The following is a 72,089-nucleotide window of genomic DNA, read 5'->3' as shown; positions in this document are numbered from 1 at the left end:
GCTGACATGGAAGTCACCTATACAATACAACCAGCACAATGTCCCCCAAGCAATATGGCTGACTTGGAAGTCACCTATACAAGACAACCAGCACAATGTTCCCCATGCAATATGGCTGACTTGGAAGTCACCTATACAATACAACCAGCACAATGTCCCCCATGCAATATGGCTGATTTGGAAGTCGCCTATACAACACAACCAGCACAATGTCCCCCATGCAATATGGCTGACTTGGAAGTCACCTATACAAGACAACCAGCACAATGTCCCAACTGCAATATGGCTGACTTGGAAGTCACCTATAGAACATGGCCACCAGCACAATGTCCCCCATGCAATATGGCTGACTTGGAAGTCACCTATACAACATGGCAACCAGCACAATGTCCCCTATGCAATTTGGCTGACTTGGAAGTCACCTATACAATACAACCAGCACAATGTCCCCCAAGCAATATGGCTGACTTGGAAGTCACCTATACAAGACAACCAGCACAATGTCCCCCATGCAATATGGCTGACTTGGAAGTCACCTATAGGACATGGCCACCAGCACAATGTCCCCCATGCAATATGGCTGACTTGGAAGTCACCTATACAATACAACCAGCACAATGTCCCCCATGCAATATGGTTGACTTGGAAGTCACCTATACAATACAACCAGCACAATGTCCCCCATGCAATATGGCTGATTTGGTTGTCACCTATACAACACAACCAGCACAATGTCCCCCATGCAATATGGCTGACTTGGAAGTCACCTATACAAGACAACCAGCACAATGTCCCCCATGCAATATGGCTGACTTGGAAGTCACCTATAGAACATGGCCACCAGCACAATGTCCCCCATGCAATATGGCTGACTTGGAAGTCACCTATAGAACATGGCCACCAGCACAATGTAACCCATGCAATATGGCTGACTTGGAAGTCACCTATACAACATGGCAACCAGCACAATGTCCCCCAAGCAATATGGCTGACTTGGAAGTCACCTATAGAACATGGCCACCAGCACAATGTCCCCCAAGCAATATGGCTGACTTGGAAGTCACCTATAGAACATGGCAACCAGCACAATGTCCCCCAAGCAATATGGCTGACTTGGAAGTCACCTATACAAGACAACCAGCACAATGTCCCCCATGCAATATGGCTGACTTGGAAGTTACCTATAGAACATGGCAACCAGCACAATGTCCCCCATGCAATATGGCTGACTTGGAAGTCACCTATAGAACATGGCCACCAGCACAATGTCCCCCAAGCAATATGGCTCACTTGGAAGTCACCTATACAATACAATCAGCACAATGTCCCAAATGCAATATGGCTGACTTGGAAGTCACCTATAGAACATGGCCACCGGCACAATGTCCCCCATGCAATATGGCTGACTTGGAAGTCACCTATACAACATGGCAACCAGCACAATGTCCCCCATGCAATATGGCTGACATGGAAGTCACCTATACAATACAACCAGCACAATGTCCCCCAAGCAATATGGCTGACTTGGAAGTCACCTATACAAGACAACCAGCACAATGTCCCCCATGCAATATGGCTGACTTGGAAGTCACCTATACAATACAACCAGCACAATGTCCCCCATGCAATATGGCTGATTTGGAAGTCGCCTATACAACACAACCAGCACAATGTCCCCCATGCAATATGGCTGACTTGGAAGTCACCTATACAAGACAACCAGCACAATGTCCCAACTGCAATATGGCTGACTTGGAAGTCACCTATAGAACATGGCCACCAGCACAATGTCCCCCATGCAATATGGCTGACTTGGAAGTCACCTATACAACATGGCAACCAGCACAATGTCCCCTATGCAATTTGGCTGACTTGGAAGTCACCTATACAATACAACCAGCACAATGTCCCCCAAGCAATATGGCTGACTTGGAAGTCACCTATACAAGACAACCAGCACAATGTCCCCCATGCAATATGGCTGACTTGGAAGTCACCTATAGGACATGGCCACCAGCACAATGTCCCCCATGCAATATGGCTGACTTGGAAGTCACCTATACAATACAACCAGCACAATGTCCCCCATGCAATATGGTTGACTTGGAAGTCACCTATACAATACAACCAGCACAATGTCCCCCATGCAATATGGCTGATTTGGTTGTCACCTATACAACACAACCAGCACAATGTCCCCCATGCAATATGGCTGACTTGGAAGTCACCTATACAAGACAACCAGCACAATGTCCCCCATGCAATATGGCTGACTTGGAAGTCACCTATAGAACATGGCCACCAGCACAATGTCCCCCATGCAATATGGCTGACTTGGAAGTCACCTATAGAACATGGCCACCAGCACAATGTAACCCATGCAATATGGCTGACTTGGAAGTCACCTATACAACATGGCAACCAGCACAATGTCCCCCAAGCAATATGGCTGACTTGGAAGTCACCTATAGAACATGGCCACCAGCACAATGTCCCCCAAGCAATATGGCTGACTTGGAAGTCACCTATAGAACATGGCAACCAGCACAATGTCCCCCAAGCAATATGGTTGACTTGGAAGTCACCTATACAAGACAACCAGCACAATGTCCCCCATGCAATATGGCTGACTTGGAAGTTACCTATAGAACATGGCAACCAGCACAATGTCCCCCATGCAATATGGCTGACTTGGAAGTCACCTATAGAACATGGCCACCAGCACAATGTCCCCCAAGCAATATGGCTCACTTGGAAGTCACCTATACAATACAATCAGCACAATGTCCCAAATGCAATATGGCTGACTTGGAAGTCACCTATAGAACATGGCCACCAGCACAATGTCCCCCATGCAATATGGATGAGTTGGAAGCCACCTATACAACATGGCAACCAGCACAATGTCCCCCATGCAATATGGCTGACTTGGAAGTAAACTATACAATACAACCAGCACAATGTCCCCCAAGCAATATGGCTGACTTGGAAGTCACCTATACAAGACAACCAGCACAATGTCCCCCATGCAATATGGCTGACTTGGAAGTCACCTATACAATACAACCAGCACAATGTCCCCCATGCAATATGGCTGATTTGGAAGTCACCTATACAATACAACCAGCACAATGTCCCCCATGCAATATGGCTGATTTGGAAGTCACCTATACAACACAACCAGCACAATGTCCCCCATGCAATATGGCTGACTTGGAAGTCACCTATACAAGACAACCAGCACAACGTCCCCCATGCAATATGGCTGACTTGGAAGTCACCTATAGAACATGGCCACCAGCACAATGTCCCCCATGCAATATGGCTGACTTGGAAGTCACCTATACAAGACAACCAGCACAATGTCCCCCATGCAATATGGCTGACTTGGAAGTCACCTATACAATACAACCAGCACAATGTCCCCCATGCAATATGGCTGATTTGGAAGTCGCCTATACAACACAACCAGCACAATTTCCCCCATGCAATATGGCTGACTTGGAAGTCACCTATACAAGACAACCAGCACAATGTCCCAACTGCAATATGGCTGACTTGGAAGTCACCTATAGAACATGGCCACCAGCACAATGTCCCCCATGCAATATGGCTGACTTGGAAGTCACCTATACAACATGGCAACCAGCACAATGTCCCCTATGCAATTTGGCTGACTTGGAAGTCACCTATACAATACAACCAGCACAATGTCCCCAAAGCAATATGGCTGACTTGGAAGTCACCTATACAAGACAACCAGCACAATGTCCCCCATGCAATATGGCTGACTTGGAAGTCACCTATAGGACATGGCCACCAGCACAATGTCCCCCATGCAATATGGCTGACTTGGAAGTCACCTATACAATACAACCAGCACAATTTCCCCCATGCAATATGGTTGACTTGGAAGTCACCTATACAATACAACCAGCACAATGTCCCCCATGCAATATGGCTGATTTGGTTGTCACCTATACAACACAACCAGCACAATGTCCCCCATGCAATATGGTGACTTGGAAGTCACCTATACAAGACAACCAGCACAATGTCCCCCATGCAATATGGCTGACTTGGAAGTCACCTATAGAACATGGCCACCAGCACAATGTCCCCCAAGCAATATGGCTGACTTGGAAGTCACCTATAGAACATGGCCACCAGCACAATGTCCCCCAAGCAATATGGCTGACTTGGAAGTCACCTATAGAACATGGCAACCAGCACAATGTCCCCCAAGCAATATGGCTGACTTGGAAGTCACCTATACAAGACAACCAGCACAATGTCCCCAATGCAATATGGCTGACTTGGAAGTCACCTATAGAACATGGCAACCAGCACAATGTCCCCCATGCAATATGGCTGACTTGGAAGTCACCTATAGAACATGGCCACCAGCACAATGTCCCCCAAGCAATATGGCTCACTTGGAAGTCACCTATACAATACAATCAGCACAATGTGCCAAATGCAATATGGCTGACTTGGAAGTCACCTATAGAACATGGCCACCAGCACAATGTCCCCCATGCAATATGGCTGACTTGGAAGCCACCTATACAACATGGCAACCAGCACAATGTCCCCCATGCAATATGGCTGACTTGGAAGTAAACTATACAATACAACCAGCACAATGTCCCCCAAGCAATATGGCTGACTTGGAAGTCACCTATACAAGACAACCAGCACAATGTCCCCCATGCAATATGGCTGACTTGGAAGTCACCTATACAACACAACCAGCACAATGTCCGCCAAGCAATATGGCTCACTTGGAAGTCACCTATACAAGACAACCAGCACAATGTCCCCCATGCAATATGGCTGACTTGGAAGTCACCTAAAGGACATGGCCACCAGCACAATGTCCCCCATGCAATATGGCTGACTTGGAAGTCACCTATACAACATGGCAACCAGCACAATGTCCCCCATGCAATATGGCTGATTTGGAAGTCACCTATACAACACAACCAGCACAATGTCCCCCATGCAATATGGCTGACTTGGAAGTCACCTATACAAGACAACCAGCACAATGTCCCCCATGCAATATGGCTGACTTGGAAGTCACCTATAGAACATGGCCACCAGCACAATGTCCCCCATGCAATATGGCTGACTTGGAAGTCACCTATAGAACATGGCCACCAGCACAATGTAACCCATGCAATATGGCTGACTTGGAAGTCACCTATACAACATGGCAACCAGCACAATGTCCCCCAAGCAATATGGCTGACTTGGAAGTCACCTATAGAACATGGCCACCAGCACAATGCCCCCCAAGCAATATGGCTGACTTGGAAGTCACCTATAGGACATGGCAACCAGCACAATGTCCCCCATGCAATATGGCTGACTTGGAAGTCACCTATAGAACATGGCCACCAGCACAATGTCCGCCAAGCAATATGGCTCACTTGGAAGTCACCTATACAATACAACCAGCACAATGTCCCCCATGCAATATGGCTGACTTGGAAGTCACCTATACAATACAACCAGCACAATGTCCCAAATGCAATATGGCTGACTTGAAAGTCACCTATAGAACATGGCCACCAGCACAATGTCCCCCATGCAATATGGCTGAATTGGAAGTCACCTATAGGACATGGCAACCAGCACAATGTCCCCCATGCAATATGGCTGACTTGGAAGTCACCTATACAATACAACCAGCACAATGTCCCCCATGCAATTTGGCTGACTTGGAAGTCACCTATACAACATGGCAACCAGCACAATGTCCCCCATGCAATATGGCTGGCTTGGAAGTCACCTATAGAACATGGCCACCAGCACAATGTCCCCCATGCAATATGGCTGACTTGGAAGTCACCTATACAACATGGCAACCAGCACAATGTCCCCCAAGCAATATGGCTGACTTGGAAGTCACCTATAGAACATGGCCACCAGCACAATGTCCCCCAAGCAATATGGCTGACTTGGAAGTCACCTATAGAACATGGCAACCAGCACAATGTCCCCCAAGCAATATGGCTGACTTGGAAGTCACCTATACAAGACAACCAGCACAATGTCCCCCATGCAATATGGCTGACTTGGAAGTCACCTATAGGACATGGCATCCAGCACAATGTCCCCCATGCAATATGGCTGACTTGGAAGTCACCTATAGAACATGGCCACCAGCACAATGTCCGCCAAGCAATATGGCTCACTTGGAAGTCACCTATACAATACAACCAGCACAATGTCCCCCTTGCAATATGGCTGACTTGGAAGTCACCTATACAATACAACCAGCACAATGTCCCAAATGCAATATGGCTGACTTGGAAGTCACCTATAGAACATGGCCACCAGCACAATGTCCCCCATGCAATATGGCTGACTTGGAAGTCACCTATACAACATGGCAACCAGCACAATGTCCCCCATGCAATATGGCTGACATGGAAGTCACCTATACAATACAACCAGCACAATGTCCCCCAAGCAATATGGCTGACTTGGAAGTCACCTATACAAGACAACCAGCACAATGTCCCCCATGCAATATGGCTGACTTGGAAGTCAACTATACAATACAACCAGCACAATGTCCCCCATGCAATATGGCTGATTTGGAAGTCACCTATACAACACAACCAGCACAATGTCCCCCATGCAATATGGCTGACTTGGAAGTCACCTATACAAGACAACCAGCACAATGTCCCCCATGCAATATGGCTGACTTGGAAGTCACCTATAGAACATGGCCACCAGCACAATGTCCCCCATGCAATATGGCTGACTTGGAAGTCACCTATACAACATGGCAACCAGCACAATGTCCCCTATGCAATATGGCTGACTTGGAAGTCACCTATACAATACAACCAGCACAATGTCCCCCAAGCAATATGGCTGACTTGGAAGTCACCTATACAAGACAACCAGCACAATGTCCCCCATGCAATATGGCTGACTTGGAAGTCACCTATAGGACATGGCCACCAGCACAATGTCCCCCATGCAATATGAGTGACTTGGAAGTCACCTATACAATACAACCAGCACAATGTCCCCCATGCAATATGGCTGACTTGGAAGTCACCTATACAATACAACCAGCACAATGTCCCCCATGCAATATGGCTGACTTGGAAGTCACCTATACAACATGGCAACCAGCACAATGTCCCGCATGCAATATGGCTGATTTGGAAGTCACCTATACAACACAACCAGCACAATGTCCCCCATGCAATATGGCTGACTTGGAAGTCACCTATACAAGACAACCAGCACAATGTCCCCCATGCAATATGGCTGACTTGGAAGTCACCTATAGAACATGGCCACCAGCACAATGTCCCCCATGCAATATGGCTGACTTGGAAGTCACCTATAGAACATGGCCACCAGCACAATGTAACCCATGCAATATGGCTGACTTGGAAGTCACCTATACAACATGGCAACCAGCACAATGTCCCCCAAGCAATATGGCTGACTTGGAAGTCACCTATAGAACATGGCCACCAGCACAATGTCCCCCAAGCAATATGGCTGACTTGGAAGTCACCTATAGGACATGGCAACCAGCACAATGTCCCCCATGCAATATGGCTGACTTGGAAGTCACCTATGGAACATGGCCACCAGCACAATGTCCGCCAAGCAATATGGCTCACTTGGAAGTCACCTATACAATACAACCAGCACAATGTCCCCCATGCAATATGGCTGACTTGGAAGTCACCTATACAATACAACCAGCACAATGTCCCAAGTCCAATATGGCTGACTTGGAAGTCATCTATAGAACATGGCCACCAGCACAATGTCCCCCATGCAATATGGCTGAATTGGAAGTCACCTATACAACATGGCAACCAGCACAATGTCCCCCATGCAATATGGCTGACTTGGAAGTCACCTATACAATACAACCAGCACAATGTCCCCCAAGCAATATGGCTGACTTGGAAGTCACCTATACAAGACAACCAGCACAATGTCCCCCATGCAATATGGCTGACTTGGAAGTCACCTATACAATACAACCAGCACAATGTCCCCCATGCAATATGGCTGATTTGGAAGTCACCTATACAACACAACCAGCACAATGTCCCCCATGCAATATGGCTGACTTGGAAGTCACCTATACAAGACAACCAGCACAATGTCCCCCATGCAATATGGCTGACTTGGAAGTCACCTATAGGACATGGCCACCAGCACAATGTCCCCCATGCAATATGGCTGACTTGGAAGTCACCTATACAATACAACCAGCACAATGTCCCCCATGCAATATGGCTGACTTGGAAGTCACCTATACAAGACAACCAGCACAATGTCCCCCATGCAATATGGCTGACTTGGAAGTCACCTATAGAACATGGCCACCAGCACAATGTCCCCCATGCAATATGGCTGACTTGGAAGTCACCTATAGAACATGGCAACCAGCACAATGTCCCCCAAGCAATATGGCTGACTTGGAAGTCACCTATACAAGACAACCAGCACAATTTCCCCCATGCAATATGGCTGACTTGGAAGTCACCTATAGGACATGGCAACCAGCACAATGTCCCCCATGCAATATGGCTGACTTGGAAGTCACCTATACAATACAACCAGCACAATGTCACCCATGCAATTTGGCTGACTTGGAAGTCACCTATACAACATGGCAACCAGCACAATGTCCCCCATGCAATATGGCTGACTTGGAAGTCACCTATAGAACATGGCCACCAGCACAATGTCCCCCATGCAATATGGCTGACTTGGAAGTCACCTATACAACATGGCAACCAGCACAATGTCCCCCATGCAATATGGCTGACTTGGAAGTCACCTATAGAACATGGCAACCAGCACAATGTCCCCCAAGCAATATGGCTGACTTGGAAGTCACCTATACAAGACAACCAGCACAATGTCCCCCATGCAATATGGCTGACTTGGAAGTCACCTATAGGACATGGCAACCAGCACAATGTCCCCCATGCAATATGGCTGACTTGGAAGTCACCTATAGAACATGGCCACCAGCACAATGTCCGCCAAGCAATATGGCTCACTTGGAAGTCACCTATACAATACAACCAGCACAATGTCCCCCATGCAATATGGCTGACTTGGAAGTCACCTATACAATACAACCAGCACAATGTCCCAAATGCAATATGGCTGACTTGGAAGTCACCTATAGAACATGGCCACCAGCACAATGTCCCCCATGCAATATGGCTGACTTGGAAGTCACCTATACAACATGGCAACCAGCACAATGTCCCCCATGCAATATGGCTGACATGGAAGTCACCTATACAATACAACCAGCACAATGTCCCCCAAGCAATATGGCTGACTTGGAAGTCACCTATACAAGACAACCAGCACAATGTCCCCCATGCAATATGGCTGACTTGGAAGTCACCTATACAATACAACCAGCACAATGTCCCCCATGCAATATGACTGATTTGGAAGTCGCCTATACAACACAACCAGCACAATGTCCCCCATGCAATATGGCTGACTTGGAAGTCACCTATACAAGACAACCAGCACAATGTCCCAAATGCAATATGGCTGACTTGGAAGTCACCTATAGAACATGGCCACCAGCACAATGTCCCCCATGCAATATGGCTGACTTGGAAGTCACCTATACAACATGGCAACCAGCACAATGTCCCCTATGCAATTTGGCTGACTTGGAAGTCACCTATACAATACAACCAGCACAATGTCCCCCAAGCAATATGGCTGACTTGGAAGTCACCTATACAAGACAACCAGCACAATGTCCCCCATGCAATATGGCTGACTTGGAAGTCACCTATAGGACATGGCCACCAGCACAATGTCCCCCATTCAATATGGCTGACTTGGAAGTCACCTATACAATACAACCAGCACAATGTCCCCCATGCAATATGGCTGACTTAGAAGTCACCTATACAATACAACCAGCACAATGTCCCCCATGCAATATGGCTGACTTGGAAGTCACCTATACAATACAACCAGCACAATGTCCCCCATGCAATATGGCTGACTTGGAAGTCACCTATAGAACATGGCCACCAGCACAATGTCCGCCAAGCAATATGGCTCACTTGGAAGTCACCTATACAATACAACCAGCACAATGTCCCCCATGCAATATGGCTGACTTGGAAGTCACCTATACAATACAACCAGCACAATGTCCCAAATGCAATATGGCTGACTTGGAAGTCACATATAGAACATGGCCACCAGCACAATGTCCCCCATGCAATATGGATGACTTGGAAGTCACCTATACAACATGGCAACCAGCACAATGTCCCCCATGCAATATGGCTGACTTGGAAGTCACCTATACAATACAACCAGCACAATGTCCCCCAAGCAATATGGCTGACTTGGAAGTCACCTATACAACACAACCAGCACAATGTCCCCCATGCAATATGGCTGACTTGGAAGTCACCTATACAATACAACCAGCACAATGTCCCCCATGCAATATGGCTGATTTGGAAGTCACCTATACAACACAACCAGCACAATGTCCCCCATGCAATATGGCTGACTTGGAAGTCACCTATACAAGACAACCAGCACAATGTCCCCCATGCAATATGGCTGACTTGGAAGTCACCTATACAATACAACCAGCACAATGTCCCCCATGCAATATGGCTGACTTGGAAGTCACCTATACAAGACAACCAGCACAATGTCCCCCATGCAATATGGCTGACTTGGAAGTCACCTATAGAACATGGCCACCAGCACAATGTCCCCCATGCAATATGGCTGACTTGGAAGTCACCTATAGAACATGGCAACCAGCACAATGTCCCCCAAGCAATATGGCTGACTTGGAAGTCACCTATACAAGACAACCAGCACAATTTCCCCCATGCAATATGGCTGACTTGGAAGTCACCTATAGGACATGGCAACCAGCACAATGTCCCCCATGCAATATGGCTGACTTGGAAGTCACCTATACAATACAACCAGCACAATGTCCCCCATGCAATTTGGCTGACTTGGAAGTCACCTATACAACATGGCAACCAGCACAATGTCCCCCATGCAATATAGCTGACTTGGAAGTCACCTATAGAACATGGCCACCAGCACAATGTCCCCCATGCAATATGGCTGACTTGGAAGTCACCTATACAACATGGCAACCAGCACAATGTCCCCCAAGCAATATGGCTGACTTGGAAGTCACCTATAGAACATGGCCACCAGCACAATGTCCCCCAAGCAATATGGCTGACTTGGAAGTCACCTATAGAACATGGCAACCAGCACAATGTCCCCCAAGCAATATGGCTGACTTGGAAGTCACCTATACAAGACAACCAGCACAATGTCCCCCATGCAATATGGCTGACTTGGAAGTCACCTATAGGACATGGCAACCAGCACAATGTCCCCCATGCAATATGGCTGACTTGGAAGTCACCTATAGAACATGGCCACCAGCACAATGTCCACCAAGCAATATGGCTCACTTGGAAGTCACCTATACAATACAACCAGCACAATGTCCCCCATGCAATATGGCTGACTTGGAAGTCACCTATACAATACAACCAGCAAAATGTCCCAAATGCAATATGGCTGACTTGGAAGTCACCTATAGAACATGGCCACCGGCACAATGTCCCCCATGCAATATGGCTGACTTGGAAGTCACCTATACAACATGGCAACCAGCACAATGTCCCCCATGCAATATGGCTGACATGGAAGTCACCTATACAATACAACCAGCACAATGTCCCCCAAGCAATATGGCTGACTTGGAAGTCACCTATACAAGACAACCAGCACAATGTCCCCCATGCAATATGGCTGACTTGGAAGTCACCTATACAATACAACCAGCACAATGTCCCCCATGCAATATGGCTGATTTGGAAGTCGCCTATACAACACAACCAGCACAATGTCCCCCATGCAATATGGCTGACTTGGAAGTCACCTATACAAGACAACCAGCACAATGTCCCAACTGCAATATGGCTGACTTGGAAGTCACCTATAGAACATGGCCACCAGCACAATGTCCCCCATGCAATATGGCTGACTTGGAAGTCACCTATACAACATGGCAACCAGCACAATGTCCCCTATGCAATTTGGCTGACTTGGAAGTCACCTATACAATACAACCAGCACAATGTCCCCCAAGCAATATGGCTGACTTGGAAGTCACCTATACAAGACAACCAGCACAATGTCCCCCATGCAATATGGCTGACTTGGAAGTCACCTATAGGACATGGCCACCAGCACAATGTCCCCCATGCAATATGGCTGACTTGGAAGTCACCTATAAAATACAACCAGCACAATGTCCCCTATGCAATATGGTTGACTTGGAAGTCACCTATACAATACAACCAGCACAATGTCCCCCATGCAATATGGCTGATTTGGTTGTCACCTATACAACACAACCAGCACAATGTCCCCCATGCAATATGGCTGACTTGGAAGTCACCTATACAAGACAACCAGCACAATGTCCCCCATGCAATATGGCTGACTTGGAAGTCACCTATAGAACATGGCCACCAGCACAATGTCCCCCATGCAATATGGCTGACTTGGAAGTCACCTATAGAACATGGCCACCAGCACAATGTAACCCATGCAATATGGCTGACTTGGAAGTCACCTATACAACATGGCAACCAGCACAATGTCCCCCAAGCAATATGGCTGACTTGGAAGTCACCTATAGAACATGGCCACCAGCACAATGTCCCCCAAGCAATATGGCTGACTTGGAAGTCACCTATAGAACATGGCAACCAGCACAATGTCCCCCAAGCAATATGGCTGACTTGGAAGTCACCTATACAAGACAACCAGCACAATGTCCCCCATGCAATATGGCTGACTTGGAAGTCACCTATAGAACATGGCAACCAGCACAATGTCCCCCATGCAATATGGCTGACTTGGAAGTCACCTATAGAACATGGCCACCAGCACAATGTCCCCCAAGCAATATGGCTCACTTGGAAGTCACCTATACAATACAATCAGCACAATGTCCCAAATGCAATATGGCTGACTTGGAAGTCACCTATAGAACATGGCCACCAGAACAATGTCCCCCATGCAATATGGCTGACTTTGAAGCCACCTATACAACATGGCAACCAGCACAATGTCCCCCATGCAATATGGCTGACTTGGAAGTAAACTATACAATACAACCAGCACAATGTCCCCCAAGCAATATGGCTGACTTGGAAGTCACCTATACAAGACAACCAGCACAATGTCCCCCATGCAATATGGCTGACTTGGAAGTCACCTATACAATACAACCAGCACAATGTCCCCCATGCAATATGGCTGATTTGGAAGTCACCTATACAATACAACCAGCACAATGTCCCCCATGCAATATGGCTGATTTGGAAGTCACCTATACAACACAACCAGCACAATGTCCCCCATGCAATATGGCTGACTTGGAAGTCACCTATACAAGACAACCAGCACAATGTCCCCCATGCAATATGGCTGACTTGGAAGTCACCTATAGAACATGGCCACCAGCACAATGTCCCCCATGCAATATGGCTGACTTGGAAGTCACCTATAGAACATGGCCACCAGCACAATGTAACCCATGCAATATGGCTGACTTGGAAGTCACCTATACAACATGGCAACCAGCACAATGTCCCCCAAGCAATATGGCTGACTTGGAAGTCACCTATAGAACATGGCCACCAGCACAATGTCCCCCAAGCAATATGGCTGACTTGGAAGTCACCTATAGAACATGGCAACCAGCACAATGTCCCCCAAGCAATATGGCTGACTTGGAAGTCACCTATACAAGACAACCAGCACAATGTCCCCCATGCAATATGGCTGACTTGGAAGTCACCTATAGAACATGGCAACCAGCACAATGTCCCCCATGCAATATGGCTGACTTGGAAGTAACCTATAGAACATGGCCACCAGCACAATGTCCCCCAAGCAATATGGCTCACTTGGAAGTCACCTATACAATACAACCAGCACAATGTCCCCCATGCAATATGGCTGACTTGGAAGTCACCTATACAATACAACCAGCACAATGTCCCAAATGCAATATGGCTGACTTGGAAGTCACCTATAGAACATGGCCACCAGCACAATGTCCCCCATGCAATATGGCTGACTTGGAAGTCACCTATAGGACATGGCCACCAGCACAATGTCCCCCATTCAATATGGCTGACTTGGAAGTCACCTATACAATACAACCAGCACAATGTCCCCCATGCAATATGGCTGACTTAGAAGTCACCTATACAATACAACCAGCACAATGTCCCCCATGCAATATGGCTGACTTGGAAGTCACCTATACAATACAACCAGCACAATGTCCCCCATGCAATATGGCTGACTTGGAAGTCACCTATAGAACATGGCCACCAGCACAATGTCCGCCAAGCAATATGGCTCACTTGGAAGTCACCTATACAATACAACCAGCACAATGTCCCCCATGCAATATGGCTGACTTGGAAGTCACCTATACAATACAACCAGCACAATGTCCCAAATGCAATATGGCTGACTTGGAAGTCACCTATAGAACATGGCCACCAGCACAATGTCCCCCATGCAATATGGATGACTTGGAAGTCACCTATACAACATGGCAACCAGCACAATGTCCCCCATGCAATATGGCTGACTTGGAAGTCACCTATACAATACAACCAGCACAATGTCCCCCAAGCAATATGGCTGACTTGGAAGTCACCTATACAACACAACCAGCACAATGTCCCCCATGCAATATGGCTGACTTGGAAGTCACCTATACAATACAACCAGCACAATGTCCCCCATGCAATATGGCTGATTTGGAAGTCACCTATACAACACAACCAGCACAATGTCCCCCATGCAATATGGCTGACTTGGAAGTCACCTATACAAGACAACCAGCACAATGTCCCCCATGCAATATGGCTGACTTGGAAGTCACCTATACAATACAACCAGCACAATGTCCCCCATGCAATATGGCTGACTTGGAAGTCACCTATACAAGACAACCAGCACAATGTCCCCCATGCAATATGGCTGACTTGGAAGTCACCTATAGAACATGGCCACCAGCACAATGTCCCCCATGCAATATGGCTGACTTGGAAGTCACCTATAGAACATGGCAACCAGCACAATGTCCCCCAAGCAATATGGCTGACTTGGAAGTCACCTATACAAGACAACCAGCACAATTTCCCCCATGCAATATGGCTGACTTGGAAGTCACCTATAGGACATGGCAACCAGCACAATGTCCCCCATGCAATATGGCTGACTTGGAAGTCACCTATACAATACAACCAGCACAATGTCCCCCATGCAATTTGGCTGACTTGGAAGTCACCTATACAACATGGCAACCAGCACAATGTCCCCCATGCAATATAGCTGACTTGGAAGTCACCTATAGAACATGGCCACCAGCACAATGTCCCCCATGCAATATGGCTGACTTGGAAGTCACCTATACAACATGGCAACCAGCACAATGTCCCCCAAGCAATATGGCTGACTTGGAAGTCACCTATAGAACATGGCCACCAGCACAATGTCCCCCAAGCAATATGGCTGACTTGGAAGTCACCTATAGAACATGGCAACCAGCACAATGTCCCCCAAGCAATATGGCTGACTTGGAAGTCACCTATACAAGACAACCAGCACAATGTCCCCCATGCAATATGGCTGACTTGGAAGTCACCTATAGGACATGGCAACCAGCACAATGTCCCCCATGCAATATGGCTGACTTGGAAGTCACCTATAGAACATGGCCACCAGCACAATGTCCACCAAGCAATATGGCTCACTTGGAAGTCACCTATACAATACAACCAGCACAATGTCCCCCATGCAATATGGCTGACTTGGAAGTCACCTATACAATACAACCAGCAAAATGTCCCAAATGCAATATGGCTGACTTGGAAGTCACCTATAGAACATGGCCACCGGCACAATGTCCCCCATGCAATATGGCTGACTTGGAAGTCACCTATACAACATGGCAACCAGCACAATGTCCCCCATGCAATATGGCTGACATGGAAGTCACCTATACAATACAACCAGCACAATGTCCCCCAAGCAATATGGCTGACTTGGAAGTCACCTATACAAGACAACCAGCACAATGTCCCCCATGCAATATGGCTGACTTGGAAGTCACCTATACAATACAACCAGCACAATGTCCCCCATGCAATATGGCTGATTTGGAAGTCGCCTATACAACACAACCAGCACAATGTCCCCCATGCAATATGGCTGACTTGGAAGTCACCTATACAAGACAACCAGCACAATGTCCCAACTGCAATATGGCTGACTTGGAAGTCACCTATAGAACATGGCCACCAGCACAATGTCCCCCATGCAATATGGCTGACTTGGAAGTCACCTATACAACATGGCAACCAGCACAATGTCCCCTATGCAATTTGGCTGACTTGGAAGTCACCTATACAATACAACCAGCACAATGTCCCCCAAGCAATATGGCTGACTTGGAAGTCACCTATACAAGACAACCAGCACAATGTCCCCCATGCAATATGGCTGACTTGGAAGTCACCTATAGGACATGGCCACCAGCACAATGTCCCCCATGCAATATGGCTGACTTGGAAGTCACCTATAAAATACAACCAGCACAATGTCCCCTATGCAATATGGTTGACTTGGAAGTCACCTATACAATACAACCAGCACAATGTCCCCCATGCAATATGGCTGATTTGGTTGTCACCTATACAACACAACCAGCACAATGTCCCCCATGCAATATGGCTGACTTGGAAGTCACCTATACAAGACAACCAGCACAATGTCCCCCATGCAATATGGCTGACTTGGAAGTCACCTATAGAACATGGCCACCAGCACAATGTCCCCCATGCAATATGGCTGACTTGGAAGTCACCTATAGAACATGGCCACCAGCACAATGTAACCCATGCAATATGGCTGACTTGGAAGTCACCTATACAACATGGCAACCAGCACAATGTCCCCCAAGCAATATGGCTGACTTGGAAGTCACCTATAGAACATGGCCACCAGCACAATGTCCCCCAAGCAATATGGCTGACTTGGAAGTCACCTATAGAACATGGCAACCAGCACAATGTCCCCCAAGCAATATGGCTGACTTGGAAGTCACCTATACAAGACAACCAGCACAATGTCCCCCATGCAATATGGCTGACTTGGAAGTCACCTATAGAACATGGCAACCAGCACAATGTCCCCCATGCAATATGGCTGACTTGGAAGTCACCTATAGAACATGGCCACCAGCACAATGTCCCCCAAGCAATATGGCTCACTTGGAAGTCACCTATACAATACAATCAGCACAATGTCCCAAATGCAATATGGCTGACTTGGAAGTCACCTATAGAACATGGCCACCAGAACAATGTCCCCCATGCAATATGGCTGACTTTGAAGCCACCTATACAACATGGCAACCAGCACAATGTCCCCCATGCAATATGGCTGACTTGGAAGTAAACTATACAATACAACCAGCACAATGTCCCCCAAGCAATATGGCTGACTTGGAAGTCACCTATACAAGACAACCAGCACAATGTCCCCCATGCAATATGGCTGACTTGGAAGTCACCTATACAATACAACCAGCACAATGTCCCCCATGCAATATGGCTGATTTGGAAGTCACCTATACAATACAACCAGCACAATGTCCCCCATGCAATATGGCTGATTTGGAAGTCACCTATACAACACAACCAGCACAATGTCCCCCATGCAATATGGCTGACTTGGAAGTCACCTATACAAGACAACCAGCACAATGTCCCCCATGCAATATGGCTGACTTGGAAGTCACCTATAGAACATGGCCACCAGCACAATGTCCCCCATGCAATATGGCTGACTTGGAAGTCACCTATAGAACATGGCCACCAGCACAATGTAACCCATGCAATATGGCTGACTTGGAAGTCACCTATACAACATGGCAACCAGCACAATGTCCCCCAAGCAATATGGCTGACTTGGAAGTCACCTATAGAACATGGCCACCAGCACAATGTCCCCCAAGCAATATGGCTGACTTGGAAGTCACCTATAGAACATGGCAACCAGCACAATGTCCCCCAAGCAATATGGCTGACTTGGAAGTCACCTATACAAGACAACCAGCACAATGTCCCCCATGCAATATGGCTGACTTGGAAGTCACCTATAGAACATGGCAACCAGCACAATGTCCCCCATGCAATATGGCTGACTTGGAAGTAACCTATAGAACATGGCCACCAGCACAATGTCCCCCAAGCAATATGGCTCACTTGGAAGTCACCTATACAATACAACCAGCACAATGTCCCCCATGCAATATGGCTGACTTGGAAGTCACCTATACAATACAACCAGCACAATGTCCCAAATGCAATATGGCTGACTTGGAAGTCACCTATAGAACATGGCCACCAGCACAATGTCCCCCATGAAATATGGCTGACTTGGAATGCACCTATACAACATGGCAACCAGCACAATGTCCCCCATGCAATATTGCTGACTTGGAAGTCACCTATACAATACAACCAGCACAATGTCCCCCAAGCAATATGGCTGACTTGGAAGTCACCTATACAAGACAACCAGCACAATGTCCCCCATGCAATATGGCTGATTTTGAAGTCACCTATACAACACAACCAGCACAATGTCCCCCATGCAATATGGCTGACTTGGAAATCACCTATACAAGACAACCATCACAATGTCCCAAATGCAATATAGCTGACTTGGAAGTCACCTATAGAACATGGCCACCAGCACAATGTCCCCCATGCAAATATGGCTGACTTGGAAGTCACCTAAACAACATGGCAACCAGCACAATGTCCTCCATGCAATATGGCTGACTTGGAAGTCACCTATACAATACAACCAGCACAATGTCCCCCAAGCAATATGGCTGACTTGGAAGTCACCTATACAAGACAACCAGCACAATGTCCCCCATGCAATATGGCTGACTTGGAAGTCACCTATAGGACATGGCCACCAGCACAATGTCCCCCATGCAATATGGCTGACTTGGAAGTCACCTATACAATACAACCAGCACAATGTCCCCCATGCAATATGGCTGACTTGGAAGTCACCTATACAATACAACCAGCACAATGTCCCCCATGCAATATGGCTGATTTGGAAGTCACCTATATAACACAACCAGCACAATGTCTCCCATGCAATATGGCTGACTTGGAAGTCACCTATACAAGACAACCAGCACAATGTCCCCCATGCAATATGGCTGACTTGGAAGTCACGTATAGAACATGGCCACCAGCACAATGTCCCCCATGCAATATGGCTGACTTGGAAGTCACCTATACAACATGGCAACTAACACAATGTCCCCCAAGCAATATGGCTGACTTGGAAGTCACCTATACAACATGGCAACCAGCACAATGTCCCCCAAGCAATATGGCTGACTTGGAAGTCACCTATAGAACATGGCAACCAGCACAATGTCCCCCAAGCAATATGGCTGACTTAAAAGTCACCTATACAAGACAACCAGCACAATTTCCCCCATGCAATATGGCTGACTTGGACGTCACCTATAGGACATGGCAATAAGCACAATGTCCCCCAGGCAATATGGCTGACTTGTAAGTCACCTATACAACATGGCAACCAGCACAATGTCCCCCATGCAATATGGCTGACTTGGAAGTCACCTATACAACATGGCAACCAGCACAATGTCCCTCATGCAAAATGGCTGACTTGGAAGTCACCTTTACAACATGGCCACCAGCACAATGTCCCCCATGCAATATGGCTGACTTGGAAGTCACCTATAGGACATGGCAACCAGCACAATGTCCCCCATGCAATATGGCTGACTTGGAAGTCACCTATAGAACATGGCCACCAGCACAATGTCCCCCAAGCAATATGGCTCACTTGGAAGTCACCTATACAATACAACCAGCACAATGTCCCCCATGCAATATGGCTGACTTGGAAGTCACCTATACAATACAACCAGCACAATGTCCCCCATGCAATATGGCTGACTTGGAAGTCACCTATACAACACAACCTGCACAATGTCCCCCATGCAATATGGCTGACTTGGAAGTCACCTATACAACACAACCAGCACAATGTCCCCCATGCAATATGGCTCACTTGGAAGTCACCTATACAACATGGCATCCAGCACAATGTCCCCCATGCAATATGGCTGACTTGGAAGTCACCTATACAACATGGCAACCACCACAATGTCCCCCATGCAATATGGCTGACTTGGAAGTCACCTATACAACATGGCAACCAGCACAATGTCCCCCATGCAATATGGCTGACTTCGAAGTCACCTATACAAGAAACCAGCACAATGTCCCCCATGCAATGTGGCTGACTTGGAAGTCACCTATAGAACATGGCCACCAGCACAATGTCCCCCATGCAATATGGCTGACTTGGAAGTCACCTATACAACATGGCAACCAGCACAATGTCCCCCATGCAATATGGCTGACTTGGAAGTCAGCTATACAATACAACCAGCACAATGTCCCCCAAGCAATATGGCTGACTTGGAAGTCACCTATACAAGACAACCAGCACAATGTCCCCCATGCAATATGGCTGACTTGGAAGTCACCTATAGGACATGGCCACCAGCACAATGTCCCCCATGCAATATGGCTGACTTGGAAGTCACCTATACAATACAACCAGCACAATGTCCCCCATGCAATATGGCTGACTTGGAAGTCACCTATACAATACAACCAGCACAATGTCCCCCATGCAATATGGCTGATTTGGAAGTCACCTATACAACACAACCAGCACAATGTCCCCCATGCAATATGGCTGACTTGGAAGTCACCTATACAAGACAACCAGCACAATGTCCCCCATGCAATATGGCTGACTTGGAAGTCACCTATAGAACATGGCCACCAGCACAATGTCCCCCATGCAATATGGCTGACTTGGAAGTCACCTATACAACATGGCAACCAGCACAATGTCCCCCATGCAATATGGCTGACTTGGAAGTCACCTATAGAACATGGCCACCAGCACAATGTCCCCCATGCAATATGGCTGACTTGGAAGTCACCTATACAACATGGCAACCAGCACAATGTCCCCCAAGCAATATGGCTGACTTGGAAGTCACCTATAGAACATGGCCACCAGCACAATGTCCCCCAAGCAATATGGCTGACTTGGAAGTCACCTATAGAACATGGCAACCAGCACAATGTCCCCCATGCAATATGGCTGACTTGGAAGTCACCTATACAACATGGCAACCAGCACAATGTCCCCCATGCAATATGGCTGACTTCGAAGTCACCTATACAAGAAACCAGCACAATGTCCCCCATGCAATGTGGCTGACTTGGAAGTCACCTATAGAACATGGCCACCAGCACAATGTCCCCCATGCAATATGGCTGACTTGGAAGTCACCTATACAACATGGCAACCAGCACAATGTCCCCCATGCAATATGGCTGACTTGGAAGTCAGCTATACAATACAACCAGCACAATGTCCCCCAAGCAATATGGCTGACTTGGAAGTCACCTATACAAGACAACCAGCACAATGTCCCCCATGCAATATGGCTGACTTGGAAGTCACCTATAGGACATGGCCACCAGCACAATGTCCCCCATGCAATATGGCTGACTTGGAAGTCACCTATACAATACAACCAGCACAATGTCCCCCATGCAATATGGCTGACTTGGAAGTCACCTATACAATACAACCAGCACAATGTCCCCCATGCAATATGGCTGATTTGGAAGTCACCTATACAACACAACCAGCACAATGTCCCCCATGCAATATGGCTGACTTGGAAGTCACCTATACAAGACAACCAGCACAATGTCCCCCATGCAATATGGCTGACTTGGAAGTCACCTATAGAACATGGCCACCAGCACAATGTCCCCCATGCAATATGGCTGACTTGGAAGTCACCTATACAACATGGCAACCAGCACAATGTCCCCCATGCAATATGGCTGATTTGGAAGTCACCTATAGAACATGGCCACCAGCACAATGTCCCCCATGCAATATGGCTGACTTGGAAGTCACCTATACAACATGGCAACCAGCACAATGTCCCCCAAGCAATATGGCTGACTTGGAAGTCACCTATAGAACATGGCCACCAGCACAATGTCCCCCAAGCAATATGGCTGACTTGGAAGTCACCTATAGAACATGGCAACCAGCACAATGTCCCCCAAGCAATATGGCTGACTTGGAAGTCACCTATACAAGACAACCAGCACAATGTCCCCCATGCAATATGGCTGACTTGGAAGTCACCTATAGGACATGGCAACCAGCACAATGTCCCCCATGCAATATGGCTGACTTGGAAGTCACCTATAGAACATGGCAACCAGCACAATGTCCCCCAAGCAATATGGCTGACTTGGAAGTTACCTATACAAGACAACCAGCACAATGTCCCCCATGCAATATGGCTGACTTTGAAGTCACCTATAGGACATGGCAACCAGCACAATGTCCCCCATGCAATATGGCTGACTTGGAAGTCACCTATAGAACATGGCCACCAGCACAATGTCCCCCAAGCAATATGGCTGATTTGGAAGTCACCTATACAACACAACCAGCACAATGTCCCCCATGCAATATGGCTGACTTGGAAATCACCTATACAAGACAACCATCACAATGTCCCAAATGCAATATGGCTGACTTGGAAGTCACCTATAGAACATGGCCACCAGCACAATGTCCCCCATGCAATATGGCTGACTTGGAAGTCACCTATACAACATGGTAACCAGCACAATGTCCCCCATGCAATATGGCTGACTTGGAAGTCACCTATACAATACAACCAGCACAATGTCCCCCAAGCAATATGGCTGACTTGGAAGTCACCTATACAAGACAACCAGCACAATGTCCCCCATGCAATATGGCTGACTTGGAAGTCACCTATAGGACATGGCCACCAGCACAATGTCCCCCGTGCAATATGGCTGACTTGGAAGTCACCTATACAATACAACCAGCACAATGTCCCCCATGCAATATGGCTGACTTGGAAGTCACCTATACAATACAACCAGCACAATGTCCCCCATGCAATATGGCTGATTTGGAAGTCACCTATATAACACAACCAGCACAATGTCCCCCATGCAATATGGCTGACTTGGACGTCACCTATAGGACATGGCAATAAGCACAATGTCCCCCAGGCAATATGGCTGACTTGTAAGTCACCTATACAACATGGCAACCAGCACAATGTCCCCCATGCAATATGGCTGACTTGGACGTCACCTATACAACATGGCAACCAGCACAATGTCCCTCATGCAATATGGCTGACTTGGAAGTCACCTTTACAACATGGCCACCAGCACAATGTCCCCCATGCAATATGGCTGACTTGGAAGTCACCTATAGGACATGGCAACCAGCACAATGTCCCCCATGCAATATGGCTGACTTGGAAGTCACCTATAGAACATGGCCACCAGCACAATGTCCCCCAAGCAATATGGCTCACTTGGAAGTCACCTATACAATACAACCAGCACAATGTCCCCCATGCAATATGGCTGACTTGGAAGTCACCTATACAATACAACCAGCACAATGTCCCCCATGCAATATGGCTGACTTGGAAGTCACCTATACAACACAACCTGCACAATGTCCCCCATGCAATATGGCTGACTTGGAAGTCACCTATACAACACAACCAGCACAATGTCCCCCATGCAATATGGCTCACTTGGAAGTCACCTATACAACATGGCATCCAGCACAATGTCCCCCATGCAATATGGCTGACTTGGAAGTCACCTATACAACATGGCAACCAGCACAATGTCCCCCATGCAATATGGCTGACTTGGAAGTCACCTATACAACATGGCAACCAGCACAATGTCCCCCATGCAATATGGCTGACTTCGAAGTCACCTATACAAGAAACCAGCACAATGTCCCCCATGCAATGTGGCTGACTTGGAAGTCACCTATAGAACATGGCCACCAGCACAATGTCCCCCATGCAATATGGCTGACTTGGAAGTCACCTATACAACATGGCAACCAGCACAATGTCCCCCATGCAATATGGCTGACTTGGAAGTCAGCTATACAATACAACCAGCACAATGTCCCCCAAGCAATATGGCTGACTTGGAAGTCACCTATACAAGACAACCAGCACAATGTCCCCCATGCAATATGGCTGACTTGGAAGTCACCTATAGGACATGGCCACCAGCACAATGTCCCCCATGCAATATGGCTGACTTGGAAGTCACCTATACAATACAACCAGCACAATGTCCCCCATGCAATATGGCTGACTTGGAAGTCACCTATACAATACAACCAGCACAATGTCCCCCATGCAATATGGCTGATTTGGAAGTCACCTATACAACACAACCAGCACAATGTCCCCCATGCAATATGGCTGACTTGGAAGTCACCTATACAAGACAACCAGCACAATGTCCCCCATGCAATATGGCTGACTTGGAAGTCACCTATAGAACATGGCCACCAGCACAATGTCCCCCATGCAATATGGCTGACTTGGAAGTCACCTATACAACATGGCAACCAGCACAATGTCCCCCATGCAATATGGCTGACTTGGAAGTCACCTATAGAACATGGCCACCAGCACAATGTCCCCCATGCAATATGGCTGACTTGGAAGTCACCTATACAACATGGCAACCAGCACAATGTCCCCCAAGCAATATGGCTGACTTGGAAGTCACCTATAGAACATGGCCACCAGCACAATGTCCCCCAAGCAATATGGCTGACTTGGAAGTCACCTATAGAACATGGCAACCAGCACAATGTCCCCCAAGCAATATGGCTGACTTGGAAGTCACCTATACAAGACAACCAGCACAATGTCCCCCATGCAATATGGCTGACTTGGAAGTCACCTATAGGACATGGCAACCAGCACAATGTCCCCCATGCAATATGGCTGACTTGGAAGTCACCTATAGAACATGGCAACCAGCACAATGTCCCCCAAGCAATATGGCTGACTTGGAAGTTACCTATACAAGACAACCAGCACAATGTCCCCCATGCAATATGGCTGACTTGGAAGTCACCTATAGGACATGGCAACCAGCACAATGTCCCCCATGCAATATGGCTGACTTGGAAGTCACCTATAGAACATGGCCACCAGCACAATGTTCCCCAAGCAATATGGCTGATTTGGAAGTCACCTATACAACACAACCAGCACAATGTCCCCCATGCAATATGGCTGACTTGGAAATCACCTATACAAGACAACCATCACAATGTCCCAAATGCAATATGGCTGACTTGCAAGTCACCTATAGAACATGGCCACCAGCACAATGTCCCCCATGCAATATGGCTGACTTGGAAGTCACCTATACAACATGGTAACCAGCACAATGTCCCCCATGCAATATGGCTGACTTGGAAGTCACCTATACAATACAACCAGCACAATGTCCCCCAAGCAATATGGCTGACTTGGTAGTCACCTATACAAGAAAACCCGCACAATGTCCCCCATGCAATATGGCTGACTTGGAAGTCACCTATAGGACATGGCCACCAGCACAATGTCCCCCATGCAATATGGCTGACTTGGAAGTCACCTATACAATACAACCAGCACAATGTCCCCCATGCAATATGGCTGACTTGGAAGTCACCTATACAATACAACCAGCACAATGTCCCCCATGCAATATGGCTGATTTGGAAGTCACCTATATAACACAACCAGCACAATGTCCCCCATGCAATATGGCTGACTTGGAAGTCACCTATACAAGACAACCAGCACAATGTCCCCCATGCAATATGGCTGACTTGGAAGTCACCTATAGAACATGGCCACCAGCACAATGTCCGCCATGCAATATGGCTGACTTGGAAGTCACCTATACAACATGGCAACCAACACAATGTCCCCCAAGCAATATGGCTGACTTGGAAGTCACCTATACAACATGGCAACCAGCACAATGTCCCCCAAGCAATATGGCTGACTTGGAAGTCACCTATAGAACATGGCAACCAGCACAATGTCCCCCAAGCAATATGGCTGACTTAAAAGTCACCTATACAAGACAACCAGCACAATCTCCCCCATGCAATATGGCTGACTTGGACGTCACCTATAGGACATGGCAACAAGCACAATGTCCCCCATGCAATATGGCTGACTTGTAAGTCACCTATACAACATGGCAACCAGCACAACGTCCCCCATGCAATATGGCTGACTTGGAAGTCACCTATACAACATGGCAACCAGCACAATGTCCCTCATGCAATATGGCTGACTTGGAAGTCACCTTTACAACATGGCCACCAGCACAATGTCCCCCATGCAATATGGCTGACTTGGAAGTCACCTATAGGACATGGCAACCAGCACAATGTCCCCCATGCAATATGGCTGACTTGGAAGTCACCTATAGAACATGGCCACCAGCACAATGTCCCCCAAGCAATATGGCTCACTTGGAAGTCACCTATACAATACAACCAGCACAATGTCCCCCATGCAATATGGCTGACTTGGAAGTCACCTATACAATACAACCAGCACAATGTCCCCCATGCAATATGGCTGACTTGGACGTCACCTATAGGACATGGCAACAAGCACAATGTCCCCCATGCAATATGGCTGACTTGTAAGTCACCTATACAACATGGCAACCAGCACAATGTCCCCCATGCAATATGGCTGACTTGGAAGTCACCTATACAACATGGCAACCAGCACAATGTCCCTCATGCAATATGGCTGACTTGGAAGTCACCTTTACAACATGGCCACCAGCACAATGTCCCCCATGCAATATGGCTGACTTGGAAGTCACCTATAGGACATGGCAACCAGCACAATGTCCCCCATGCAATATGGCTGACTTGGAAGTCATCTATAGAACATGGCCACCAGCACAATGTCCCCCAAGCAATATGGCTCACTTGGAAGTCACCTATACAATACAACCAGCACAATGTCCCCCATGCAATATGGCTGACTTGGAAGTCACCTATACAATACAACCAGCACAATGTCCCCCATGCAATATGGCTGACTTGGAAGTCACCTATACAACACAACCTGCACAATGTCCCCCATGCAATATGGCTGACTTGGAAGTCACCTATACAAGACAACCAGCACAATGTCCCCCATGCAATATGGCTGACTTGGAAGTCACCTATACAACATGGCAACCAGCACAATGTCCCCCATGCAATATGGCTGACTTCGAAGTCACCTATACAAGAAACCAGCACAATGTCCCCCATGCAATGTGGCTGACTTGGAAGTCACCTATAGAACATGGCCACCAGCACAATGTCCCCCATGCAATATGGCTGACTTGGAAGTCACCTATACAACATGGCAACCAGCACAATGTCCCCCATGCAATATGGCTCACTTGGAAGTCACCTATACAACATGGCAACCAGCACAATGTCCCTCATGCAATATGGCTGACTTGGAAGTCACCTTTACAACATGGCCACCAGCACAATGTCCCCCATGCAATATGGCTGACTTGGAAGTCACCTATAGGACATGGCAACCAGCACAATGTCCCCCATGCAATATGGCTGACTTGGAAGTCATCTATAGAACATGGCCACCAGCACAATGTCCCCCAAGCAATATGGCTCACTTGGAAGTCACCTATACAATACAACCAGCACAATGTCCCCCATGCAATATGGCTGACTTGGAAGTCACCTATACAATACAACCAGCACAATGTCCCCCATGCAATATGGCTGACTTGGAAGTCACCTATACAACACAACCTGCACAATGTCACCCATGCAATATGGCTGACTTGGAAGTCACCTATACAAGACAACCAGCACAATGTCCCCCATGCAATATGGCTCACTTGGAAGTCACCTATACAACATGGCATCCAGCACAATGTCCCCCATGCAATATGGCTGACTTGGAAGTCACCTATACAACATGGCAACCAACACAATGTCCCCCATGCAATATGGCTGACTTGGAAGTCACCTATACAACATGGCAACCAGCACAATGTCCCCCATGCAATATGGCTGACTTCGAAGTCACCTATACAAGAAACCAGCACAATGTCCCCCATGCAATGTGGCTGACTTGGAAGTCACCTATAGAACATGGCCACCAGCACAATGTCCCCCATGCAATATGGCTGACTTGGAAGTCACCTATACAACATGGCAACCAGCACAATGTCCCCCATGCAATATGGCTCACTTGGAAGTCACCTATACAACATGGCATCCAACACAATGTCCCCCATGCAATATGGCTGACTTGGAAGTCACCTATACAACATGGCAACCAACACAATGTCCCCCATGCAATATGGCTGACTTGGAAGTCACCTATACAACATGGCAACCAGCACAATGTCCCCCATGCAATATGGCTGACTTCGAAGTCACCTATACAAGAAACCAGCACAATGTCCCCCATGCAATATGGCTGACTTGGAAGTCACCTATACAATACAACCAGCACAATGTCCCCCATGCAATATGGCTGACTTGGACGTCACCTATAGGACATGGCAACAAGCACAATGTCCCCCATGCAATATGGCTGACTTGTAAGTCACCTATACAACATGGCAACCAGCACAATGTCCCCCATGCAATATGGCTGACTTGGAAGTCACCTATACAACATGGCAACCAGCACAATGTCCCTCATGCAATATGGCTGACTTGGAAGTCACCTTTACAACATGGCCACCAGCACAATGTCCCCCATGCAATATGGCTGACTTGGAAGTCACCTATAGGACATGGCAACCAGCACAATGTCCCCCATGCAATATGGCTGACTTGGAAGTCATCTATAGAACATGGCCACCAGCACAATGTCCCCCAAGCAATATGGCTCACTTGGAAGTCACCTATACAATACAACCAGCACAATGTCCCCCATGCAATATGGCTGACTTGGAAGTCACCTATACAATACAACCAGCACAATGTCCCCCATGCAATATGGCTGACTTGGAAGTCACCTATACAACACAACCTGCACAATGTCCCCCATGCAATATGGCTGACTTGGAAGTCACCTATACAAGACAACCAGCACAATGTCCCCCATGCAATATGGCTCACTTGGAAGTCACCTATACAACATGGCATCCAGCACAATGTCCCCCATGCAATATGGCTGACTTGGAAGTCACCTATACAACATGGCAACCAACACAATGTCCCCCATGCAATATGGCTGACTTGGAAGTCACCTATACAACATGGCAACCAGCACAATGTCCCCCATGCAATATGGCTGACTTCGAAGTCACCTATACAAGAAACCAGCACAATGTCCCCCATGCAATGTGGCTGACTTGGAAGTCACCTATAGAACATGGCCACCAGCACAATGTCCCCCATGCAATATGGCTGACTTGGAAGTCACCTATACAACATGGCAACCAGCACAATGTCCCCCATGCAATATGGCTCACTTGGAAGTCACCTATACAACATGGCATCCAGCACAATGTCCCCCATGCAATATGGCTGACTTGGAAGTCACCTATACAACATGGCAACCAACACAATGTCCCCCATGCAATATGGCTGACTTGGAAGTCACCTATACAACATGGCAACCAGCACAATGTCCCCCATGCAATATGGCTGACTTCGAAGTCACCTATACAAGAAACCAGCACAATGTCCCCCATGCAATGTGGCTGACTTGGAAGTCACCTATAGAACATGGCCACCAGCACAATGTCCCCCATGCAATATGGCTGACTTGGAAGTCACCTATACAACATGGCAACCAGCACAATGTCCCCCATGCAATATGGCTGACTTGGAAGTCAGCTATACAATACAACCAGCACAATGTCCCCCAAGCAATATGGCTGACTTGGAAGTCACCTATACAAGACAACCAGCACAATGTCCCCCATGCAATATGGCTGACTTGGAAGTCACCTATAGGACATGGCCACCAGCACAATGTCCCCCATGCAATATGGCTGACTTGGAAGTCACCTATACAAGACAACCAGCACAATGTCCCCCATGCAATATGGCTGACTTGGAAGTCACCTATAGGACATGGCAACCAGCACAATGTCCCCCATGCAATATGGCTGACTTGGAAGTCACCTATAGAACATGGCAACCAGCACAATGTCCCCCAAGCAATATGGCTGACTTGGAAGTTACCTATACAAGACAACCAGCACAATGTCCCCCATGCAATATGGCTGACTTGGAAGTCACCTATAGGACATGGCAACCAGCACAATGTCCCCCATGCAATATGGCTGACTTGGAAGTCACCTATAGAACATGGCCACCAGCACAATGTCCCCCAAGCAATATGGCTGATTTGGAAGTCACCTATACAACACAACCAGCACAATGTCCCCCATGCAATATGGCTGACTTGGAAATCACCTATACAAGACAACCATCACAATGTCCCAAATGCAATATGGCTGACTTGGAAGTCACCAATAGAACATGGCCACCAGCACAATGTCCCCAATGCAATATGGCTGACTTGGAAGTCACCTATACAACATGGTAACCAGCACAATGTCCCCCATGCAATATGGCTGACTTGGAAGTCACCTATACAATACAACCAGCACAATGTCCCCCAAGCAATATGGCTGACTTGGAAGTCACCTATACAAGACAACCAGCACAATGTCCCCCATGCAATATGGCTGACTTGGAAGTCACCTATAGGACATGGCCACCAGCACAATGTCCCCCATGCAATATGGCTGACTTGGAAGTCACCTATACAATACAACCAGCACAATGTCCCCCATGCAATATGGCTGACTTGGAAGTCACCTATACAACACAACCTGCACAATGTCCCCCATGCAATATGGCTGACTTGGAAGTCACCTATACAAGACAACCAGCACAATGTCCCCCATGCAATATGGCTCACTTGGAAGTCACCTATACAACATGGCATCCAGCACAATGTCCCCCATGCAATATGGCTGACTTGGAAGTCACCTATACAACATGGCAACCAACACAATGTCCCCCATGCAATATGGCTGACTTGGAAGTCACCTATACAACATGGCAACCAGCACAATGTCCCCCATGCAATATGGCTGACTTCGAAGTCACCTATACAAGAAACCAGCACAATGTCCCCCATGCAATGTGGCTGACTTGGAAGTCACCTATAGAACATGGCCACCAGCACAATGTCCCCCATGCAATATGGCTGACTTGGAAGTCACCTATACAACATGGCAACCAGCACAATGTCCCCCATGCAATATGGCTGACTTGGAAGTCAGCTATACAATACAACCAGCACAATGTCCCCCAAGCAATATGGCTGACTTGGAAGTCACCTATACAAGACAACCAGCACAATGTCCCCCATGCAATATGGCTGACTTGGAAGTCACCTATAGGACATGGCCACCAGCACAATGTCCCCCATGCAATATGGCTGACTTGGAAGTCACCTATACAAGACAACCAGCACAATGTCCCCCATGCAATATGGCTGACTTGGAAGTCACCTATAGGACATGGCAACCAGCACAATGTCCCCCATGCAATATGGCTGACTTGGAAGTCACCTATAGAACATGGCAACCAGCACAATGTCCCCCAAGCAATATGGCTGACTTGGAAGTTACCTATACAAGACAACCAGCACAATGTCCCCCATGCAATATGGCTGACTTGGAAGTCACCTATAGGACATGGCAACCAGCACAATGTCCCCCATGCAATATGGCTGACTTGGAAGTCACCTATAGAACATGGCCACCAGCACAATGTCCCCCAAGCAATATGACTGATTTGGAAGTCACCTATACAACACAACCAGCACAATGTCCCCCATGCAATATGGCTGACTTGGAAATCACCTATACAAGACAACCATCACAATGTCCCAAATGCAATATGGCTGACTTGGAAGTCACCTATAGAACATGGCCACCAGCACAATGTCCCCAATGCAATATGACTGACTTGGAAGTCACCTATACAACATGGTAACCAGCACAATGTCCCCCATGCAATATGGCTGACTTGGAAGTCACCTATACAATACAACCAGCACAATGTCCCCCAAGCAATATGGCTGACTTGGAAGTCACCTATACAAGACAACCAGCACAATGTCCCCCATGCAATATGGCTGACTTGGAAGTCACCTATAGGACATGGCCACCAGCACAATGTCCCCCATGCAATATGGCTGACTTGGAATTCACCTATACAATACAACCAGCACAATGTCCCCCATGCAATATGGCTGACTTGAAAGTCACCTCTACAATACAACCAGCACAATGTCCCCCATGCAATATGGCTGATTTGGAAGTCACCTATATAACACAACCAGCACAATGTCCCCCATGCAATATGGCTGACTTGGAAGTCACCTATACAAGACAACCAGCACAATGTCCCCCATGCAATATGGCTGACTTGGAAGTCACCTATAGAACATGGCCACCAGCACAATGTCCCCCATGCAATATGGCTGACTTGGAAGTCACCTATACAACATGGCAACCAACACAATGTCCCCCAAGCAATATGGCTGACTTGGAAGTCACCTATACAACATGGCAACCAGCACAATGTCCTCCAAGCAATATGGCTGACTTGGAAGTCACCTATAGAACATGGCAACCAGCACAATGTCCCCCAAGCAATATGGCTGACTTAAAAGTCACCTATACAAGACAACCAGCACAATTTCCCCCATGCAATATGGCTGACTTGGACGTCACCTATAGGACATGGCAACAAGCACAATGTCCCCCATGCAATATGGCTGACTTGTAAGTCACCTATACAACATGGCAACCAGCACAATGTCCCCCATGCAATATGGCTGACTTGGAAGTCACCTATACAACATGGCAACCAGCACAATGTCCCTCATGCAATATGGCTGACTTGGAAGTCACCTTTACAACATGGCCACCAGCACAATGTCCCCCATGCAATATGGCTGACTTGGAAGTCACCTATAGGACATGGCAACCAGCACAATGTCCCCCATGCAATATGGCTGACTTGGAAGTCACCTATAGAACATGGCCACCAGCACAATGTCCCCCAAGCAATATGGCTCACTTGGAAGTCACCTATACAATACAACCAGCACAATGTCCCCCATGCAATATGGCTGACTTGGAAGTCACCTATACAATACAACCAGCACAATGTCCCCCATGCAATATGGCTGACTTGGACGTCACCTATAGGACATGGCAACAAGCACAATGTCCCCCATGCAATATGGCTGACTTGTAAGTCACCTATACAACATGGCAACCAGCACAATGTCCCCCATGCAATATGGCTGACTTGGAAGTCACCTTTACAACATGGCCACCAGCACAATGTCCCCCATGCAATATGGCTGACTTGGAAGTCACCTATAGGACATGGCAACCAGCACAATGTCCCCCATGCAATATGGCTGACTTGGAAGTCATCTATAGAACATGGCCACCAGCACAATGTCCCCCAAGCAATATGGCTCACTTGGAAGTCACCTATACAATACAACCAGCACAATGTCCCCCATGCAATATGGCTGACTTGGAAGTCACCTATACAATACAACCAGCACAATGTCCCCCATGCAATATGGCTGACTTGGAAGTCACATATACAACACAACCTGCACAATGTCCCCCATGCAATATGGCTGACTTGGAAGTCACCTATACAACACAACCAGCACAATGTCCCCCATGCAATATGGCTCACTTGGAAGTCACCTATACAACATGGCATCCAGCACAATGTCCCCCATGCAATATGGCTGACTTGGAAGTCACCTATACAACATGGCAACCAACACAATGTCCCCCATGCAATATGGCTGACTTGGAAGTCACCTATACAACATGGCAACCAGCACAATGTCCCCCATGCAATATGGCTGACTTCGAAGTCACCTATACAAGAAACCAGCACAATGTCCCCCATGCAATGTGGCTGACTTGGAAGTCACCTATAGAACATGGCCACCAGCACAATGTCCCACATGCAATATGGCTGACTTGGAAGTCACCTATACAACATGGCAACCAGCACAATGTCCCCTATGCAATATGGCTGACTTGGAAGTCAGCTATACAATACAACCAGCACAATGTCCCCCAAGCAAAATGGCTGACTTGGAAGTCACCTATACAAGACAACCAGCACAATGTCCCCCATGCAATATGGCTGACTTGGAAGTCACCTATAGGACATGGCCACCAGCACAATGTCCCCCATGCAATATGGATGACTTGGAAGTCACCTATACAATACAACCAGCACAATGTCCCCCATGCAATATGGCTGACTTGGAAGTCACCTATACAATACAACCAGCACAATGTCCCCCATGCAATATGGCTGATTTGGAAGTCACCTATACAACACAACCAGCACAATGTCCCCCATGCAATATGGCTGACTTGGAAGTCACCTATACAAGACAACCAGCACAATGTCCCCCATGCAATATGGCTGACTTGGAAGTCACCTATAGAACATGGCCACCAGCACAATGTCCCCCATGCAATATGGCTGACTTGGAAGTCACCTATACAACATGGCAACCAGCACAATGTCCCTCATGCAATATGGCTGACTTGGAAGTCACCTATAGAACATGGCCACCAGCACAATGTCCCCCATGCAATATGGCTGACTTGGAAGTCACCTATACAACATGGCAACCAGCACAATGTCCCCCAAGCAATATGGCTGACTTGGAAGTCACCTATAGAACATGGCCACCAGCACAATGTCCCCCATGCAATATGGCTGACTTGGAAGTCACCTATACAACATGGCAACCAGCACAATGTCCCCCATGCAATATGGCTGACTTGGAAGTCACCTATAGAACATGGCCACCAGCACAATGTCCCCCATGCAATATGGCTGACTTGGAAGTCACCTATACAACATGGCAACCAGCACAATGTCCCCCAAGCAATATGGCTGACTTGGAAGTCACCTATAGAACATGGCCACCATCACAATGTCCCCCAAGCAATATGGCTGACTTGGAAGTCACCTATAGAACATGGCAACCAGCACAATGTCCCCCAAGCAATATGGCTGACTTGGAAGTCACCTATACAAGACAACCAGCACAATGTCCCCCATGCAATATGGCTGACTTGGAAGTCACCTATAGGACATGGCAACCAGCACAATGTCCCCCATGCAATATGGCTGACTTGGAAGTCACCTATAGAACATGGCCACCAGCACAATGTCCCCCAAGCAATATGGCTCACTTGGAAGTCACCTATACAATACAACCAGCACAATGTCCCCCATGCAATATGGCTGACTTGGAAGTCACCTATACAATACAACCAGCACAATGTCCCAAATGCAATATGGCTGACTTGGAAGTCACCTATAGAACATGGCCACCAGCACAATGTCCCCCATGCAATATGGCTGACTTGGAATCACCTATACAACATGGCAACCAGCACAATTTCCCCCATGCAATATGGCTGACTTGGAAGTCACCTATACAAGACAACCAGCACAATGTCCCCCATGCAATATGGCTGACTTGGAAGTCACCTATAGGACATGGCCACCAGCACAATGTCCCCCATGCAATATGGCTGACTTGGAAGTCACCTATACAATACAACCAGCACAATGTCCCCCATGCAATATGGCTGACTTGTAAGTCACCTATACAATACAACCAGCACAATGTCCCCCATGCAATATGGCTGATTTGGAAGTCACCTATACAACACAACCAGCACAATGTCCCCCATGCAATATGGCTGACTTGGAAGTCACCTATACAAGACAACCAGCACAATGTCCCCCATGCAATATGGCTGACTTGGAAGTCACCTATAGAACATGGCCACCAGCACAATGTCCCCCATGCAATATGGCTGACTTGGAAGTCACCTATACAACATGGCAACCAGCACAATGTCCCCCATGCAATATGGCTGACTTGGAAGTCACCTATAGAACATGGCCACCAGCACAATGTCCCCCATGCAATATGGCTGACTTGGAAGTCACCTATACAACATGGCAACCAACACAATGTCCCCCAAGCAATATGGCTGACTTGGAAGTCACCTATAGAACATGGCCACCAGCACAATGCCCCCCAAGCAATATGGCTGACTTGGAAGTCACCTATAGAACATGGCAACCAGCACAATGTCCCCCATGCAATATGGCTGACTTGGAAGTCACCTATAGGACATGGCAACCAGCACAATGTCCCCCATGCAATATGGCTGACTTGGAAGTCACCTATAGAACATGACCACCAGCACAATGTCCCCCAAGCAATATGGCTCACTTGGAAGTCACCTATACAATACAACCAGCACAATGTCCCCCATGCAATATGGCTGACTTGGAAGTCACCTATACAATACAACCAGCACAATGTCCCAAATGCAATATGGCTGACTTGGAAGTCACCTATAGAACATGGCCACCAGCACAATGTCCCCCATGCAATATGGCTGACTTGGAAGTCACCTATACAACATGGCAACCAGCACAATGTCCCCCATGCAATATGGCTGACTTGGAAGTCACCTATACAATACAACCAGCACAATGTCCCCCGAGCAATATGGCTTACTTGGAAGTCACATATACAAGACAACCAGCACAATGTCCCCCATGCAATATGGCTGATTTGGAAGTCACCTATACAATACAACCAGCACAATGTCCCCCATGCAATATGGCTGATTTGGAAGTCACCTATACAACACAACCATCACAATGTCCCCCATGCAATATGGCTGACTTGGAAGTCACCTATACAAGACAACCAGCACAATGTCCCAAATGCAATATGGCTGACTTGGAAGTCACCTATAGAACATGGTGACCAGCACAATGTCCCCCATGCAATATGGCTGACTTGGAAGTCACCTATACAACATGGCAACCAGTACAATGTCCCCCATGCAATATGGCTGACTTGGAAGTCACCTATACAATACAACCAGCACAATGTCCCCCAAGCAATATGGCTGACTTGGAAGTCACCTATACAAGACAACCAGCACAATGTCCCCCATGCAATATGGCTGACTTGGAAGTCACCTATAGGACATGGCCACCAGCACAATGTCCCCCATGCAATATGGCTGACTTGGAAGTCACCTATACAATACAACCAGCACAATGTCCCCCATGCAATATGGCTGACTTGGAAGTCACCTATACAATACAACCAGCACAATGTCCCCCATGCAATATGGCTGATTTGGAAGTCACCTATACAACACAACCAGCACAATGTCCCCCATGCAATATGGCTGACTTGGAAGTCACCTATACAAGACAACCAGCACAATCTCCCCCATGCAATATGGCTGACTTGGAAGTCACCTATAGAACATGGCCACCAGCACAATGTCCCCCATGCAATATGGCTGACTTGGAAGTCACCTATACAACATGGCAACCAGCACAATGTCCCCCAAGCAATATGGCTGACTTGGAAGTCACCTATACAACATGGCAACCAGCACAATGTCCCCCAAGCAATATGGCTGACTTGGACGTCACCTATAGAACATGGCAACCAGCACAATGTCCCCCAAGCAATATGGCTGACTTAAAAGTCACCTATACAAGACAACCAGCACAATTTCCCCCATGCAATATATCTGACTTGGAAGTCACCTATAGGACATGGCAACCAGCACAATGTCCCCCATGCAATATGGCTGACTTGGAAGTCACCTATAGAACATGGCCACCAGCACAATGTCCCCCAAGCAATATGGCTCACTTGGAAGTCACCTATACAATACAACCAGCACAATGTCCCCCATGCAATATGGCTGACTTGGAAGTCACCTATACAATACAACCAGCACAATGTCCCAAATGCAATATGGCTGACTTGGAAGTCACCTATAGAACATGGCCACCAGCACAATGTCCCCCATGCAATATGGCTGACTTGGAAGTCACCTATACAACATGGCAACCAGCACAATGTCCCCCATGCAATATGGCTGACTTGGAAGTCACCTATACAATACAACCAGCACAATGTCCCCCGAGCAATATGGCTTACTTGGAAGTCACATATACAAGACAACCAGCACAATGTCCCCCATGCAATATGGCTGATTTGGAAGTCACCTATACAATACAACCAGCACAATGTCCCCCATGCAATATGGCTGATTTGGAAGTCACCTATACAACACAACCATCACAATGTCCCCCATGCAATATGGCTGACTTGGAAGTCACCTATACAAGACAACCAGCACAATGTCCCAAATGCAATATGGCTGACTTGGAAGTCACCTATAGAACATGGCGACCAGCACAATGTCCCCCATGCAATATGGCTGACTTGGAAGTCACCTATACAACATGGCAACCAGCACAATGTCCCCCATGCAATATGGCTGACTTGGAAGTCAACTATACAATACAACCAGCACAATGTCCCCCAAGCAATATGGCTGACTTGGAAGTCAACTAAACAATACAACCAGCACAATGTCCCCCAAGCAATATGGCTGACTTGGAAGTCACCTATACAAGACAACCAGCACAATGTCCCCCATGCAATATGGCTGACTTGGAAGTCACCTATAGGACATGGCCACCAGCACAATGTCCCCCATGCAATATGGCTGACTTGGAAGTCACCTATACAATACAACCAGCACAATGTCCCCCATGCAATATGGCTGACTTGGAAGTCACCTATACAATACAACCAGCACAATGTCCCCCAAGCAATATGGCTGACTTGGAAGTCACCTATACAACATGGCAACCAGCACAATGTCCCCCAAGCAATATGGCTGACTTGGACGTCACCTATAGAACATGGCAACCAGCACAATGTCCCCCAAGCAATATGGCTGACTTAAAAGTCACCTATACAAGACAACCAGCACAATTTCCCCCATGCAATATGGCTGACTTGGAAGTCACCTATAGGACATGGCAACCAGCACAATGTCCCCCATGCAATATGGCTGACTTGTAAGTCACCTATACAACATGGCAACCAGCACAATGTCCCCCATGCAATATGGCTTACTTGGAAGTCACCTATACAACATGGCAACCAGCACAATGTCCCCCATGCAATATGGCTGACTTGGAAGTCACCTTTACAACATGGCCACCAGCACAATGTCCCCCATGCAATATGGCTGACTTGGAAGTCACCTATAGGACATGGCAACCAGCACAATGTCCCCCATGCAATATGGCTGACTTGGAAGTCACCTATAGAACATGGCCACCAACACAATGTCCCCCAAGCAATATGGCTCATTTGGAAGTCACCTATACAATACAACCAGCACAATGTCCCCCATGCAATATGGCTGACTTGGAAGTCACCTATGCAATACAACCAGCACAATGTCCACCATGCAATATGGCTGACTTGGAAGTCACCTATACAACACAACCAGCACAATGTCCCCCATGCAATATGGCTGACTTGGAAGTCACCTATACAACATGGCATCCAGCACAATGTCCCCCATGCAATATGGCTGACTTGGAAGTCACCTATACAACATGGCAACCAGCACAATGTCCCCCATGCAATATGGCTGACTTGGAAGTCACCTATACAACATGGCAACCAGCACAATGTCCCCCATGCAATATGGCTGACTTGGAAGTCACCTATACAAGAAACCAGCACAATGTCCCCCATGCAATGTGGCTGACTTGGAAGTTACCTATAGAACATGGCCACCAGCACAATGTCCCCCATGCAATATGGCTGACTTGGAAGTCACCTATACAACATGGCAACCAGCACAATGTCCCCCAAGCAATATGGCTCACTTGGAAGTCACCTATAGAACATGGCAAAAAGCACAATGTCCCCCAAGCAATATGGCTGACTTGGAAGTCACCTATACAACATGGCAACCAGCACAATGTCCCCCATGCAATATGGCTGACTTGGAAGTCACCTATAGAACATGGCCACCAGCACAATGTCCCCCATGCAACACGGCTGACTTGGAAGTCACCTATACAAGACAACCAGCACAATGTCCCCCATGCAATATGGCTGACTTGGAAGTCACCTATAGGACATGGCAACCAGCACAATGTCCCCCATGCAATATGGCTGACTTGGAAGTCACCTATAGAACATGGCCACCAGCACAATGTCCCCCAAGCAATATGGCTCACTTGGAAGTCACCTATACAATACAACCAGCACAATGTCCCCCATGCAATATGGCTGACTTGGAAGTCACCTATACAATACAACCAGCACAATGTCCCCCATGCAATATGGCTGACTTGGAAGTCACCTATACAACACAACCAGCACAATATCCCCCATGCAATATGGCTGACTTGGAAGTCACCTATACAACACAACCAGCACAATGTCCTCCATGCAATATGGCTCACTTGGAAGTCACCTATACAACATGGCATCCAGCACAATGTCCCCCATGCAATATGGCTGACTTGGAAGTCACCTATACAACATGGCAACCAGCACAATGTCCCCCATGCAATATGGCTGACTTGGAAGTCACCTATACAAGAAACCAGCACAATGTCCCCCATGCAATGTGGCTGACTTGGAAGTCACCTATAGAACATGGCCACCAGCACAATGTCCCCCATGCAATATGGCTGACTTGGAAGTCACCTATACAACATGGCAACCAGCACAATGTCCCCCAAGCAATATGGCTGACTTGGAAGTCACCTATACAACATGGCAACCAGCACAATGTCCCCGATGCAATATGGCTGACTTGGAAGTCACCTATACAACATGGCAACCAGCACAATGTCCCCCATGCAATATGGCTGACTCGGAAGTCACCTATACAACACAACCAGCACAATGTCCCCCAAGCAATATGGCTCACTTGGAAGTCACGTATACAACATGGCAACCAGCACAATGTCCCCCATGCAATATGGCTGACTTTGAAGTCACCTATACAACATGGCAACCAGCACAATGTCCCCCATGCAATATGGCTGACTTGGAAGTCACCTATACAAGACAACCAGCACAATGTCCCCCATGCAATATGGCTGACTTGGAAGTCACCTATAGGACATGGCAACCAGCACAATGTCCCCCAAGCAATATGGCTGACTTGGAAGTCACCTATACAAGGCAACCAGCACAATGTCCCAAATGCAATATGGCTGACTTGGAAGTCACCTATAGAACATGGCCACCAGCACAATGTCCCCCATGCAATATGGCTGACTTGGAAGTCACCTATACAACATGGCAACCAGCACAATGTCCCCCATGCAATATGGCTGACTTGGAAGTCACCTATACAATACAACCAGCACAATGTCCCCCAAGCAATATGGCTGACTTGGAAGTCACCTATACAAGACAACCAGCACAATGTCCCCCATGCAATATGGCTGACTTGGAAGTCACCTATACAACATGGCAACCAGCACAATGTCCCCCATGCAATATGGCTGACTTGGAAGTCACCTATACAACATGGCAACCAGCACAATGTCCCCCATGCAATATGGCTGACTTGGAAGTCACCTATACAAGAAACCAGCACAATGTCCCCCATGCAATGTGGCTGACTTGGAAGTCACCTATACAACATGGCAACCAGCACAATGTCCCCCAAGCAATATGACTCACTTGGAAGTCACCTATAGGACATGGCCACCAGCACAATGTCCCCCATGCAATATGGCTGACTTGGAAGTCACCTATACAATACAACCAGCACAATGTCCCCCATGCAATATGGCTGATTTGGAAGTCACCTATACAACACAACCAGCACAATGTCTCTGATGCAATATGGCTGACTTGGAAGTCACCTATACAAGACAACCAGCACAATGTCCCAAATGCAATATGGCTGACTTGGAGGTCACCTATAGAACATGGCCACCAGCACAATGTCCCCCATGCAATATGGCTGACTTGGAAGTCACCTATACAACATGGCAACCAGCACAATGTCCCCCATGCAATATGGCTGACTTGGAAGTCACCTATACAATACAACCAGCACAATGTCCCCCAAGCAATATGGCTGACTTGGAAGTCACCTATACAAGACAACCAGCACAATGTCCCCCATGCAATATGGCTGACTTGGAAGTCACCTATACAACATGGCAACCAGCACAATGTCCCCCATGCAATATGGCTGACTTGGAAGTCACCTATACAACATGGCAACCAGCACAATGTCCCCCATGCAATATGGCTGACTTGGAAGTCACCTATACAAGAAACCAGCACAATGTCCCCCATGCAATGTGGCTGACTTGGAAGTCACCTATAGAACATGGCCACCAGCACAATGTCCCCCATGCAATATGGCTGACTTGGAAGTCACATATACAACATGGCAACCAGCACAATGTCCCCCAAGCAATATGGCTCACTTGGAAGTCACCTATAGAACATGGCAAAAAGCACAATGTCCCCCAAGCAATATGGCTGACTTGGAAGTCACCTATACAACATGGCAACCAGCACAATGTCCCCCATGCAATATGGCTGACTTGGAAGTCACCTATAGAACATGGCCACCAGCACAATGTCCCCCATGCAACACGGCTGACTTGGAAGTCACCTATACAAGATAACCAGCACAATGTCCCCCATGCAATATGGCTGACTTGGAAGTCACCTATAGGACATGGCAACCAGCACAATGTCCCCCAAGCAATATGGCTGACTTGGAAGTCACCTACAGAACATGGCAACCAGCACAATGTCCCCCAAGCAATATGGCTGACTTGGAAGTCACCTATACAAGACAACCAGCACAATGTCCCCCATGCAACACGGCTGACTTGGAAGTCACCTATACAAGACAACCAGCACAATGTCCCCCATGCAATATGGCTGACTTGGAAGTCACCTATACAACACAACCAGCACAATGTCCCCCAAGCAATATGGCTCACTTGGAAGTCACCTATACAACATGGCAACCAGCACAATGTCCCCCATGCAATATGGCTGACTCGGAAGTCACCTATACAACACAACCAGCACAATGTCCCCCAAGCAATATGGCTCACTTGGAAGTCACGTATACAACATGGCAACCAGCACAATGTCCCCCATGCAATATGGCTGACTTTGAAGTCACCTATACAACATGGCAACCAGCACAATGTCCCCCATGCAATATGGCTGACTTGGAAGTCACCTATACAAGACAACCAGCACAATGTCCCCCATGCAATATGGCTGACTTGGAAGTCACCTATAGGACATGGCAACCAGCACAATGTCCCCCAAGCAATATGGCTGACTTGGAAGTCACCTATACAAGACAACCAGCACAATGTCCCAAATGCAATATGGCTGACTTGGAAGTCACCTATAGAACATGGCCACCAGCACAATGTCCCCCATGCAATATGGCTGACTTGGAAGTCACCTATACAACATGGCAACCAGCACAATGTCCCCCATGCAATATGGCTGACTTGGAAGTCACCTATACAATACAACCAGCACAATGTCCCCCAAGCAATATGGCTGACTTGGAAGTCACCTATACAAGACAACCAGCACAATGTCCCCCATGCAATATGGCTGACTTGGAAGTCACCTATACAATACAACCAGCACAATGTCCCCCATGCAATATGGCTGATTTGGAAGTCACCTATACAACACAACCAGCACAATGTCTCCGATGCAATATGGCTGACTTGGAAGTCACCTATACAAGACAACCAGCACAATGTCCCAAATGCAATATGGCTGACTTGGAAGTCACCTATAGAACATGGCCACCAGCACAATGTCCCCCATGCAATATGGCTGACTTGGAAGTCACCTATACAACATGGCAACCAGCACAACGTCCCCCATGCAATATGGCTGACTTGGAAGTCACCTATACAATACAACCAGCACAATGTCCCCCAAGCAATATGGCTGGCTTGGAAGTCACCTATACAAGACGACCAGCACAATGTCCCCCATGCAATATGGCTGATTGGAAGTCACCTATACAACATGGCAACCAGCACAATGTCCCCCATGCAATATGGCTGACTTGGAAGTCACCTATACAACATGGCAACCAGCACAATGTCCCCCATGCAATATGGCTGACTTGGAAGTCACCTATACAAGAAACCAGCACAATGTCCCCCATGCAATGTGGCTGACTTGGAAGTCACCTATAGAACATGGCCACCAGCACAATGTCCCCCATGCAATATGGCTGACTTGGAAGTCACCTATACAACATGGCAACCAGCACAATGTCCCCCAAGCAATATGGCTCACTTGGAAGTCACCTATAGGACATGGCCACCAGCACAATGTCCCCCATGCAATATGGCTGACTTGGAATTCACCTATACAATACAACCAGCACAATGTCCCCCATGCAATATGGCTGATTTGGAAGTCACCTATACAACACAACCAGCACAATGTCTCTGATGCAATATGGCTGACTTGGAAGTCACCTATACAAGACAACCAGCACAATGTCCCAAATGCAATATGGCTGACTTGGAAGTCACCTATAGAACATGGCCACCAGCACAATGTCCCCCATGCAATATGGCTGACTTGGAAGTCACCTATACAACATGGCAACCAGCACAATGTCCCCCATGCAATATGGCTGACTTGGAAGTCACCTATACAAGACAACCAGCACAATGTCCCCCATGCAATATGGCTGACTTGGAAGTCACCTATACAACATGGCAACCAGCACAATGTCCCCCATGCAATATGGCTGACTTGGAAGTCACCTATACAACATGGCAACCAGCACAATGTCCCCCATGCAATATGGCTGACTTGGAAGTCACCTATACAAGAAACCAGCACAATGTCCCCCATGCAATGTGGCTGACTTGGAAGTCACCTATAAAACATGGCCACCAGCACAATGTCCCCCATCCAATATGGCTGACTTGGAAGTCACCTATACAACATGGCAACCAGCACAATGTCCCCCAAGCAATATGGCTCACTTGGAAGTCACCTATAGAACATGGCAAAAAGCACAATGTCCCCCAAGCAATATGGCTGACTTGGAAGTCACCTATACAACATGGCAACCAGCACAATGTCCCCCATGCAATATGGCTGACTTGGAAGTCACCTATAGAACATGGCCACCAGCACAATGTCCCCCATGCAACACGGCTGACTTGGAAGTCACCTATACAAGACAACCAGCACAATGTCCCCCATGCAACACGGCTGACTTGGAAGTCACCTATACAAGACAACCAGCACAATGTCCCCCATGCAATATGGCTGACTTGGAAGTCACCTATACAACACAACCAGCACAATGTCCCCCAAGCAATATGGCTCACTTGGAAGTCACCTATACAACATGGCAACCAGCACAATGTCCCCCATGCAATATGGCTGACTTGGAAGTCACCTATACAATACAACCAGCACAATGTCCCCCAAGCAATATGGCTGACTTGGAAGTCACCTAAAGAACATGGCCACCAGCACAATGTCCCCCATGCAATATGGCTGACTTGGAAGTCACCTATACAAGACAACCAGCACAATGTCTCCCATGCAATATGGCTGACTTGGAAGTCACCTATAGAACATGGCCACCAGCACAATGTCCCCCATGCAATATGGCTGACTTGGAAGTCACCTATACAATACAACCAGCACAATGTCCCCCATGCAATATGGCTGACTTGGAAGTCACCTATACAACACAACCAGCACAATGTCCCCCAGGCAATATGGCTGACTTGGAAGTCACCTATACAACACAACCAGCACAATGTCCCCCATGCAATATGGCTCACTTGGAAGTCACCTATACAACATGGCATCCAGCACAATGTCCCCCATGCAATATGGCTGACTTGGAAGTCACCTATACAACATGGCAACCAGCACAATGTCCCCCATGCAATATGGCTGACTTGGAAGTCACCTATACAACATGGCAACCAGCACAATATCCCCCATGCAATATGGCTGACTTGGAAGTCACCTATACAAGAAACCAGCACAATGTCCCCCATGCAATGTGGCTGACTTGGAAGTCACCTATAGAACATGGCCACCAGCACAATGTCCCCCATGCAATATGGCTGACTTGGAAGTCACCTATACAACATGGCAACCAGCACAATATCCCCCAAGCAATATGGCTCACTTGGAAGACACCTATAGAACATGGCAACCAGCACAATGTCCCCCAAGCAATATGGCTGACTTGGAAGTCACCTATACAACATGGCAACCAGCACAATGTCCCCCTTGCAATATGGCTGACCTGGAAGTCACTATAGAACATGGCCACCAGCACAATGTCCCCCATGCAACACGGCTGACTTGGAAGTCACCTATACAAGACAACCAGCACAATGTCCCCCATGCAATATGGCTGACTCGGAAGTCACCTATACAACACAACCATCACAATGTCCCCCAAGCAATATGGCTCACTTGGAAGTCACGTATACAACATGGCAACCAGCACAATGTCCCCCATGCAATATGGCTGACTTGGAAGTCACCTATACAACATGGCAACCAGCACAATGTCCCCCATGCAATATGGCTGACTTGGAAGTCACCTACACAAGACAACCAGCACAATGTCCCCCATGCAATATGGCTGACTTGGAAGTCACCTATAGGACATGCAACCAGCACAATGTCCCCCAAGCAATATGGCTGACTTGGAAGTCACCTATACAAGACAACCAGCACATTGTCCCAAATGCAATATGGCTGACTTAGAAGTCACCTATAGAACATGGCCACCAGCACAATGTCCCCCATGCAATATGGCTGACTTGGAAGTCACCTATACAACATGGCAACCAGCACAATGTCCCCCATGCAATATGGCTGACTTGGAAGTCACCTATACAAGACAACCAGCACAATGTCCCCCATGCAATATGGCTGACTTGGAAGTCACCTATAGGACATGGCCACCAGCACAATGTCCCCCATGCAATATGGCTGACTTGGAAGTCATCTATACAATACAACCAGCACAATGTCCCCCATGCAATATGGCTGACTTGGAAGTCACCTATACAATACAACCAGCACAATGTCCCCCATGCAATATGGCTGATTTGGAAGTCACCTATACAACACAACCAGCACAATGTCTCCCATGCAATATGGCTGACTTGGAAGTCACCTATACAAGACAACCAGCACAATGTCCCAAATGCAATATGGCTGACTTGGAAGTCACCTATAGAACATGGCCACCAGCACAATGTCCCCCATGCAATATGGCTGACTTGGAAGTCACCTATACAACATGGCAACCAGCACAATGTCCCCCTTGCAATATGGCTGACCTGGAAGTCACTATAGAACATGGCCACCAGCACAATGTCCCCCATGCAACACGGCTGACTTGGAAGTCACCTATACAAGACAACCAGCACAATGTCCCCCATGCAATATGGCTGACTCGGAAGTCACCTATACAACACAACCATCACAATGTCCCCCAAGCAATATGGCTCACTTGGAAGTCACGTATACAACATGGCAACCAGCACAATGTCCCCCATGCAATATGGCTGACTTGGAAGTCACCTATACAACATGGCAACCAGCACAATGTCCCCCATGCAATATGGCTGACTTGGAAGTCACCTACACAAGACAACCAGCACAATGTCCCCCATGCAATATGGCTGACTTGGAAGTCACCTATAGGACATGCAACCAGCACAATGTCCCCCAAGCAATATGGCTGACTTGGAAGTCACCTATACAAGACAACCAGCACATTGTCCCAAATGCAATATGGCTGACTTAGAAGTCACCTATAGAACATGGCCACCAGCACAATGTCCCCCATGCAATATGGCTGACTTGGAAGTCACCTATACAACATGGCAACCAGCACAATGTCCCCCATGCAATATGGCTGACTTGGAAGTCACCTATACAAGACAACCAGCACAATGTCCCCCATGCAATATGGCTGACTTGGAAGTCACCTATAGGACATGGCCACCAGCACAATGTCCCCCATGCAATATGGCTGACTTGGAAGTCATCTATACAATACAACCAGCACAATGTCCCCCATGCAATATGGCTGACTTGGAAGTCACCTATACAATACAACCAGCACAATGTCCCCCATGCAATATGGCTGATTTGGAAGTCACCTATACAACACAACCAGCACAATGTCTCCCATGCAATATGGCTGACTTGGAAGTCACCTATACAAGACAACCAGCACAATGTCCCAAATGCAATATGGCTGACTTGGAAGTCACCTATAGAACATGGCCACCAGCACAATGTCCCCCATGCAATATGGCTGACTTGGAAGTCACCTATACAACATGGCAACCAGCACAATGTCCCCCATGCAATATGGCTGACTTGGAAGTCACCTATACAATACAACCAGCACAATGTCCCCCAAGCAATATGGCTGACTTGGAAGTCACCTATACAAGACAACCAGCACAATGTCCCCCATGCAATATGGCTCACTTGGAAGTCACCTATAGGACATGGCCACCAGCACAATGTCCCCCATGCAATATGGCTGACTTCGAAGTCACCTATACAATACAACCAGCACAATGTCCCCCATGCAATATGGCTGATTTGGAAGTCACCTATACAACACAACCAGCTCAATGTCCCCCATGCAATATGGCTGACTTGGAAGTCACCTATACAAGACAACCAGCACAATGTCCCCCATGCAATATGGCTGACTTGGAAGTCACCTATAGAACATGGCCACCAGCACAATGTCCCCCATGCAATATGGCTGACTTGGAAGTCACCTATACAACATGGCAACCAGCACAATGTCCCCCAAGCAATATGGCTGACTTGGAAGTCACCTATACAACATGGCAACCAGCACAATGTCCCCCAAGCAATATGGCTCACTTGGAAGTCACCTATAGAACATGGCAACCAGCACAATGTCCCCCAAGCAATATGGCTGACTTGGAAGTCACCTATACAACATGGCAACCAGCACAATGTCCCCCATGCAATATGGCTGACTTGGAAGTCACCTATAGAACATGGCCACCAGCACAATGTCCCCCATGCAACACGGCTGACTTGGAAGTCACCTATACAAGACAACCAGCACAATGTCCCCCATGCAATATGGCTGACTTGGAAGTCACCTATACAACACAACCAGCACAATGTCCCCCAAGCAATATGGCTCACTTGGAAGTCACCTATACAACATGGCAACCAGCACAATGTCCCCCATGCAATATGGCTGACTTGGAAGTCACCTATACAACATGGCAACCGGCACAATGTCCCCCATGCAATATGGCTGACTTGGAAGTCACCTATACAAGACAACCAGCACAATGTCCCCCATGCAATATGGCTGACTTGGAAGTCACCTATAGGACATGGCAACCAGCACAATGTCCCCCATGCAATATGGCTGACTTGGAAGTCACCTATACAAGATAACCAGCACAATGTCCCAAATGCAATATGGCTGACTTGGAAGTCACCTATAGAACATGGCCACCAGCACAATGTCCCCCATGCCACACGGCTGACTTGGAAGTCACCTATACAAGACAACCAGCACAATGTCCCCCATGCAATATGGCTGACTCGGAAGTCACCTATACCACACAACCAGCACAATGTCCCCCAATCAATATGGCTCACTTGGAAGTCACGTATACAACATGGCAACCAGCACAATGTCCCCCATGCAATATGGCTGACTTGGAAGTCACCTATACAACATGGCAACCAGCACAATGTCCCCCATGCAATATGGCTGACTTGGAAGTCACCTATTTAAGACAACCAGCACAATGTCTCCCATGCAATATGGCTGACTTGGAAGTCACCTATAGGACATGGCAACCAGCACAATGTCCCCCAAGCAATATGGCTGACTTGGAAGTCACCTATACAAGACAACCAGCACATTGTCCCAAATGCAATATGGCTGACTTGGAAGTCACCTATAGAACATGGCCACCAGCACAATGTCCCCCATACAATATGGCTGACTTGGAAGTCACCTATACAACATGGCAACCAGCACAATGTCCCCCATGCAATATGGCTGACTTGGAAGTCACCTATACAATACAACCAGCACAATGTCCCCCAAGCAATATGGCTGACTTGGAAGTCACCTATACAAGACAACCAGCACAATGTCCCCCATGCAATATGGCTGACTTGGAAGTCACCTATAGGACATGGCCACCAGCACAATGTCCCCCATGCAATATGGCTGACTTGGAAGTCACCTATACAATACAACCAGCACAATGTCCCCCATGCAATTTGGCTGACTTGGAAGTCACCTATACAATACAACCAGCACAATGTCCCCCATGCAATATGGCTGATTTGGAAGTCACCTATACAACACAACCAGCACAATGTCTCCCATGCAATATGGCTGACTTGGAAGTCACCTATACAAGACAACCAGCACAATGTCCCCCATGCAATATGGCTGACTCGGAAGTCACCTATACCACACAACCAGCACAATGTCCCCCAATCAATATGGCTCACTTGGAAGTCACGTATACAACATGGCAACCAGCACAATGTCCCCCATGCAATATGGCTGACTTGGAAGTCACCTATACAACATGGCAACCAGCACAATGTCCCCCATGCAATATGGCTGACTTGGAAGTCACCTATTTAAGACAACCAGCACAATGTCTCCCATGCAATATGGCTGACTTGGAAGTCACCTATAGGACATGGCAACCAGCACAATGTCCCCCAAGCAATATGGCTGACTTGGAAGTCACCTATACAAGACAACCAGCACATTGTCCCAAATGCAATATGGCTGACTTGGAAGTCACCTATAGAACATGGCCACCAGCACAATGTCCCCCATACAATATGGCTGACTTGGAAGTCACCTATACAACATGGCAACCAGCACAATGTCCCCCATGCAATATGGCTGACTTGGAAGTCACCTATACAATACAACCAGCACAATGTCCCCCAAGCAATATGGCTGACTTGGAAGTCACCTATACAAGACAACCAGCACAATGTCCCCCATGCAATATGGCTGACTTGGAAGTCACCTATAGGACATGGCCACCAGCACAATGTCCCCCATGCAATATGGCTGACTTGGAAGTCACCTATACAATACAACCAGCACAATGTCCCCCATGCAATTTGGCTGACTTGGAAGTCACCTATACAATACAACCAGCACAATGTCCCCCATGCAATATGGCTGATTTGGAAGTCACCTATACAACACAACCAGCACAATGTCTCCCATGCAATATGGCTGACTTGGAAGTCACCTATACAAGACAACCAGCACAATGTCCCAAATGCAATATGGCTGACTTGGAAGTCACCTATAGAACATGGCCACCAGCACAATGTCCCCCATGCAATATGGCTGACTTGGAAGTCACCTATACAACATGGCAACCAGCACAATGTCCCCCTTGCAATATGGCTGACCTGGAAGTCACTATAGAACATGGCCACCAGCACAATGTCCCCCATGCAACACGGCTGACTTGGAAGTCACCTATACAAGACAACCAGCACAATGTCCCCCATGCAATATGGCTGACTCGGAAGTCACCTATACAACACAACCATCACAATGTCCCCCAAGCAATATGGCTCACTTGGAAGTCACGTATACAACATGGCAACCAGCACAATGTCCCCCATGCAATATGGCTGACTTGGAAGTCACCTATACAACATGGCAACCAGCACAATGTCCCCCATGCAATATGGCTGACTTGGAAGTCACCTACACAAGACAACCAGCACAATGTCCCCCATGCAATATGGCTGACTTGGAAGTCACCTATAGGACATGCAACCAGCACAATGTCCCCCAAGCAATATGGCTGACTTGGAAGTCACCTATACAAGACAACCAGCACATTGTCCCAAATGCAATATGGCTGACTTAGAAGTCACCTATAGAACATGGCCACCAGCACAATGTCCCCCATGCAATATGGCTGACTTGGAAGTCACCTATACAACATGGCAACCAGCACAATGTCCCCCATGCAATATGGCTGACTTGGAAGTCACCTATACAAGACAACCAGCACAATGTCCCCCATGCAATATGGCTGACTTGGAAGTCACCTATAGGACATGGCCACCAGCACAATGTCCCCCATGCAATATGGCTGACTTGGAAGTCATCTATACAATACAACCAGCACAATGTCCCCCATGCAATATGGCTGACTTGGAAGTCACCTATACAATACAACCAGCACAATGTCCCCCATGCAATATGGCTGATTTGGAAGTCACCTATACAACACAACCAGCACAATGTCTCCCATGCAATATGGCTGACTTGGAAGTCACCTATACAAGACAACCAGCACAATGTCCCAAATGCAATATGGCTGACTTGGAAGTCACCTATAGAACATGGCCACCAGCACAATGTCCCCCATGCAATATGGCTGACTTGGAAGTCACCTATACAACATGGCAACCAGCACAATGTCCCCCATGCAATATGGCTGACTTGGAAGTCACCTATACAATACAACCAGCACAATGTCCCCCAAGCAATATGGCTGACTTGGAAGTCACCTATACAAGACAACCAGCACAATGTCCCCCATGCAATATGGCTCACTTGGAAGTCACCTATAGGACATGGCCACCAGCACAATGTCCCCCATGCAATATGGCTGACTTCGAAGTCACCTATACAATACAACCAGCACAATGTCCCCCATGCAATATGGCTGATTTGGAAGTCACCTATACAACACAACCAGCTCAATGTCCCCCATGCAATATGGCTGACTTGGAAGTCACCTATACAAGACAACCAGCACAATGTCCCCCATGCAATATGGCTGACTTGGAAGTCACCTATAGAACATGGCCACCAGCACAATGTCCCCCATGCAATATGGCTGACTTGGAAGTCACCTATACAACATGGCAACCAGCACAATGTCCCCCAAGCAATATGGCTGACTTGGAAGTCACCTATACAACATGGCAACCAGCACAATGTCCCCCAAGCAATATGGCTCACTTGGAAGTCACCTATAGAACATGGCAACCAGCACAATGTCCCCCAAGCAATATGGCTGACTTGGAAGTCACCTATACAACATGGCAACCAGCACAATGTCCCCCATGCAATATGGCTGACTTGGAAGTCACCTATAGAACATGGCCACCAGCACAATGTCCCCCATGCAACACGGCTGACTTGGAAGTCACCTATACAAGACAACCAGCACAATGTCCCCCATGCAATATGGCTGACTTGGAAGTCACCTATACAACACAACCAGCACAATGTCCCCCAAGCAATATGGCTCACTTGGAAGTCACCTATACAACATGGCAACCAGCACAATGTCCCCCATGCAATATGGCTGACTTGGAAGTCACCTATACAACATGGCAACCGGCACAATGTCCCCCATGCAATATGGCTGACTTGGAAGTCACCTATACAAGACAACCAGCACAATGTCCCCCATGCAATATGGCTGACTTGGAAGTCACCTATAGGACATGGCAACCAGCACAATGTCCCCCATGCAATATGGCTGACTTGGAAGTCACCTATACAAGATAACCAGCACAATGTCCCAAATGCAATATGGCTGACTTGGAAGTCACCTATAGAACATGGCCACCAGCACAATGTCCCCCATGCCACACGGCTGACTTGGAAGTCACCTATACAAGACAACCAGCACAATGTCCCCCATGCAATATGGCTGACTCGGAAGTCACCTATACCACACAACCAGCACAATGTCCCCCAATCAATATGGCTCACTTGGAAGTCACGTATACAACATGGCAACCAGCACAATGTCCCCCATGCAATATGGCTGACTTGGAAGTCACCTATACAACATGGCAACCAGCACAATGTCCCCCATGCAATATGGCTGACTTGGAAGTCACCTATTTAAGACAACCAGCACAATGTCTCCCATGCAATATGGCTGACTTGGAAGTCACCTATAGGACATGGCAACCAGCACAATGTCCCCCAAGCAATATGGCTGACTTGGAAGTCACCTATACAAGACAACCAGCACATTGTCCCAAATGCAATATGGCTGACTTGGAAGTCACCTATAGAACATGGCCACCAGCACAATGTCCCCCATACAATATGGCTGACTTGGAAGTCACCTATACAACATGGCAACCAGCACAATGTCCCCCATGCAATATGGCTGACTTGGAAGTCACCTATACAATACAACCAGCACAATGTCCCCCAAGCAATATGGCTGACTTGGAAGTCACCTATACAAGACAACCAGCACAATGTCCCCCATGCAATATGGCTGACTTGGAAGTCACCTATAGGACATGGCCACCAGCACAATGTCCCCCATGCAATATGGCTGACTTGGAAGTCACCTATACTATACAACCAGCACAATGTCCCCCATGCAATTTGGCTGACTTGGAAGTCACCTATACAATACAACCAGCACAATGTCCCCCATGCAATATTGCTGATTTGGAAGTCACCTATACAACACAACCAGCACAATGTCTCCCATGCAATATGGCTGACTTGGAAGTCACCTATACAAGACAACCAGCACAATGTCCCAAATGCAATATGGCTGACTTGGAAGTCACCTATAGAACATGGCCACCAGCACAATGTCCCCCATGCAATATGGCTGACTTGGAAGTCACCTATACAACATGGCAACCAGCACAATGTCCCCCATGCAATATGGCTGATTTGGAAGTCACCTATACAATACAACCAGCACAATGTCCCCTAAGCAATATGGCTGACTTGGAAGTCACCTATACAAGACAACCAGCACAATGTCCCCCATGCAATATGGCTCACTTGGAAGTCACCTATAGGACATGGCCACCAGCACAATGTCCCCCATGCAATATGGCTGACTTGGAAGTCACCTATACAATACAACCAGCACAATGTCCCCCATGCAATATGGCTGATTTGGAAGTCACCTATACAACACAACCAGCTCAATGTCCCACATGCAATATGGCTGACTTGGAAGTCACCTATACAAGACAACCAGCACAATGTCCCCCATGCAATATGGCTGACTTGGAAGTCACCTATACAAGACAACCAGCACAATGTCCCCCATGCAATATGGCTGACTTGGAAGTCACCTATAGAACATGGCCACCAGCACAATGTCCCCCATGCAATATGGCTGACTTGGAAGTCACCTATACAACATGGCAACCAGCACAATGTCCCCCAAGCAATATGGCTGACTTGGAAGTCACCTATACAACATGGCAACCAGCACAATGTCCCCCAAGCAATATGGCTCACTTGGAAGTCACCTATAGAACATGGCAACCAGCACAATGTCCCCCAAGCAATATGGCTGACTTGGAAGTCACCTATACAACATGGCAACCAGCACAATGTCCCCCATGCAATATGGCTGACTTGGAAGTCACCTATACAACATGGCAACCGGCACAATGTCCCCCATGCAATATGGCTGACTTGGAAGTCAACTATACAAGACAACCAGCACAATGTCCCCCATGCAATATGGCTGACTTGGAAGTCACCTATAGGACATGGCAACCAGCACAATGTCCCCCATGCAATATGGCTGACTTGGAAGTCACCTATACAAGACAACCAGCACAATGTCCCAAATGCAATATGGCTGACTTGGAAGTCACCTATAGAACATGGCCACCAGCACAATGTCCCCCATGCAATATGGTTGACTTGGAAGTCACCTATACAACATGGCAACCAGCACAATGTCCCCCATTCAATATGGCTGACTTGGAAGTCACCTATACAATACAACCAGCACAATGTCCCCCAAGCAATATGGCTGACTTGGAAGTCACCTATACAAGACAACCAGCACAATGTCCCCCATGCAATATGGCTGACTTGGAAGTCACCTATACAATACAACCAGCACAATGTCCCCCATGCAATATGGCTGATTTGGAAGTCACCTATACAACATGGCAACCAGCACAATGTCCCCCATGCAATATGGCTGACTTGGAAGTCACCTATACAAGACAACCAGCACAATGTCCCCCATGCAATATGGCTGACTTGGAAGTCACCTATAGGACATGGCAACCAGCACAATGTCCCCCATGCAATATGGCTGACTTGGAAGTCACCTATACAAGATAACCAGCACAATGTCCCAAATGCAATATGGCTGACTTGGAAGTCACCTATAGAACATGGCCACCAGCACAATGTCCCCCATGCCACACGGCTGACTTGGAAGTCACCTATACAAGACAACCAGCACAATGTCCCCCATGCAATATGGCTGACTCGGAAGTCACCTATACCACACAACCAGCACAATGTCCCCCAATCAATATGGCTCACTTGGAAGTCACGTATACAACATGGCAACCAGCACAATGTCCCCCATGCAATATGGCTGACTTGGAAGTCACCTATACAACATGGCAACCAGCACAATGTCCCCCATGCAATATGGCTGACTTGGAAGTCACCTATTTAAGACAACCAGCACAATGTCTCCCATGCAATATGGCTGACTTGGAAGTCACCTATAGGACATGGCAACCAGCACAATGTCCCCCAAGCAATATGGCTGACTTGGAAGTCACCTATACAAGACAACCAGCACATTGTCCCAAATGCAATATGGCTGACTTGGAAGTCACCTATAGAACATGGCCACCAGCACAATGTCCCCCATACAATATGGCTGACTTGGAAGTCACCTATACAACATGGCAACCAGCACAATGTCCCCCATGCAATATGGCTGACTTGGAAGTCACCTATACAATACAACCAGCACAATGTCCCCCAAGCAATATGGCTGACTTGGAAGTCACCTATACAAGACAACCAGCACAATGTCCCCCATGCAATATGGCTGACTTGGAAGTCACCTATAGGACATGGCCACCAGCACAATGTCCCCCATGCAATATGGCTGACTTGGAAGTCACCTATACAATACAACCAGCACAATGTCCCCCAAGCAATATGGCTGACTTGGAAGTCACCTATACAAGACAACCAGCACAATGTCCCCTAAGCAATATGGCTGACTTGGAAGTCACCTATACAAGACAACCAGCACAATGTCCCCCATGCAATATGGCTCACTTGGAAGTCACCTATAGGACATGGCCACCAGCACAATGTCCCCCATGCAATATGGCTGACTTGGAAGTCACCTATACAATACAACCAGCACAATGTCCCCCATGCAATATGGCTGATTTGGAAGTCACCTATACAAGACAACCAGCACAATGTCCCCCATGCAATATGGCTGACTTGGAAGTCACCTATAGAACATGGCCACCAGCACAATGTCCCCCATGCAATATGGCTGACTTGGAAGTCACCTATACAACATGGCAACCAGCACAATGTCCCCCAAGCAATATGGCTGACTTGGAAGTCACCTATACAACATGGCAACCAGCACAATGTCCCCCAAGCAATATGGCTCACTTGGAAGTCACCTATAGAACATGGCAACCAGCACAATGTCCCCCAAGCAATATGGCTGACTTGGAAGTCACCTATACAACATGGCAACCAGCACAATGTCCCCCATGCAATATGGCTGACTTGGAAGTCACCTATACAACATGGCAACCGGCACAATGTCCCCCATGCAATATGGCTGACTTGGAAGTCACCTATACAAGACAACCAGCACAATGTCCCCCATGCAATATGGCTGACTTGGAAGTCACCTATAGGACATGGCAACCAGCACAATGTCCCCCATGCAATATGGCTGACTTGGAAGTCACCTATACAAGACAACCAGCACAATGTCCCAAATGCAATATGGCTGACTTGGAAGTCACCTATAGAACATGGCCACCAGCACAATGTCCCCCATGCAATATGGTTGACTTGGAAGTCACCTATACAACATGGCAACCAGCACAATGTCCCCCATTCAATATGGCTGACTTGGAAGTCACCTATACAATACAACCAGCACAATGTCCCCCAAGCAATATGGCTGACTTGGAAGTCACCTATACAAGACAACCAGCACAATGTCCCCCATGCAATATGGCTGACTTGGAAGTCACCTATAGGACATGGCCACCAGCACAATGTCCCCATGCAATATGGCTGACTTGGAAGTCACCTATACAATACAACCAGCACAATGTCCCCCATGCAATATGGCTGACTTGGAAGTCACCTATACAATACAACCAGCACAATGTCCCCCATGCAATATGGCTGATTTGGAAGTCACCTATACAACACAACCAGCACAATGTCCCCCATGCAATATGGCTGACTTGGAAGTCACCTATACAAGACAACCAGCACAATGTCCCAAATGCAATATGGCTGACTTGGAAGTCACCTATAGAACATGGCCACCAGCACAATGTCCCCCATGCAATATGGCTGACTTGGAAGTCACCTATACAACATGGCAACCAGCACAATGTCCCCCATGCAATATGGCTGACTTGGAAGTCACCTATACAATACAACCAGAACAATGTCCCCCAAGCAATATGGCTGACTTGGAAGTCACCTATACAAGACAACCAGCACAATGTCCCCCATGCAATATGGCTGACTTGGAAGTCACCTATAGGACATGGCCACCAGCACAATGTCCCCATGCAATATGGCTGACTTGGAAGTCACCTATACAATACAACCAGCACAATGTCCCCCATGCAATATGGCTGACTTGGAAGTCACCTATACAATACAACCAGCACAATGTCCCCCATGCAATATGGCTGATTTGGAAGTCACCTATACAACACAACCAGCACAATGTCCCCCATGCAATATGGCTGACTTGGAAGTCACCTATAGAACATGGCCACCAGCACAATGTCCCCCATGCAATATGGCTGACTTGGAAGTCACCTATACAACATGGCAACCAGCACAATGTCCCCCATGCAATATGGCTGACTTGGAAGTCACCTATACAATACAACCAGCACAATGTCCCCCAAGCAATATGGCTGACTTGGAAGTCACCTATACAAGACAACCAGCACAATGTCCCCCATGCAATATGGCTCACTTGGAAGTCACCTATAGGACATGGCCACCAGCACAATGTCCCCCATGCAATATGGCTGACTTGGAAGTCACCTATACAATACAACCAGCACAATGTCCCCCATGCAATATGGCTGATTTGGAAGTCACCTATACAACACAACCAGCACAATGTCCCCCATGCAATATGGCTGACTTGGAAGTCACCTATACAAGACAACCAGCACAATGTCCCCCATGCAATATGGCTGACTTGGAAGTCACCTATAGAAAATGGCCACCAGCACAATGTCCCCCATGCAATATGGCTGACTTGGAAGTCACCTATACAACATGGCAACCAGCACAATGTCCCCCAAGCAATATGGCTGACTTGGAAGTCACCTATACAACATGGCAACCAGCACAATGTCCCCCAAGCAATATGGCTGACTTGGAAGTCAACTATAGAACATGGCAACCAGCACAATGTCCCCCAAGCAATATGGCTGACTTAAAAGTCACCTATACAAGACAACCAGCACAATTTCCCCCATGCAATATGGCTGACTTGGAAGTCACCTATAGGACATGGCAACCAGCACAATGTCCCCCATGCAATATGGCTGACTTGTAAGTCACCTATACAACATGGCAACCAGCACAATGTCCCCCATGCAATATGGCTGACTTGGAAGTCACCTATAGAACATGGCCACCAGCACAATGTCCCCCAAGCAATATGGCTGACTTGGAAGTCACCTATACAACATGGCCACCAGCACAATGTCCCCCATGCAACACGGCTGACTTGGAAGTCACCTATACAAGACAAGCAGCACAATGTCCCCCATGCAATATGGCAGACTTGGAAGTCACCTATACAACACAACCAGCACAATGTCCCCCAAGCAATATGGCTCACTTGGAAGTCACCTATACAACATGGCAACCAGCACAATGTCCCCCATGCAATATGGCTGACTTGGAAGTCACCTATACAACATGGCAACCAGCACAATGTCCCCCAAGCAATATGGCTGACTTGGAAGTCACCTATAGAACATGGCCACCAGCACAATGTCCCCCATGCAATATGGCTGACTTGGAAGTCACCTATACAAGACAACCAGCACAATGTCCCCCATGCAATATGGCTGACTTGGAAGTCACCTATAGAACATGGCCACCAGCACAATGTCCCCCAAGCAATATGGCTGACTTGGAAGTCACCTATACAACATGGCAACCAGCACAATGTCCCCCAAGCAATATGGCTGACTTGGAAGTCACCTATAGAACATGGCCACCAGCACAATGTCCCCCAAGCAATATGGCTGACTTGGAAGTCACCTATACAAGACAACCAGCACAATGTCCCCCATGCAATATGGCTGAATTGGAAGTCACCTATAGGACATGGCAACCAGCACAATGTCCCCCAAGCAATATGGCTGACTTGGAAGTCACCTATACAAGACAACCAGCACAATGTCCCCCATGCAAAATGGCTGACTTGGAAGTCACCTATAGGACATGGCAACCAGCACAATGTCCCCCATGCAATATGGCTGACTTGGAAGTCACCTATACATACAACCAGCACAATGTCCCCCATGCAATATGGCTGACTTGGAAGTCACCTATACAATACAACCAGCACAATGTCCCCCATGCAATATGGCTGACTTGGAAGTCACCTAAATAAAATGGCAACCAGCACAATGTCCCCCAAGCAATATGGCTGACTTGGAAGTCACCTATACAATACAACCAGCACAATGTCCCCCATGCAATATGGCTGACTTGGAAGTCACCTATACAACACAACCAGCACAATGTCCCCCATGCAATATGGCTGACTTGGAAGTCACCTAAACAACACAACCAGCACAATGTCCCCCATGCAATATGGCTGACTTGGAAGTCACCTATAGAACATGGCCACCAGCACAATGTCCCCCATGCAATATGGCTCACTTGGAAGTCACCTATACAATACAACCAGCACAATGTCCCCCATGCAATATGGCTGACTTGGAAGTCACCTTTACAATACAACCAGCACAATGTCCCCCATGCAATATGGTTGACTTGGAAGTCACCTATACAACACAACCAGCACAATGTCCCCCATGCAATATGGCTGACTTGGAAGTCACCTATACAACACAACCAGCACAATGTCCCCCATGCAATATGGCTCACTTGAAAGTCACCTATACAACATGGCAACCAGCACAATGTCCCCCATGCAATATGGCTGACTTGGAAGTCACCTATACAACATAGCAACCAGCACAATGTCCCCCATGAAATATGGCTGACTTGGAAGTCACCTATACAACATGGCAACCAGCACAATTTCCCCCATGTAATATGGCTGACTTGGAAGTCACCTACACAAGACAACCAGCACAATGTCCTCCAAGCAATATGGCTGACTTGGAAGTCACCTATACAAGACAACCAGCACAATGTCCCCCATGCAATATGGCTGACTTGGAAGTCACCTATAGAAGACAACCAGCACAATGTCCTCCAAGCAATAAGACTGACTTGGAAGTCACCTATACAAGACAACCAGCACAATGTCCCCCATGCAACACGGCTGACTTGGAAGTCACCTATACAAGACAACCAGCACAATGTCCCCCATGCAATATGGCTCACTTGGAAGTCACCTATACAATACAACCAGCACAATGTCCCCCATGCAATATGGCTGACTTGGAAGTCACCTTTACAATACAACCAGCACAATGCCCCCCATGCAACACGGCTGACTTGGAAGTCACCTATACAAGACAAGCAGCACAATGTCCCCCATGCAATATGGCAGACTTGGAAGTCACCTATACAACACAACCAGCACAATGTCCCCCAAGCAATATGGCTCACTTGGAAGTCACCTATACAACATGGCAACCAGCACAATGTCCCCCATGCAATATGGCTGACTTGTAAGTCACCTATACAACATGGCAACCAGCACAATGTCCCCCATGCAATATGGCTGACTTGGAAGTCACCTATAGAACATGGCCACCAGCACAATGTCCCCCAAGCAATATGGCTGACTTGGAAGTCACCTATACAACATGGCCACCAGCACAATGTCCCCCATGCAACACGGCTGACTTGGAAGTCACCTATACAAGACAAGCAGCACAATGTCCCCCATGCAATATGGCAGACTTGGAAGTCACCTATACAACACAACCAGCACAATGTCCCCCAAGCAATATGGCTCACTTGGAAGTCACCTATACAACATGGCAACCAGCACAATGTCCCCCATGCAATATGGCTGACTTGGAAGTCACCTATACAACATGGCAACCAGCACAATGTCCCCCAAGCAATATGGCTGACTTGGAAGTCACCTATAGAACATGGCCACCAGCACAATGTCCCCCATGCAATATGGCTGACTTGGAAGTCACCTATACAAGACAACCAGCACAATGTCCCCCATGCAATATGGCTGACTTGGAAGTCACCTATAGAACATGGCCACCAGCACAATGTCCCCCAAGCAATATGGCTGACTTGGAAGTCACCTATACAACATGGCAACCAGCACAATGTCCCCCAAGCAATATGGCTGACTTGGAAGTCACCTATAGAACATGGCCACCAGCACAATGTCCCCCAAGCAATATGGCTGACTTGGAAGTCACCTATACAAGACAACCAGCACAATGTCCCCCATGCAATATGGCTGAATTGGAAGTCACCTATAGGACATGGCAACCAGCACAATGTCCCCCAAGCAATATGGCTGACTTGGAAGTCACCTATACAAGACAACCAGCACAATGTCCCCCATGCAAAATGGCTGACTTGGAAGTCACCTATAGGACATGGCAACCAGCACAATGTCCCCCATGCAATATGGCTGACTTGGAAGTCACCTATACATACAACCAGCACAATGTCCCCCATGCAATATGGCTGACTTGGAAGTCACCTATACAATACAACCAGCACAATGTCCCCCATGCAATATGGCTGACTTGGAAGTCACCTAAATAAAATGGCAACCAGCACAATGTCCCCCAAGCAATATGGCTGACTTGGAAGTCACCTATACAATACAACCAGCACAATGTCCCCCATGCAATATGGCTGACTTGGAAGTCACCTATACAACACAACCAGCACAATGTCCCCCATGCAATATGGCTGACTTGGAAGTCACCTAAACAACACAACCAGCACAATGTCCCCCATGCAATATGGCTGACTTGGAAGTCACCTATAGAACATGGCCACCAGCACAATGTCCCCCATGCAATATGGCTCACTTGGAAGTCACCTATACAATACAACCAGCACAATGTCCCCCATGCAATATGGCTGACTTGGAAGTCACCTTTACAATACAACCAGCACAATGTCCCCCATGCAATATGGTTGACTTGGAAGTCACCTATACAACACAACCAGCACAATGTCCCCCATGCAATATGGCTGACTTGGAAGTCACCTATACAACACAACCAGCACAATGTCCCCCATGCAATATGGCTCACTTGAAAGTCACCTATACAACATGGCAACCAGCACAATGTCCCCCATGCAATATGGCTGACTTGGAAGTCACCTATACAACATAGCAACCAGCACAATGTCCCCCATGAAATATGGCTGACTTGGAAGTCACCTATACAACATGGCAACCAGCACAATTTCCCCCATGTAATATGGCTGACTTGGAAGTCACCTACACAAGACAACCAGCACAATGTCCTCCAAGCAATATGGCTGACTTGGAAGTCACCTATACAAGACAACCAGCACAATGTCCCCCATGCAATATGGCTGACTTGGAAGTCACCTATAGAAGACAACCAGCACAATGTCCTCCAAGCAATAAGACTGACTTGGAAGTCACCTATACAAGACAACCAGCACAATGTCCCCCATGCAACACGGCTGACTTGGAAGTCACCTATACAAGACAACCAGCACAATGTCCCCCATGCAATATGGCTCACTTGGAAGTCACCTATACAATACAACCAGCACAATGTCCCCCATGCAATATGGCTGACTTGGAAGTCACCTTTACAATACAACCAGCACAATGCCCCCCATGCAACACGGCTGACTTGGAAGTCACCTATACAAGACAAGCAGCACAATGTCCCCCATGCAATATGGCAGACTTGGAAGTCACCTATACAACACAACCAGCACAATGTCCCCCAAGCAATATGGCTCACTTGGAAGTCACCTATACAACATGGCAACCAGCACAATGTCCCCCATGCAATATGGCTGACTTGGAAGTCACCTATACAACATGGCAACCAGCACAATGTCCCCCAAGCAATATGGCTGACTTGGAAGTCACCTATAGAACATGGCCACCAGCACAATGTCCCCCATGCAATATGGCTGACTTGGAAGTCACCTATACAAGACAACCAGCACAATGTCCCCCATGCAATATGGCTGACTTGGAAGTCACCTATAGAACATGGCCACCAGCACAATGTCCCCCAAGCAATATGGCTGACTTGGAAGTCACCTATACAACATGGCAACCAGCACAATGTCCCCCAAGCAATATGGCTGACTTGGAAGTCACCTATAGAACATGGCCACCAGCACAATGTCCCCCAAGCAATATGGCTGACTTGGAAGTCACCTATACAAGACAACCAGCACAATGTCCCCCATGCAATATGGCTGAATTGGAAGTCACCTATAGGACATGGCAACCAGCACAATGTCCCCCAAGCAATATGGCTGACTTGGAAGTCACCTATACAAGACAACCAGCACAATGTCCCCCATGCAATATGGCTGACTTGGAAGTCACCTATAGGACATGGCAACCAGCACAATGTCCCCCATGCAATATGGCTGACTTGGAAGTCACCTATACATACAACCAGCACAATGTCCCCCATGCAATATGGCTGACTTGGAAGTCACCTAAATAAAATGGCAACCAGCACAATGTCCCCCAAGCAATATGGCTGACTTGGAAGTCACCTATACAATACAACCAGCACAATGTCCCCCATGCAATATGGCTGACTTGGAAGTCACCTATACAACACAACCAGCACAATGTCCCCCATGCAATATGGCTGACTTGGAAGTCACCTAAACAACACAACCAGCACAATGTCTCCCATGCAATATGGCTGACTTGGAAGTCACCTATAGAACATGGCCACCAGCACAATGTCCCCCATGCAATATGGCTCACTTGGAAGTCACCTATACAATACAACCAGCACAATGTCCCCCATGCAATATGGCTGACTTGGAAGTCACCTTTACAATACAACCAGCACAATGTCCCCCATGCAATATGGTTGACTTGGAAGTCACCTATACAACACAACCAGCACAATGTCCCCCATGCAATATGGCTGACTTGGAAGTCACCTATACAACACAACCAGCACAATGTCCCCCATGCAATATGGCTCACTTGAAAGTCACCTATACAACATGGCAACCAGCACAATGTCCCCCATGCAATATGGCTGACTTGGAAGTCACCTATACAACATAGCAACCAGCACAATGTCCCCCATGAAATATGGCTGACTTGGAAGTCACCTATACAACATGGCAACCAGCACAATTTCCCCCATGTAATATGGCTGACTTGGAAGTCACCTACACAAGACAACCAGCACAATGTCCTCCAAGCAATATGGCTGACTTGGAAGTCACCTATACAAGACAACCAGCACAATGTCCCCCATGCAATATGGCTGACTTGGAAGTCACCTATAGAAGACAACGAGCACAATGTCCTCCAAGCAATAAGACTGACTTGGAAGTCACCTATACAAGACAACCAGCACAATGTCCCCCATGCAACACGGCTGACTTGGAAGTCACCTATACAAGACAACCAGCACAATGTCCCCCATGCAATATGGCTCACTTGGAAGTCACCTATACAATACAACCAGCACAATGTCCCCCATGCAATATGGCTGACTTGGAAGTCACCTTTACAATACAACCAGCACAATGTCCCCCATGCAATATGGTTGACTTGGAAGTCACCTATACAACACAACCAGCACAATGTCCCCCATGCAATATGGCAGACTTGGAAGTCACCTATACAACACAACCAGCACAATGTCCCCCAAGCAATATGGCTCACTTGGAAGTCACCTATACAACATGGCAACCAGCACAATGTCCCCCATGCAATATGGCTGACTTGGAAGTCACCTATACAACATGGCAACCAGCACAATGTCCCCCAAGCAATATGGCTGACTTGGAAGTCACCTATAGAACATGGCCACCAGCACAATGTCCCCCATGCAATATGGCTGACTTGGAAGTCACCTATACAAGACAACCAGCACAATGTCCCCCATGCAATATGGCTGACTTGGAAGTCACCTATAGAACATGGCCACCAGCACAATGTCCCCCAAGCAATATGGCTGACTTGGAAGTCACCTATACAACATGGCAACCAGCACAATGTCCCCCAAGCAATATGGCTGACTTGGAAGTCACCTATAGAACATGGCCACCAGCACAATGTCCCCCAAGCAATATGGCTGACTTGGAAGTCACCTATACAAGACAACCAGCACAATGTCCCCCATGCAATATGGCTGAATTGGAAGTCACCTATAGGACATGGCAACCAGCACAATGTCCCCCAAGCAATATGGCTGACTTGGAAGTCACCTATAGGACATGGCAACCAGCACAATGTCCCCCATGCAATATGGCTGACTTGGAAGTCACCTATACATACAACCAGCACAATGTCCCCCATGCAATATGGCTGACTTGGAAGTCACCTATACAATACAACCAGCACAATGTCCCCCATGCAATATGGCTGACTTGGAAGTCACCTAAATAAAATAGCAACCAGCACAATGTCCCCCAAGCAATATGGCTGACTTGGAAGTCACCTATACAATACAACCAGCACAATGTCCCCCATGCAATATGGCTGACTTGGAAGTCACCTATACAACACAACCAGCACAATGTCCCCCATGCAATATGGCTGACTTGGAAGTCACCTAAACAACACAACCAGCACAATGTCCCCCATGCAATATGGCTGACTTGGAAGTCACCTATAGAACATGGCCACCAGCACAATGTCCCCCATGCAATATGGCTCACTTGGAAGTCACCTATACAATACAACCAGCACAATGTCCCCCATGCAATATGGCTGACTTGGAAGTCACCTTTACAATACAACCAGCACAATGTCCCCCATGCAATATGGTTGACTTGTAAGTCACCTATACAACACAACCAGCACAATGTCCCCCATGCAATATGGCTGACTTGGAAGTCACCTATACAACACAACTAGCACAATGTCCCCCATGCAATATGGCTCACTTGAAAGTCACCTATACAACATGGCAACCAGCACAATGTCCCCCATGCAATATGGCTGACTTGGAAGTCACCTATACAACATAGCAACCAGCACAATGTCCCCCATGAAATATGGCTGACTTGGAAGTCACCTATACAACATGGCAACCAGCACAATTTCCCCCATGTAATATGGCTGACTTGGAAGTCACCTACACAAGACAACCAGCACAATGTCCTCCAAGCAATATGGCTGACTTGGAAGTCACCTATACAAGACAACCAGCACAATGTCCCCCATGCAATATGGCTGACTTGGAAGTCACCTATAGAAGACAACCAGCACAATGTCCTCCAAGCAATAAGACTGACTTGGAAGTCACCTATACAAGACAACCAGCACAATGTCCCCCATGCAACACGGCTGACTTGGAAGTCACCTATACAAGACAACCAGCACAATGTCCCCCATGCAATATGGCTCACTTGGAAGTCACCTATACAATACAACCAGCACAATGTCCCCCATGCAATATGGCTGACTTGGAAGTCACCTTTACAATACAACCAGCACAATGTCCCCCATGCAATATGGTTGACTTGGAAGTCACCTATACAACACAACCAGCACAATGTCCCCCATGCAATATGGCTGACTTGGAAGTCACCTATACAACACAACCAGCACAATGTCCCCCATGCAATATGGCTCACTTGAAAGTCACCTATACAACATGGCAACCAGCACAATGTCCCCCATGCAATATGGCTGACTTGGAAGTCACCTATACAACATAGCAACCAGCACAATGTCCCCCATGAAATATGGCTGACTTGGAAGTCACCTATACAACATGGCAACCAGCACAATTTCCCCCATGTAATATGGCTGACTTGGAAGTCACCTACACAAGACAACCAGCACAATGTCCTCCAAGCAATATGGCTGACTTGGAAGTCACCTATACAAGACAACCAGCACAATGTCCCCCATGCAATATGGCTGACTTGGAAGTCACCTATAGAAGACAACCAGCACAATGTCCTCCAAGCAATAAGACTGACTTGGAAGTCACCTATACAAGACAACCAGCACAATGTCCCCCATGCAACACGGCTGACTTGGAAGTCACCTATACAAGACAACCAGCACAATGTCCCCCATGCAATATGGCTGACTTGAAAGTCACCTATACAACACAACCAGCACAATGTCCCCCAAGCAATATGGCTCACTTGGAAGTCACCTATACAACATGGCAACCAGCACAATGTCCCCCATTCAATATGCCTGACTTGGAAGTCACCTATACAACATGGCAACCAGCACAATGTCCCCCATGCAATATGGCTGACTTGGAAGTCACCTATACAAGACAACCAGCACAATGTCCCCCATGCAATATGGCTGACTTGGAAGTCACCTATACAACATGGCAACCAGCACAATGTCCCCCATGCAATATGGCTGACTTGGAAGTCACCTTTACAATACAACCAGCACAATGTCCCCCAAGCAATATGGCTGACTTGGAAGTCACCTATAGAACATGGCCACCAGCACAATGTCCCCCATGCAATATGGCTGACTTGGAAGTCACCTATAGAACATGGCCACCAGCACAATGTCCCACATGCAATATGGCTGACTTGGAAGTCACCTATAGGACAATGCAACCAGCACAATGTCCCCCATGCAATATGGCTGACTTGGAAGTCACCTATAGAACATGGCCACCAGCACAATGTCCCCCATGCAATATGGCTGACTTGGACGTCACCTATACAACATGGCAACCTGCACAATGTCCCCCATGCATGCAATATGGCTGACTTGGAAGTCACCTATACCGTACAACCAGCACAATGTCCCCCAAGCAATATGGCTGACTTGGAAGTCACCTATACAAGACAACCAGCACAATGTCCCCCATGCAATATGGCTGACTTGGAAGTCACCTATACGACATGGCCACCAGCACAATGTCCCCCATGCAATATGGCTGACTTGGAAGTCACCTATACAATACAACCAGCACAATGTCCCCCATGCAATATGGCTGACTTGGAAGTCACCTATACAATACAACCAGCACAATGTCCCCCATACAATATGGCTGATTTGGAAGTCACCTATACAACACAACCAGCACAATGTCCCCCATGCAATATGGCTGACTTGGAAGTCACCTATACAAGACAACCAGCACAATGTCCCCCATGCAATATGGCTGACTTGGAAGTCACCTATACAACATGGCAACCAGCACAATGTCCCCCATGCAATATGGCTGACTTGGAAGTCACCTATACAATACAACCAGCACAATGTCCCCCAAGCAATATGGCTGACTTGGAAGTCACCTATAGAACATGGCCACCAGCACAATGTCCCCCATGCAATATGGCTGACTTGGAAGTCACCTATAGAACATGGCCACCAGCACAATGTCCCACATGCAATATGGCTGACTTGGAAGTCACCTATAGGACAATGCAACCAGCACAATGTCCCCCATGCAATATGGCTGACTTGGAAGTCACCTATAGAACATGGCCACCAGCACAATGTCCCCCATGCAATATGGCTGACTTGGACGTCACCTATACAACATGGCAACCAGCACAATGTCCCCCATGCATGCATAATGGCTGACTTGGAAGTCACCTATACCATACAACCAGCACAATGTCCCCCAAGCAATATGGCTGACTTGGAAGTCACCTATACAAGACAACCAGCACAATGTCCCCCATGCAATATGGCTGACTTGGAAGTCACCTATACGACATGGCCACCAGCACAATGTCCCCCATGCAATATGGCTGACTTGGAAGTCACCTATACAATACAACCAGCACAATGTCCCCCATGCAATATGGCTGACTTGGAAGTCACCTATACAACACAACCAGCACAATGTCCCCCATGCAATATGGCTGACTTGGAAGTCACCTATACAAGACAACCAGCACAATGTCCCCCATGCAATATGGCTGACTTGGAAGTCACCTATACAACATGGCAACCAGCACAATGTCCCCCATGCAATATGGCTGACTTGGAAGTCACCTATACAATACAACCAGCACAATGTCCCCCAAGCAATATGGCTGACTTGGAAGTCACCTATAGAACATGGCCACCAGCACAATGTCCCCCATGCAATATGGCTGACTTGGAAGTCACCTATAGAACATGGCCACCAGCACAATGTCCCACATGCAATATGGCTGACTTGGAAGTCACCTATAGGACAATGCAACCAGCACAATGTCCCCCATGCAATATGGCTGACTTGGAAGTCACCTATAGAACATGGCCACCAGCACAATGTCCCCCATGCAATATGGCTGACTTGGACGTCACCTATACAACATGGCAACCAGCACAATGTCCCCCATGCATGCATAATGGCTGACTTGGAAGTCACCTATACCATACAACCAGCACAATGTCCCCCAAGCAATATGGCTGACTTGGAAGTCACCTATACAAGACAACCAGCACAATGTCCCCCATGCAATATGGCTGACTTGGAAGTCACCTATGCGACATGGCCACCAGCACAATGTCCCCCATGCAATATGGCTGACTTGGAAGTCACCTATACAATACAACCAGCACAATGTCCCCCATGCAATATGGCTGACTTGGAAGTCACCTATACAATACAACCAGCACAATGTCCCCCATACAATATGGCTGATTTGGAAGTCACCTATACAACACAACCAGCACAATGTCCCCCATGCAATATGGCTGACTTGGAAGTCACCTATACAAGACAACCAGCACAATGTCCCAAATGCAATATGGCTGACTTGGAAGTCACCTATAGAACATGGCCACCAGCACAATGTCCCCCATGCAATATGGCTGACTTGGAAGTCACCTATATAACACAACCAGCACAATGTCCCCCAAGCAATATGGCTCACTTGGAAGTCACCTATACAACATGGCAACCAGCACAATGTCCCCCATGCAATATGCCTGACTTGGAAGTCACCTATACAACATGGCAACCAGCACAATGTCCCCCATGCAATATGGCTGACTTGGAAGTCACCTATACAAGACAACCAGCACAATGTCCCCCATGCAATATGGCTGACGTGGAAGTCACCTATACAACATGGCAACCAGCACAATGTCCCCCATGCAATATGGCTGACTTGGAAGTCACCTATACAATACAACCAGCACAATGTCCCCCAAGCAATATGGCTGACTTGGAAGTCACCTATACAAGACAACCAGCACAATGTCCCCCATGCAATATGGCTGACTTTGAAGTCACCTATAGAACATGGCCACCAGCACAATGTCCCCCATGCAATATGGCTGACTTGGAAGTCACCTATAGGACAATGCAACCAGCACAATGTCCCCCATGCAATATGGCTGACTTGGAAGTCACCTATAGAACATGGCCACCAGCACAATGTCCCCCAAGCAATATG

This window comes from Petromyzon marinus, unplaced genomic scaffold (genome assembly GCF_048934315.1).
Source record: "Petromyzon marinus isolate PM22_M1 ecotype Great Lakes invasive population unplaced genomic scaffold, UKy_Petmar_22M1.pri1.0 PM_G_Scaffold_1, whole genome shotgun sequence".
NCBI lineage: Eukaryota > Metazoa > Chordata > Hyperoartia > Petromyzontiformes > Petromyzontidae > Petromyzon > Petromyzon marinus.
Note: the sequence above shows the minus strand (reverse complement) of the source record.